General features: G+C 31.4%; 1 protein-coding gene across 2 annotated transcripts; it reads left to right on the top strand.

Moving 5' to 3' along the window:
• Positions 1-641: 641 nt before the first annotated feature.
• On the top strand, positions 642-24,676 carry LOC111030464 (protein FAM49B). Of its 2 annotated transcripts, XM_022309977.1 has the most exons (9): positions 642-921; positions 17,979-18,131; positions 19,268-19,415; positions 21,539-21,763; positions 23,147-23,283; positions 23,367-23,570; positions 23,893-23,969; positions 24,063-24,257; positions 24,385-24,676. In XM_022309977.1, exons 3-9 carry the CDS (start codon positions 19,295-19,297, stop codon positions 24,452-24,454), a joined length of 1,029 nt encoding a protein of 342 aa, XP_022165669.1. In that variant the 5' UTR covers positions 642-921; positions 17,979-18,131; positions 19,268-19,294; the 3' UTR covers positions 24,455-24,676. The 2 variants fall into 2 exon arrangements, with proteins under 2 accessions (XP_022165669.1, XP_022165668.1); XM_022309976.1 differs by lacking the exon at positions 17,979-18,131 and having other exon boundaries at positions 643-921.
• The last annotated feature ends 26,627 nt before the right edge of the window (positions 24,677-51,303 follow it).

Consider the following 51,303-nt stretch of genomic DNA (forward strand, 5'->3'; position numbering starts at 1 on the left):
ACATAACAATATATACATCATATTATGTTTACAATATATAATGCGTTTCGTCGTTTCGATTATTTAAATAATAACAAAGCGTCTTCGAGTAATACCCATGCGTAGAGTGTATAGTGCATACAACGCTACATTATAATACGGTAGGTACTTTACGCGTTTCGAAAATATCTCATCGGCTTCGACGAAAAATGAAGAGCGTAACGTATAATATATTATTATTGTGCAGGAGATGGAGAACATTTCGAGCCTCGGGCCCGACGATATTATTATTGAAGTGAAATAAATTCGTAGCCTCCAGCCGACGTGACGCCGTGGCGGTGGCGGTGGCGGTCGAAAAAAATGATTACAGCGTACGGACTCGGGAAGTCGGCACTATAAATCGGTGACGGGCATACGGCGGGCGGCGGCGGTCTATCTGTTGCGCGTCTTGGCAACGGTCATATTATAAATAATAATAATAATAATAACAATCCGGTTCTGGTAGTCGTGGCCGGGAGAGGTTGTTACCGAGGAACTGGTAACCCCGGTATATCATCAACCCCCACCACGTGCACCGTCGACGCGCCGCCGTAACCCCACTACTCCATCGACGGGGGACGGCGAACCCGTGCACGACCATCGTGTCCGTGCGGTAAAAACAAAACGGTTCGAAACGGAAATCGAAACAAAAAAACGTACGCGCTAACCGCAGTCCGTGTCGCGTTTCGGTGTTGTGATAACGTGTTTGTGTCTGTCGACGGGCGCAAGACGAATGAAATATCATTATTGAGAATAAAAACGGAAACTGACCCGACAATCCCTAATTGTTAAAAACACGATAGAAGAAAAGAGACGCAGACCGGCTGAAACCATTTTGTTCGAGTGACGGCGTTTCGCGTCGCGACGAAGTAGCAGTGTTGATGCTGCCGACGCCGGAACGAGGTAAATAATAAATCAATTGTTACTACTTTTATCGTTATCAACATTTCGTGCCGCGCGCGCTCACCCGGTCGAATGGTAACCTTTTGCTTTTCGGAGACTCAGACGCTTCTGTAATGTAAGTAGTAGGTACATACTGTCCTACTAGGTATGCTAAACGTAAGTTGACCACAATAGATGCGTACAGACTACAGGTGGATATTTTTTTTTAAATTTCATTAGCCCACGGGGAACTTACCATCTGTGTATTAAGTAGGTATCTGTTGAATGTTATATTTTGTTAATTTAGAGAGGTGTCTTCACATTTCGTCGTGTCTTTTTGTGACTAACCTACTCTTAAGAAGACTACAAAATCTTGGTAACATGTTGAATACATTTCAATATATTCTACACTATGCAGTGAAAATCTAAAAGTGGCTTTAGTTTTTGAATTAGATCCTTATTCTAGTGTTTGAGAGTTGACGGGCAGCTTACATTTTGAAACTGAAAGCTATTTAATTATTGCTCATTAGTAAAAAAATTCAACTGAGTTCGTGTAATGGCCTCGAAGACTTGATTTGCAATGAGTTATGACTCCGACTTCAATAGATCGATTATCGTTAGAAAACGACATGAAAAAATATACTGAAAATATTGACTCATAAAAACGAAAAGGGTAAATAAAAAACTACAAAATTATAATTTCGAAGGTACACAAAACTACAGTTATTTAGTAATTTATTTTGGTATAGTAATTATATCATAATATTGTATTGCCAAATATTATTTTAATTTTTTTTAAATTGATTTATTGCCAGCAACAGATGCATATCATAATTGTGAAGACAAACCGTTGTTTGTGATTCTTATATAAACGAATATTTAAGTGGTGATGGAGACTACCGATTTTTTTTAACATTTATAGCATCTACTATACGAATAATATGGTAGGGACGTAGTGTACTCTGGCAAACTATAAAAGATCTATCGTTACGCTTTTCACGCAAGAAGACCTTTTATCTTTCTTTTTGGCCGGAAACTCTTCAACGACGACGACAATAATATAATAATATAATATAATGTTATTATTGCCTCAATAGTACTATTAACCATTTAACGAGTTCGCAATAGCTGCAGATACGGTTACTGCAAGTTCTATACCGTAACACTCTGTAATGCGATGATTATGTACGTCTGCAGCGATAATAATAACATAGTCATTTATTATCATTACCCGATAATCAGTAAAAATAAAATGTTTGAATTTTGCGTGGTTGTTGCGATTGACTCATCTGATTTTACAACAGGTGGTGACGACAACAAGACACCGGAAGTATCTATACAAGGTTTCTTCTTGGTTAGGTTAGTGAAACGAAAAAATACGTTTGTTGTGTCTCATATTTATATTATGATATTATTATTATAATACCGAGGGGGTGAGGGCCGAGGGGTATTGTCGGTGGTGGAGAAGAAGTTAGAAGGTAGCCCGTAAGCAAAGCCGATATGCCGGCATCCATTACGTACGAATCGATGCTGCAATTCTGTAAATACAGTCTTAGATAATATAATACTATGGTTTTTTGGTCTGCGGTTGTATTTTGTTTTTATTCATAGGTAGGTAACGTTCCTTCGTGTTATAATCGTGTGTGATAAATGTGATTTATAATCAATAGTTATATTGATTTTATGGTAAAAAAAAAACAAAATGATTAGTACGTTGAACTAACTAAGTTCTTTAATTCGGAATTAAGGCGTCTATCTGTTGCTGTTGAATAAATCATAATATCTAAAATTCCAATTTAATATCATTTTCAGGTTCGAAGCTGTGTGTGTTTTCCGTATCTATGTATCCATATGTTTTGTCAATTATGTTGAACTTTGGTATAATATATGCAATATGCACATTCCATTAATTACTTATTTATAAATCGTATATAGTAGATATGAATATATGATTAATAATATTTTAGGGTATCCGGTATAAGCACACAATTGTTGAGTTGGAACGTTCTCGTTAAAAAATATAATGTATGTATGCTTTGGATAACTTGACTTTACGATAGCTATGACGTACCTACTTCCTACTGTGCATAGACTTTATCCACAATGGCACAATATATAATTTTGATTATTTTCACAAATGGGACATTTCGAATGCATCGTCGCGTCGTTGGGTGTACGATACTAGGATAGCAGGATGTCGGTATGACTTATAAGTAAAAAATAATAATAATCTAAATTTATTTATTATGTTTAGTAATGATAGTAATACTCATTGATATGTATTTATTTATTTACCTACTAAGGTAATATACCATATAATATGTAGTATATTATGGTCGGAATGAGAAACGCATGTGCTACACGATTGCGTTTTAACACCGGCCGCGTTAATGTGTATGATTTGATATAGGTACCTACATAGTACATATTATTATATATTATATGTTGCAGTTTGCGCGCTGCCTAACCGCGAAATCCGTCAGCGTGTTTTTGACATTAATTTAAGTTCTGTATTCATGACGAAACCCGCTCGCAAAGCTTTAGTGTCGATTAAATAAATAACAAGCTTAAAACTTGTTTCGAAATTAAATCTCATTTCATTAACCACTTCGGGCTTAGGGAATTCCAGAAACTGTTTTTTAATTTAACATATGAAAACTTACCCTTTTCTATAAAATGCTAAAAACATAATAATATTATATTCTAGTAGTTGTTTATATCCGATTTAACATGTTCTTAAAAGTTGTGTTATGTGTCTTTATATTCTCATGGTAAAAAATGTAAGTTCGACTTTCGTGTATGCTAGGTGTGCTTAGATTCACATCACATTTACTCAATAATGCCAATATACCTACTAACAAATGCGATTTTTAACCAACGTAGTATTTTATGAGTTACCTTCTGATATATTAAACTTATTAGTCAATTATTTAAGATATTGTCCAATACTTATTGTCAAAACAAAGATTAAAAGTTATACAAATAATTATTACATTCATTCAATGTCTATAAACTTAATTGTTTTTTTTTATTTAGACTTGAGGCTTTTTTTAATTGAATTAACGTAAACCTTTTTTATTTGTGCAATTTGCGTTATTATTCTTTTGTATAAAAGTGACTGGAGGAAGATAACATTTTCAGAACAACGAGCAAAGATCTTAAGTTTTGCATCGCTTTTTTTGCTAAGCGCTTTCTTAGAACTCGAGGAAAAGTTATAAAAATATGTCGGTCATTTAAAAGTTTTTTTTTTTTCTATTAATATTTCAGTAGATATTATTAATATGATGCATACAAATAATTAAGCAATATTTTATATTAAATTAATTTTGTTTGAATAAGTATGTGGAATTCTTACAATATAGGTAGATTTAATATATTATATATAATATACTATATAGGTAATCATATTTGAAACATTTATTATGAAACTTGTGTTTATTTATCAGATATCATATTACTTTAATTACTTTAATTTATTCTGATGGCAATAAAAAAAAAAAATGAATAAGATATTGTCAACCCGATGTTTTGATCATTCCACATAAACAAATAAACTAGTTTAGAAATTAAGTATCATTTGTTCATTATAATGACGATTGGAATAATGATTATTATACATTTATACCTAATAATAACAATTTATTGATAACAATAAATAATAAATATTATGCTGCACAATAAGTGATAACAATTAGCAATTAATTCGAAATGATAATTATTATTTGTTGTGTTATAAATTTATATCGTGTATATGAATATAAAGTATTTCGATTCAATATTGTATTAAAAATATTATTTAAAAACAAAAAAAAAAAAATTTTTATGTTAAATTATCTGGGCTCATTAAAAATCTGGGGTAAAACATAACGTATATATAATATGAATTTGTATTTTATTATAATTACGTGTACCTAACAGAAACTCAAATTATTAAAAAATCCTTCGAAAATTCCTTTGATTTCTTTTTTATGAAAATAATTTGGTTATGAAGTTGTTCATTTGTTATTACTTGTTAATATTCATAAAGCGTTGAAATAAAATAGTTGATATGCGAATTATATTTGTATAATGGTTTTTTATGGTGAAAATAACTAACTTTTTGATGTCGTTGAAATTGTGATCCATGTAAAATAAGATTATGACCCAGTATCTTTTGCATATTACTACTGCGTCGATTAGTAGATATTATAGTACCTAGTAATTTTAGTATGAAAGTAATTTTATTTTTTAGAATTATTAATATTGTCAAATGTTATGAACGTCTCAACCTAGATGATAAGAAATTATTATATTTATCTTGAAAATATTGTTGTTTTTAAATAACACTTCTTAGATTTTCTATTTAATTGATGTGTGGTGAGAAGTATAATGTACTTATAAAAATATAAATGCATTTACTATATATTATATATTCCGGTTGCGGGATGATCTATATAATGCGTGACATCTATTATTGCTGAAACTATCAACGTTTTTAATAATATTTTTTTTCTTCATCATTTTTAAATTTCTTAATGGAAACACATGTATTTTTAGCAGCATTTTTTTAGGTACTTTGTTGTATAAATATCATATTATTGACGAGTAGCTTATAAAGTACCTATTTACGTTTAGGCGAGTGGAATAGTGGTACCAGGCAGTTACCCCGAAAAAATATTGGTCCAACTCCTTTCATATAATAAATTAAAACATGAAATACCTTATAAGTTATAAGTTATAACGGATAAATTACTAGTACTGAATTTTATTTTTATAGATTGAAATATTCAAAATAATGTTCTGCTTTGGAATATGAAATTAGATATGTATGTTATCATTAAAAAGATCAAGAAGCTTAAAAATTAAAAATTATTAGTTTTTAATGACTTGAAATTATGTAAAAGAAATATTTCCAAATACGGTAGTATTTTCTGAAATAATGAGTGTATTACGTTAAATAGATCACCTTCTATAAATATATAATATATATTATAGATATATATGAATATAGCCCTATAGTAATTTTTTGAAGTCTTAAAATGTATGACTTATGTACTGACAGTGTATTTTATTTATTGTTAAGTACAATTTATACATAAAACCTAAAATAAGTAGGTATAATCAATGGCAAAAAGAAATTTATTCAATTTGTACCATGTTTAGTAAGTATCGAGGTGAGTATTGAAGCGTTTCTTTCTTGATCGATGAACACTTTTTTCGTGTATGTGACAGTGATTTTTCACCATGACTAAAATGATGAGAGACTGTACACTCTAATACTAAACAATAATAGTTTATACAGTCACTTGGATGTTCTTTTGAAATTGCATTACTGCCTTAGTTTTTTAATATAGCTAGTTAAAAAAATTGTATTTTCTGTCCTTATGACATACATTGAACTGAATTTAATTATTGTTAATTTAACCATAATATATTATAAAATTATAAAATGTTTCACTTTTTTCCAGTAGAAATTAAACATAATTATTATGATAAAAATTTAATTTTTTCAATATTTAATTATTATTCATGTTAAATCAAATCTAAAAAAGATTTTATTTTGCACTTTATGCAGCACTACCTAACTACTTATATATTTTATATACCTATACATAGGTAGTGAAATTATGTTTGTTAAAAAGTGACTTCAATGTATTTCAAATTTAAATATTTAATAAAAAATATATATTAAATTCAGAAGTTTAATTATAATTGGCTCTTCATCAAATGAAAATTATTTTACTTAGGTATATTTATCGTTCCAATATAAATTTTAATATTTGTTTACATGAGAGTTTAGTTTTGATTCATGTGTCGATCATTATTTCTGTTAACATTTTGTGATGAAGTTGAAAAGCTTAAATAGCATTGTTTTAACAAATAGCATTTTTCAGATTGGAAATTATGTTCTTTTTTAATTTCCACTAATTTCTAAAAAATTGTTAAAAACTGTTTAGAAAGTACTTTTGCATAAATTTTATTTCATATATTAATTTCTGGGTATTCTGCTCACAATTATTTTCTAATGCAATATGATTGTCACATCCTCATTAAAAATGATAGTAAAAAATAGACCTAACATCGACATAGGTGGCCAAAGTGCATTTTTTACATTTCTGATTTTGTTGTATTGTAATATTTTATAATTTAGTAAGCATAACATTTTTTAATGTCACATTAACAAAGAAAGGTATCACTTTCTCCAACTACTTATTTTTATTTATTTTATAGTTAGTGCGTACATTTTTGAGTAGGTATATTGAATTCTGGCATGGCATGTTTTATTTTGTTGACTTACAAAATGCAGTATATAGATTATAGAAGGATCTTATTTGTTAATTTTTATTTCACAAGTATACATTTTCGTTATGAGTACAATATTTGTTATCATATTTTTAATGAAGAAGCTTGTAAATAATTGTTACTGCTGATATTTTAGACACAATATTTTTTTTCTAAAAATAAAAATGTTTTAATAAATTATTTTTTATTTAACCTAACCTAAGTTAGTACCTATAAGGATAATAATTGAAAAATAATTTGCTTTAGTATAAATTATTTATTGATATTAAAAAAAAAACAACTAATTATTTGTACAGGCTTCCACTAGATTCAGTTCTCAGTTGACTTACTCAGTAAACAATAAAATAATTTATGTGCTTTTTTATAATCATGTCACATCAAAGTTTATAATATAATATATTCATGTAACAGGTGATGTATAATCTACTGATGCGTAATATTATATTTTAATTAATTTAAAAAACATTGAAACAAATCAACTCTGTTGTCTTTGAAAGTCTGCAACAATCTGAGCACTTCGAGCATGCCCCCCCTTATATTAGTGCGTCTCGAGTATGTCCATCAAAAACTGTGTGTCCTGCATTCCTAAGAAGAAGATTTAAATGCTACCGCGAGCAAACTTAAAGGACATGTATCATTGACATTGAAATGGTTGTTTCTAAATTGTGCCAAAAGGTTGTTAAACATAAATACCGTGAAATAAAAGTGAATAAAATTAATGTTTACGTATAATATTGTAATACATGTATTATTATAATCGGAAATCGTGGACGTGATATTGAATTTTTAAATATATTAAACCGTTAATTACCGTTTTGTTTTTAGACCGGATTTCCGGAGGCATACGAATATTTGGTGTCTACATATTGATATAAATATATAATATTATTATATAAATAGTATTATGAAAATATGGATAACGGGACTGTATAAATTGAAATTGACAGATGTTCCTGGCGTTGCGCAATCTCTTTAGAATTTGAAACGTTAAAATTCCTCGTCACATAATTTTGTTAGTTTGTTACTTTAGAAGTATGTAGTTACGACGCGTGACGTGTGAAAAGATTTTATTGGTTAAACTCGTCGATGACCAGTTATGTTTGGCTTAAATCGGATTATTTTTTATAGGGCACGGGCGTATAACGTACAAGCCTTAGATTGGTTCAATCGCTGAATTATATTATTTTTTATTAGAAATCTTTTTAACACTCTTATTATACATAATATTAAAATTATAATATATATTATAAAATAAATGGTACAAAATATATTTGATGACGTGTGTCGTATATTGTCTTATGTATAGAAACTATAGCCGTTTGCATTGGCATTGCCAAGGGGAGGGGGGTCGTGCCACACCACACTGGTCCTATTTATATTATATATAAAGAACGTATTAATAATTTTTGGCTATATTTGTTTTTTTATTTTCGAAAAATAAAATTATATCAGTATTCCTTGGTATCATTATCAATTTTTGGTAAACACTAGAGGACATAGCAGCTGATGTGTGGTTGAAAAGTAGCAAATGGTTAAGTTTAAAGCCATAAAAAGAGATATAATTAAACTGATACATTGGACTTGTTCATGTTGGTATACATATTTTTAGATATGTTATAAACAAATATATACATATAGGTAACAGTAAAAAATGTGTTTTTGAATGTTTTTTGCCCCCACCTTTTCAGAAATCCGGCTGTGCTACTCTCCGTTTGCGTCATAATTCATACAGAATGACAGGACTTTAAATCAAATATAAATAAAACGGAAAATGGTATCTGGGGAGGCGTTTTTTTCATTTTCTTCGTTTTAAAATACAAATATATTGGATATATTTTTATCATAGAAGTATGTACTTCGTAAAACGTTAGTAAATCATCCAAAATAATAACTTCATAATTCTTTAGATGAATTATATGTATAATACATTATTATGAATTTAAACAATTTAATAGTTTTCGTGTTGAATGATGAAGCATTGGGGGAATTGCGTTAGTTGTTAGATGCGCTATAATATGTTTTCCGCATTTCAACTATAGTTTTAGGAGAATCGCAGTATTGGTCAGAATAAACATATTATGGGAAAATATCAATATATATATACAGGTATGATATTGTATAATGTAGTTATGTTTTTAATTTATTGAAGACATTAGAGATATTAGATTTGGTATTGGAAAAAAAATAAAAACATATTTTGTTTTTGATATCTTTAATCTCCTGCCTTTGTACAGGTGCCGAAATTTCAACTTTAATAATTTTTATAATTTTTAATTTCTGAAACAAATGAACGCATTAAATATTCAAATGTGATGTATTACCTACTCAAACTCCGGAAGGTAAAAATATTTTTTCGCAACCCATAGGTTGGGAAATACTATAAAACGTATATATTTACTTTTATCAGTTATCACAATATAAAGTATTATTTAAATAGGTATACCTATAGTAGCCAGGCCATTTCAATATTGTCGTACTCGTCCCAAGTTGATTAACATGGTTCACACTATTTTCTACTAAAATTGAGGAACTCAATAAATAAGACCCTCCAATATAATATATTCATCAAATTGTATTTATATTTTAGGTTCTGAGCGGAGCGATAAATGTATTGATTTTACAATGATGTGTTTTTTATTATTTTATTTTGTGTGTCTGTCATCACGGTTTGGAGCAGTAAAAGAGCATCGATTTTCTTCAACAGCAACTTTTTGATAGTAAAGTGAATCTATAGTTAGTGCATTTGGAAAGTCAAAATCTAAAATTCCCAATAGTTTTCAAAAACAAACAAAAAATTAAGGAGAAACAAGAATTTTTACGCGAAACCAGTTTTTGAAAAAATCGATTTTGGTTTTTTGTGTAACTCTAAAAAAAATAACCGCTGATACATGAAATTTTCACTGAATGTTTGTGTTAACCTTTTAGATTCACCATAATATTTTCAAAATATTTTAACTCGTGTTGAACTATTTATATGCCTATGAAATTTATATTTGTTTTTCTTAAGCTACTGTCGGTAATAGGTATTGGTATATATATAAGGACATAGGTTTGTCACCTTACAAAAAAAAAATTTCTACCGAAAAGTCAAATTAAATTAGTACTTATGAGCGTTTGAAGTTAAAATTTGTATTACATCATTGAATATTCACTCGATTTTACATGTAGAGATTTTCTTATTTTGCTGTAATTTAAAAACGAATGACTATAGATACTTGGATATAATTCAAAAATACAATTTTCAAAATATTTTGAATCGTTGTAAGCTTTTTTTTTAAAATTATTTTTCACTGTTTAAAAATTAAATTTCCAAGTATTTTTAAACATGGCTGGTTCAATCGTGGATAATGTGGCTATATACAAGAAATCGTTTACATATTATATTCTACCAACACCACCTTCAGATCTCACCGATTCTAATGACTATACGTTAAACTTCGTGAAACTTAAGTTTATACACATTGGAATCGAACCGACTGATAATTTCAGAGTGGTAATGCATAAAATAACATCATCGCGTTATGTTGACATATCAACTGAGTTTCTACAGCGGATATTTTCACTGGTGGGTAATATCCTATCATTTATTTTGGAGCAACCTAGAAAACATAAAAGAACCATATTTCATAAGACTGACAATTTCAAATTATCTAGCATGATGTACAGTGGTGAAAACGTTTTAGTAATATAAAATAGGACACATGATAGATGCCGAGGTTTTTTTAATCGTATGGAACTCATACGACTTCAATATTTAGAATGTTGCATTTTCGAGACAATTTTTTTTTCCAACAATCATACAATCAATTATGTTAAAACAATTTGATATATTTACCGAGTATATCGATAAAGAACTTGCTAAAGTGGAATCAACACCAAGAACAAGTGAAGAAATGACTACGCTTATTAAAATTTACTTGACGATCATATTATTGCAATCAGTCCTAAAAATGATATTAATTTCATTAGTCAACTCAAAATGTATGCATTAACACAATTAGTAGACCATTCGATATCAATGATGATTTGATATTATTTCAATCGGGTATTTCCTTATGATTAATCGATAGTTATAAATTATAATTATATGTAAATAATGACTGGTGTGATTACTGGTGTGAAGACTTTGACGACTGCATTAATTCATAATGTCTATCACACTTGTTATTACTTAAATATTATTATAATTTATAACAATAGTTAAATCATAAGGAAATACGTATGTGTGGACGTAGTAGTGGAATACGTATGTGATAGACTTAGATAGAGGTTGGTGGTGGTATAGACTGAAATGTGTGTAATATGAAGAGATGGAAGGGAAGGGAGTACGGTCTGACATGTATGGAATAGATATGGATGGGGTGAGAATGGTCGGGTACGTACATGATAGGTTGGGAGGGGAGGGGGTGGCTATGTATGTACAAGAATGGCATGGAAGGGAGGGCCGAGCATGTACGTGATAGGGTGGGTGAGGTAGCCGGGTTTACCGGATTTTCCGGGGATACAGAACATACCGAAATATACTACTAATGTATAATATTTTTCCAGCATCACTGATAATTTAAGAATGATATTACAAATAATAATAATTCAACTTACCGGCTATCGTATTAATAATGACTAATAAGTAATAACAATATACAATATCCTAGTCTGACTTACCGTCTCCGCTCAGAATCGTTTTTCGTATACAATGATATTATATCATTGAATTCAAATTTAAAACCATCTATTAGAGCGACCTTCTAGACACCTAATGTACAACAGGATGACATCCACTTCCTCACTTTTTTTCCCCCTATAAACAGTTAACATGGGTCTGTGTTTCCATTACTTCCTCCTCACCATTAAATATATATATATTTCTAAGTACCCGGTATACACCTAATGTCAAGAATTATTCTAAGAACAACATTTTCTGTTGTTTTATTGCAATTCAAAATTATTTTTGCGGGTACTTAATAGTTCATTATTGTATTTTATACATATATAGAATTACATTTTCAAATACAATGTTTTAGAAAAATAATTCAATCTGCTGTAAATTACTAATAGTAAAAAGACTACTTTAATATTAATAAATTCATTAAATATACTTAGCTTATGTTGGCAGACTGTTTTTTTGCAGAATCGATTTTCATATTAGAATAATGATTTTTAATTTTATTTTATTGAATTATAATTTTACAAAAATCCATGACAGTGACCAACACGATACCCATTGTACAATATAGCACTACCTAAAATTAAAATAAATATATTATGATAAGCTCCAATTTCTAAAAAATAAAAAATAAAATATGTTGTGAATCATTATTTTTGTATTGGATAAGTTTTATTAATTAATTAAATAAGGATTTTTTATTTAGCTGATATAAAGTTTGTTCTTAGATTTTATTAGATTATTTTGAAATAAATATTGAATATTTAGCTTACATTTTAATCATTTACTGATCAATTTTTGAGACAGCTGTCTGAACTAATTTGTTATGATTATCCAAGACTGCACGGCAAAGATTTGAACTAGTTTAATCAAATATTTCACTAGAAAAATCTTCATAGTTATTCGTATTAAAATGGATGCATATCAAAAGATATTTCAAAATTGTATTCAACTGCGGGTTAAGCTAATCTAAGTTCTCTATAGATGTGTAGGCCAGTGCCCCCTTTACGGATTGTGATCAATTATATTATAGACAATATGAAACAATAGATATTCGTTCTTGGGCTCTTAACCACAAACTGTCATTATTTTGTTGTTAATAGTTTACTGCTTTTTTTTTAGTTTTAGAGAGAAAAATTATTCATCTGTTCCGTTCAAGTAAAACTCGTTTGACCTCCGCGTATTGTTGTATACTTTAAATTATTATCAATGTGATATGCTTATTTATTTATGCTTTGTCTGATAATACAATTATGTATCTACTTATAAGTGTAGTTTTGGTACACACTTTATGTAATATCGAACAAGGAAATATTTTTTGAATTTTTTGTTTGTTAGAAAAACATATGTCAGTAATAGAGAAATGTAATAACTAATAATATTATATTAGGTATAATATAAATTATATTTCAACCTACCATATACAAAATATTGAGTATCTACACAGCTACACTTTATATGATTGGTTGATTTGATTATTTGAGTGTATAAAAATGTTAATTGTATATGATGTATAAAATATTATGTACTATGTAGGTATATCTTATTTGTGTATTAATATTTAATAAATGTATATAAAATTTAAAAAAATATGTTTTGGAATGAAATCAATGAGAATGCTGATGGTTTTTAAATTGCATTTTATTGATTGATAGAGGAAAAAGTTGAAAAAGAAAATCCAATGAATAGGCTTTGAAAATTTTGGCATTAAGAAATATATTGGCTTATGAACAGTTAAGTGGGTGGTAAGGAGAACGTCTGGAATTTCATACAAAGAAAATAGAGGGTGAGCGATCAAACGATTTCATTTAATCAGGGTTTCTATGTATTATGTTTAAAACATCCAGTAATATACTGTGCCGTGATTCACACATATCACTCATAAAGGTTTTACACAAATCATTTTAATTATTTGCTAAAGCTTAATGTCTTAAATTTTTAAATTTTTAAGAAAATATAATTAATTTTATAAATTATTGAAAATGGCAAGTTTTATTGAATGTACTGTATGATTATTATTAGCATGTCAGATTAGTAATTAAAATAGGGAGTTGTTAGCATGCTTGATCAACCTGTATATTTGTGCTATACTATTATAATATACTATGTATATTTTTAGATTCTAAGCTGAGCATTGATTACATATTTTGGTCGAATTTACTATTGTGCTTATTTAAAAGCAGTATTAATTTAAATTATTCACTTTTTTATTCTTAATATTCAAGGTACAAATTTTTATAATAATTTTTTTTTTGAGTATTTATTATTTACAAATTCAAAAATTTCGTGTTATATAAATGTATAATCATTTTGTAGGTTTTGTAACGAATAGCTAATTAGCTGTAAATACAAATCGCGTCGCTTGAAGACAATTAGAGTACCTCAGCATTCTCCCCCTTTGTTGCTTCTACACGCGTGTGGGAAAATGTACAAATAATAACAAGAGTGGCTTATTTTATAGTATCAGTGTTGTAATTCGTAACAATTTATTAACATTTTATTGTGCCGTACATAAAACGACCGGAAATTGCTTTCAATCATCACTTAGATAAAAAGGGGGAGTTTATACGCAGAACAAGTATTGAAAATGATCAAACTAAATATTATTTTATGTGATGTATTTTGTTCGACACCGTTGTCGTCTCACATGTAGGCACTATTATAGGCATGCAGCTAACGAAATCGATTGATAAGTATTATTTGATTTCGTTCGATTGACGAATACTTTCCATTTGAATAATAATAATGATGATCTTTGAAACTTTAGTGGTATGCTTATTATATACATAATATAATATTATTCTCAATAACAGATGAAATATATTTCGCAAAAGCCGGACAGGTGTAGTCATGAAGCATCCTGGTTGTATTCGTTGCACCATAATGTAAACACAATGCACGATGGTATGATGTATCTAGCAATTCGAAAAAAAAATATAACAACATCAGAAGAGACGTAAACAACCGTCTTAACTATAGTTGTTTGACGTATAGTCATAAGCGATGAGTGAATATTAAAATGTGAGATGAACATCGGAAACATTGGGTTATGAGTAATGTTTGAATATAAATAAATAAATAATTAATAATTAAGAATAATTTAAAAATTGATGTTTGATAATAATGATAATAACAATGCGTTGATATTTATATTTTTATGTTTTTTACTATAAAAATATTATATTTAGGTAGGTATGGGTACTTAGTTTTATTCTCAAGGGTATATGTGTCATGTGTGATTAATGTCGTATACATTATAGATATTTATGTTATATAAATACTAGTATGAACATAATATAATACTGGCATATATGTACATAGAATACTAGCATTGTGCCACAGCCCACAGATTAAATATAATTAACCTATGATATTACAGAATAAAATAGAATGTGCTTTTATGGTAGATATTATGTTACACTTAATCCCCACGAAGAATTGAAGGAACAATGGTGTTCGTATGATGAATTCAGTAAAAATTAGATCGTCTTTTGAAATTTATCAGCACTATTATCAATTTCTAATTTTAATATACGAATGAAGGAGAGAAGTTTTGATTAAAAGTAGACATCAATTAAATTGCATGGTTTACAAAAATAATTATAGTTTATTTGTTTGTTATTGAATGTAAACATGTAGTATAATATTTTTAGCGTGTGTGATAAACTGATTACATTTTGATTGATTACTCATTTTGATACATTTTTTTTTTAATTGTCATGTTTTTTAACCTACATTTATGTTTATAATCAAAATATAATATTTATTTTTAGAAGTTTTGTGTGTATTTACTATTTTCATTAAGACATAATGCCTATGGTGTCTCCCTTGTCTATTTCGGTATCATATTAAACAAATATACATTCTTTCTGGATATTTTGTATTACATTTTGATAGTAGTTAAATGAAATAATATATAAACTTAATAATAATTTTTATGTTGTAATTGTATAAACCGCTTAATATTCTATTTTACGTACCTAAATACATATAAATCATACTTGCATTACATTTTTGAATAACGGGCACTGTATAAAGTACATAGTATAGGTACCTGTTATTAATTATTATTAGCGGCGAACCGAAGCTATATTTGAGGCCTGTAAATTGTTTAAGTAGGCTATAGGAAGAATTAACCAAAAAAAAAATGTTTTATTTCTAGACGCAGTCAGGCTATGGACACGAAAATCAGGTCAGGCCACCGGGAAATCTGTATAATAATCCCTGATTATTATTAGATTTTGAATTGTGAGTTTAATAAGCATTGTTTGTTAAGAAATGGTTTTGTATCTAGGTTAGTGACAAATCAAGTTGATTTTCGCACTGTATTTATGGGTATTATTATAGATTTATGTGTGCTGAAATTATCACATTTTTAAAGTATTATATTATTAATTTTTCTTCAGAATAAAAGTTAATGTTTTACAATCTTAATAATTTTACTCTTATAGACGATTAAATGATCATAATACTATTCACAATGATTGTTTTAACTTTATTCAATAAAGAATGATATATAATGATTTAATTTGTCATTAATACTAATATTTTCAATCGATTTTCTATTTGTATATAAACGTTACTTTCTACTTGTCGAGTGAGTTCATAAATATATTTAAGTAAAAAAAAACATTGACTTCATTATGTTAATATTGAATGTAGATCCTCCAGCATTAATGATAATGTATGTTAGTACTCGATTAGTGCTTGATTAATAGTGTCTAGTTGGCAATGTGGCTTATATTAATTCAATAATTTATACATTTATAATATTTCATTGAGAATAACTAAAATAATAATTGTAAACAAAAACAATGCAAATAAATTTATAATAGCTAAGTGTTAGTTTTCTTTACTTACATGCATTACAGTGAAAAGTTTTTGTGTTCATCTTAACACTGTAATAGAAATTTTTGTATTCTATTTTCATAATAATTTTCTCAATAAAATATGTATGTTAAATATTTTTTTAAAAATGTATTTTATTCAACTGATTTTTAAATATTAATCAATCATTTTGTCGTCCAAAGAAAAAATATTGGATTGTGACCTTCTCGTCGTTATTATATAGTGTATACTAAATAGTACATTGAATTTTGTTAACCGATTAAAATATTTTATAATCTATATTCATTAATTTAAGAGGATGTCAGCGCACTATTTGTTTTCTCTGTCTGACTCACGTGCAGTACTTACAACAAATGTGTATTCGGCAGATACAATATTTTGTTTTTAGCCTTAATTTTAAAGTGAAATGACCTATAATAAAACTTAAAGCTAAGGATATTTTCCACGATATTTCAATTTTAAAGCAAATTATGCAGCTTGAATTTTAAAACTGTAGCATTTTACATAATTATAACTGTACTAACTATAACTCACGTTTAAATCAAATATTATATCAATAAGAAACTATAATGCGTCTTAGGTGATGATTTTACTTTTGAGTTTTACAATAGGTTAATTCAGTATTCACTCTAATATTAAAGCTAACAACACAATTGGATCTTCTGAACGGAAATTTTCTATGTTGCATGTGGGCAGGATAGAGAAAACAAATAGTGTACTGACATCCTCTGAACAGTTATTTTATCATGCGTAATTCTACAGTTCAATTTTATCGGTGTAAAACACGACGCACGTTTATTATGAAATATAGGCAGTACAATTTATTGAATATTTGCTTTGTATTGAATTCGTCGATTGTAAATAGGTAGTAATGTGTAGCGCTGTATGTTGACACTATTAGCCTCTAATAGGTACATAATAAAGTACATTGATTTTGCGGTCGATACGTGATACGAAAATATTACGTCTGTGAAAATCTACTATTTAAAAAATAACACATTACGATGTATAGAATACAATATACATGTTATATACGCCGTGTCTATTTACATTTATATTACCGTGCGAGCCACCCGGCCGAGATACAACTTGGTTTGAGCTTACGCGAATTATACGCACGCACTTACGTCACACACACTCACACGGTACACGGAACACATACACATATGAGCACATACACGATTATGCCGTATTAAGTTGTGCAACATGGACCTATAGTTTAGTTTATGGATTTTTTTTTTTTCATTCGGAGTCGTCGCGAATAATTTTTCTGTATGTATTATAGATGACGTGTTTACACCTACCTCCTGCTCTGTATCTGGGTATACGCCATATGCGTCTTGCCGTGCTTTTGCCTACACCGTGTTCGGTTTGTATAGAAATTTACTTGACGAAAAGTTGTCTCTCCGTAATTGGGCTTTTGGGCGATAAAACTCGGGTAAGTACTTTGTTTAAAGCTCGGGGGTTTATTATTTCCGATATTGTTCCTACACTAAGAATGTCTAAATGGTGTGTGTGCGCGAGCGCTTAACGTGTTGGTATATCATATAATATACGTATAATGTATATAAATGCCTATTTGTATATGTTGTCAAGACACGTATGTACGAAATATATAATAATATACGATAGGAGGTACCTACCTCCATATCTGCTGCGAGATTTGTCTTTGTCAGTGAGATAAAAACTTTAATTCTCACCCGGCGGCTGTAAATTATAATTAAACGGAACTTAATGTGCTTGTATAATAATATATTGGTAATGAGATCGATTTCGAAGAAATCAAATTGAATCGTAATTAATGGCTGCTATTTGATGTGCTTGTATGCAAATCGATTTACAAATTTCAATCAATCTAAGTCGAGCAACTTTATGTTCGTTGAAAATTCAACAGAAACTAATTAAACCTTTTTCCTATCGAATCGTAAAATGGTTAAGTAAATTACTATCGATATAGGTATGCCTAATGCACGTTGTACACGCAATCACGCTCTCATATATTTACTGTACGTTTGTACTGCTGTACACTGTATGTCTGTATATAATATGCATAATGTATATTATATTATAGGCATCTACTACACTTTTAAAATCATTTATTCATATTCTATAAATGCTATTAACGTGTTTACTCCATAATATCGTCTGAGTTTTGAATTGTAGTTAAAAATGTAACTTTTAAATTTAGGTATAATATAAGTAGTATAAAATCATAATTTAAATTAAGAAAAAAACAGGATATGTGCATTTTTCATTGCGTCTAACCACCGTGTCGTGGGTATGGTCTTTGTCAATGAGAAACACTTGTAAAAAATACTTATGACTTATGTACTGTACATAAAAGAATAATACCGTGGAACGTCGTCTCGTTTAAATAATCTATTCCAGCCATGATTTACGATAACTTTTGTTCGCAAACAGTTTCTTCTACTCTGTTTCCCAAAAACCTCGGCTTCCTTTTAACAAGATGTTTATCGGTTCGCCGATTTCCGAATAAGAGTTTGTTTTTTTCTTCTTCAAGAATAGTTTAGGGCTGCAAACTTTACTAACAGTATAATAAAAATGTTTTCGCAGAGTATTTGACTAGTGCTGGAACCGTTGATGAACTTAGCCTGCTGCTGTCGGCCTTCAATAATGGGAAAACTATTGAGCCTGTTAGCTCGAGACGAGAATAGTTGCTGCTCTGCTCAACAGAAATACGACATTTTTTTGGATTTCGAAAGTAAGTACATAATATATTATCTACCTGTTACTTATTATTTTTAAAATGTTGTTATAATTTGAACGTTTTCTATGTAGAAAACCGCCCTGCTGTAATTGATGATAATTATGATTTTTAATCTTATATAAAAACAAATTGCTATGAATCGATTCTCGATTCTAAACCGTTGTGTCTCCCTTCGGATGCTTGGAAAAATAAAACCATAAATAAATTCAAACTTACTGGAATGACTCTAGAAAAATGTTTGAAAAAATAGAATCTACTAACAAATCTAATTTGAAATTTTTTTGAAGGTATGTCATGACGTTATGAATTATTTTCCTTTTATATGTACCTTTATATTATACGATGGCAAAGAAACAATGTCATGTATTATCGTTCATATATTCGAATAGAAACGTCGTTGATAATCTGATGGAAAAATGCCCTTAATAAATTTATGTTACATGATTTTATTTTCTAAATATGTCTTGTGCACTCGTCGCCAGCCAATTCAAAACTAATAGTTCGAAAACTATTATTACTTTTCTACTGATGTTTTAACTCCTCAGAACTATATCTACTTAAAAATGCATAATTAATTAGTCCTCTAATGTTACATTATTATTAAAAATCAACTTAAAAAGTAGTTTGAACTGTTGAAGTGCTTAAATAATTTAAACTTTTAAATACTGTAAAACGTAAAGTTTTGACATCAAATAAAATGTTCAAAATGGACTTTCATTAGGTACCTCTTAAAAGAGTTGTTACAAACTTTATTTAAATTCTCTGCATATATTAGTAAACGTTTTTTTCCCCTTTAGTTAGTTTTTAAATCGAGACTTAGAAGTATTGTCACGGTTTATTTTGATTTTTATGCTGAAACATAATGAATACAAAAGAACATAATTATTTAGAAACAATTTTCCGTAGATTATTATAATATATAATTGTTATTATAATATTGTTGTAATGAATTTTTTAAATTATGTCAGAAGCGCTCTATAGCGTTTCAGTTTTGTATATACGAATTAAAAATACTATAAATAATCGTAGATACTCGTTAAACTAATATGGTATTATTGGTATTTCATATAACATATGATCTGTGTATTTATTTAGTATATATTGAAATTTTTGTTCATTTTCTTCTTATAATTATTGAGGTGATTATTCAATATTCCATTATTTATATAGTGGCTTATTTGAGAAATATTATCATATGACCTAAGACCTATAGAAAGTAGCTATGCTGAACAAATATTTTCACGAAATATGTAAATTTGTTCATAAAAATTAATTATCTAAATTACTCCATTAAGGTAATATATTTACCTATTATCAAATATCAACATCCATATAATAATAATTTTATTAAAATTTTACAAGTTTTTGTTCACATAATATGAGGCATAATATTTTTTTAAAACCACTTCCGTTAAGAAACTGACATGTAACTTTCTATAGATATTTAAATTAAGTTAAGTTAAATGTATCCTTAGGTACTTACAGCATTATCGTAATTTCGAAACTAGCATTTTTATCTAATGTACTATCATAATTATATAATAAGGCGTCCTCTTAATTACGATATTATGTAACATAATAATACAATAATTTAACAACTTAAAATTCAATTTTTCGCGTAGATGTCGAGTATTTTTATTCATTTTATAAGAATAAAGAATTGCATTTGATAATATTTGTATAGCACATTGGCTTCAAAATATTTTATTTAATAAGATCAGCCAGCAAAAATGATTTCACCAAAACTATTGGATGACGTTATAATATGTGTTACAGACTTTCTTTATTACGTTATATGACTCATTTAAGTGATTCAGGTTGTTGGTGGTTTTTTTAAACATAATATGTTAATAGTCATTATTATACTATTGTAATGTATGAATATTGAACAATCGTTGCTAATAATAATTATAACTTAGGTATAAATTATTTTAACAAACTTCGCATCATTTACGTCATGTCTGCATTATATTTGATAAACGTGTATCGCACTAATGTTTTTTTTATTAGTAGTACCTAGTAGTAGTATTATTATCAAACCAATTATGTGATCAACTTTGACCGATGACATTTATAAATTAGAACAAATGAATGTTTCATTTAATTTAAAATTTTAGATGCCCAACCTACCGAAAGTGAAATGCAACTATTTGACGAGGTCCAAATCGTGCTTACCGAGGCATCTGACGTGCTTTCCGACCTCAAACATTACTCGGGTGCTGACCAATACATACGAGCAGCGATTAATAATCCAAGTGCCGAACAAAATGCATTGACATGGGAAGCGTTGATGCCTCGAATCCGCACTTTGAGACGATTCTATTTTTTCTCACAAAAAATAGGTAAGTTTTATATTAACTAAACGAAAAATCAAATTATAATATTTGTTCATAGTTTATTATGATAATTGCTTATAATAATCGATAGTCGACACTAATATAGGTACCTATAACAAATATAAATTTTATAAATGATTCATGAATGGTAGTGGTTCTGCAATTGTTTTGAATTCTGATGCAATTATAGGCTCATAATCCTGAGTGAAGCTATTCAAGTTAATAAAAATACATGTTATTCAAATATATAATATTATTTATGACAATTATATAATAAAAAAAACTTTATTTTTTTACAATATTAATTCAAACTATCGTATTATACTAATAGCTAGTACAATAAATTACTAATGTCTTTATAAATATATTTTGCAATAAATTAGGGCTGACCGTCTTCGCTAGTCTTCTCGTATGCAGTTATTTACATTAAATTTAACATATCCATTACAGTTACTCACCTATTCAATAACGAGATGCACTCGACGCCTACTATACAGCAGACCGGCTTTCCAAATTTTTTACAAAATTAATACAATTTTTGTTTTCAAAAAATTTAAAAAAAATGTTGTTGTTTCAAAATATTGATTTAAAAATGTTTTAAATTTTATAATCAATTAAAATTAAAATTATTTAATGCACCTACATTTCATAAAAATACTTACCTAAATACTTATTACTATATTTATCTATAGTTAAGTTTAAAAAAGATAAATAATAATATTTACAATGCAATCACCATTAACGTAAATGTCATTAGAATTATTTTTATGTTTTAACGATACTGTATTATTTGTTGGGCTACCTCCCAGAATGCGGTATACCGTCGTTTTGTGTACCACCAAACTATAATTAATATGAGTATAGCTTCCGATCTAACAATGTATTGTGTTCTAATAAATTTAGGTTATCCACATCATTATGATAATCGTATTATTTGAAACCACTTAATACATTATATCTTTATATCTACTATTTGTTAATGTTATAGAATAATATTATTATAGGTAACTACAGTTTAGTTAGTTTAGTGTCGTTACTCGTTTGTTGTTTATTATAGTGAGTTACTCCACCTAGTTAATTTACTTCTAAAAATGTTTGTAAAATAATTGTTTATATATATTATTAACTGACGAATTACTTATTAAATTGCACAGTTATTATTAATTAATATATAACAATTATAAAAATGATTTTAATTCATATTATTTCAGTTTTATTTTAATAATTATTTAATTCATGCAAAATCATTAAATTTAATGACATTTTCATTGTAGACCACTGTTCATTGGTAAACCACATATTTTTTTTAGTGAAACCGCATATTGAGAGATCACTCTTTTATAAATTCCGTAAGAAGTTAATTAAAACACTCTTTGTTTTTGTTTCCAGCTTTCGTTGTACCTCAAATTCTAACTGAAATATGTTCAGATGATATAACCCCATCTTTACACCTAGAAAATCAACAAGCTCTAGTTAAACAATTTTCCGAGATCATTGAGTTTGTGTTGAAGTTCGATGAATACAAGGTAGGTGTACTGTCGTTGGCAGCGTTTCGTCGGAAAACTTTATTAAAAGTTGCTTGAGCAATTTCATTGTTTTCAAATTTCAGATGCGAACTCCAGCAATTCAAAACGACTTTAGCTATTACAGACGAGTGTTGATGCGTGAAGGCGCATCAGTGCATTCGTTCACGGACCAAGATGAAGATTCTAACAGCAACTTGAACGTCGCCAACAAAGTGTCCTTGTTCTACGCAGAAGCAACGCCAATGTTGAGAACACTGTCAAACGTTACTTCACAATTTTTGAACAAAGTAACTACTTACTGTTACCTACTATATTATATTATACAGGAGTTAAGATGTTTTGCATTATGCAATCTGACATTTTACCGACACACAATGCAAAGTATCATCGGGATAACCTAGAATAAAACGAACTATGAATTATTATTTTATTATCTAGCACTATGTATAATATATGTATTATTTTCACCAAACATTTTTTTTGCTGTTCTAAATTTTCTTCGTAATTCGTTGTGACGGTTTGTCATTTCAGCTATACCTATTCCAATCCATTCCAATCAAGTATTTGCTTTTCACATCAACAGTTGACATTTTTTTTCTTTATTTCCAGGATAAACGGCTCGTTGACTATGCCATTGATATGTTGAGTACCATGGTAAAAGTGTGTATACGCATGTTGGAAACACCGTAAGTCATATTTACTTCCTTGATACCATTGTTATATAATCGCAATGTGCATGCACATAACATGTTATTAATAAAACTGTGTGTGTTCTACAGTACGGTTCAGTTCAGAAAACAGGAAACCCACCTTTTCATGCTTCGCGTATTAGTCGGCCTCATCATACTATATGACCACGTGCACCCAAACGGAGCGTTCGTCAAGACTTCCAATATAGACATTAAAGGTTGCGTAAGGCTGCTCAAAGACCAGCCGGAGGAATTTCAGACTGAAAACCTGTTGAACGCACTGAGGTAATGAGTCATGTTGTTGTTGGGGGGGGGGGGGGGGTGTCAGAAGCTTGGGACCGAGGCGCTATACCTCTATGACAAAAATAATGATGAGTCTGTTGATAACCGTCTGCTTATTTTCTTTGCATAGGTACACTACAGCTCATCTGAACGACCCTTCTACATCGAAAACAGTCAAAACCCTGCTCATGGAGGCGTAATTTTTTTTTTTACAATACTGCTCAACCGAAGATCTGATTTTTATAAAATCTTATAATTGTATTAAGTATTATATAATTTATTTTTTTAACATCTAATATTATTTTATAAGTTAACGGATACATCATATTGTATAATATTGTGTTTTAAGATATATTTTTTACTATCCTGTTTTCACAATTAAGTGTATTAGTAAATCAGTACTTTTATATTAAGACCCCGCAGCTACAGTTTTAATTATTTACGAACATAAATTCATCTCTCATCGTGTATATATAGTATAGGTACGTACATCGCATATCTACTACATGCATTATATTTTACATAATATGTATAAGAAATACGTATAAAATGCATTTAGGTATTATAAATTAATCGTTTCGAGATCAAAGTAAAAAGTTACGTATACGAAACAATTAACTAATAGGTTATTTCATATAACTAAACCTATTATATTATAACTTATATTGCATGTTAAAAGTACATTAATCGAGGATCCTCCTTTAGCAATCACCACCTTTAACTATCACCCACTATCTATACCGTAGAAATTTAGATTATACCAGAAATATGCACTACCTATTGTACAGGTATTTTTTTTTATCTTTATAGGTGAGTACCTATTATAATAGTGCCTTATGCGTACGATATAACAAATGTTATAGGTCATTTCGTGTTATTCGAGACGAGTCTAATGTGGGTAGATGGAGTATACCGGGTGATTCACAAAACATGCTTACCCTCATTATTTCCTATAATAATGAATTTAAATTTAATATTTAAATTCTTGAATTTTTTTGTACTACTTAAGGAGTGTCATGTGGTGATATAAACTTCTGTTTTTGAAATGTGAGTCCCCTCCTCCCTATTTTACTGTAAGTTAATTAATGGATATTTTTTTGAAATTTTGATGTCCTACATTCAAAATTTTAATGAGCAGTTTCTTAGTTATTAAAATGTTTGTATTAAGGATAATAGTCCCTTAAACAGGTTTTTACATAAATATAAAATGGGATCTAATACTTATTATACTTGGTCCATTTTTACAAATTTTTAATATCGATGGATTAATATTAATGACTACAATTTTCAAATCACCATAACCCTCATATCTTATAAACTCATTACCATGGACCTTTTATCCTTAGAACTCAAAGTTAAACAACTTAAAAACTACTCGGTACGTATTTTGATTTTGAAACTTTAAAATTTTCAGAAAAATTATCTACTGTATAATTTATAGTTGAATAGAGGGGTTTTCATTTAAAAAACAGAAGTTATTGTATCTCCACAAAACACTCCTTAAGTAGTACAAAAATTCTGAAGATAAATCAAAATTTGAATAACTGCATTATTTAAGAAAACAGTGGGTGAGGATGCTTGGTGAATCACCCTGTATACATTTGATGCTTCAACCCATTAGGATGTCGATGGCATCCTTTTGAAATTGGAACTTTTTTTCATGTATTTACTAACTATATCGATAATAATATCACAACTGTGAAATGAAAATTAAATAAAATGAAAAATTAATTTTACTTAAAATTCAAGGAGTTAATTCGTGCGTGGATGGGGAGCCATACATAAGCATCAAAAACATTGCGTTAAACACCATAGAATATCCTCCTTTCTGACTGAGCTTAGATACGTCACCAGAGTATATAATGTATATTATATACCTAGGTACCGTATAAGCATATGCTGTTGGGACTTGAAAATCTAAGGTCATTTCACTCCGTGTAAAATATGCCTGTTATATCGACACCGGTATAGTAAATCGCGTAGTCATTTATTTCGAAACGAGAAAATCGCGATTTGTCGTGTTTTTTTTTTTGTACACGTATCATCGGAACGCAAAACGGACGGGCAATTCAATTCCCGTAAAAGCGTGGCGCCTCAGAGGATTTCCACGAAGCCGACTTATAAGTCATTTAAATATTTTACAAGTGCACATATATATATTATGTACATATTATGCATGCGTGCGGCAAGGGAGCGCGAAAGTGTAGCCGATTACGTATTAAAATCGTCGAATGTGAACCTACATATTTCACCGATCTGTTTAAATATGCTGATTTTTTGGCGTAACTTGAGCTCATTTTTCGATATTACACGCGTGTGATACGATACATGTGCGCGAGTCTGATCGATAAATTTGTCAGCTTTTTCTTTATTTCTTTTCGTTCGCTATAACTTCCGCACAACTTATTTTCTCTGCGTCCCCGTGTTTCTCATTCATGCGTAGGCGCACTTTTAACCACTAATAAATCACTGAATACTGTCTTAGACTGGTAACTCAAATTAATAAATAATAAGTACCCGTTATCAAACGTGACCTGCGCCTTCTACACCTTTTTTGATCACGCTTCTCGAACCATCAGTTATTTACTTTGTTGTTTCTTATATTAGGCTTGCGGTGTTTTGGTTTGGCGCATTTCAAAACGACCCTGTTGTAAACTGTATTATTATATTTTTTGCATGTACCTATTATATACAACGCATGATTACAGTATACTTATATATATGTACCTACCTACTATCTTTTTGGAATTTTTGTTTTACTAAGTATTAAGTTCCAAGCAAACAAATTTAACAATAATTAATATACTATTTTGGTGTGCTCCCGTTTCGAATAAAATCCGAGCGACAAAGAATGTTATTACAACCCTATTGCACATGTTATATGCCTATAGGTGCGTGCGTATTGTGTATGAATGCATGCAAAGTGACCGTTTATACTTATAATTGTCGCTAGCCGATGTCGCACTGGGGAGACGTTGGGAGGAGGGGACGTGAAGTTTCGTCGTAATTACCACCTGGTCGACGATGCGCGACTGGGGGGCAGGACGATGACGGTAAAATTATACGTTATTTAAAAGAGATTATATGCCGTTTAATTAGGATAAGTGCTTTTATATTATACGCCACGGGATCGTCGTCTGTACAAACGTTACCGATTGTTTTTAATTTGCGCCGCCGTTCTTATTGTCTGGACATCATAACTATACATTTGGAATGATTGCAAAAATACGGTATAATATAGGTGTACTAACTGTAAACAGTGATGTATGGACCATTATTTTAGACGGTGTAATTTCACGTGGTTATTGTGTTATTAGTAGTAACTAATAACCTAGGCAACCATAATAATAATTATTATTCAATTACTAATCAAATGGTTAGGAGAGTGCTCCATTATCTCTATTATCTTGCTGCTTGCTATGTAGACGTTACATCGAGGCGCTGTCGTTTTAGACGTCGTGCGAGCGAGGCAGCCGTGGATATTTGTAAAACGAATGAAGAAATAAACCGCGTCGTTCGCCCCTCCCGGTTCGTCTCCGATGTAACATTTATTATATACCTATACCCAGGTATCTAATCTATGGATATAGCCTCTGGTTTTTGCTCGGTTTACCGCCCCGATGGCGTCCGAAAGGTATACGACATTTTTATGAACACACGCGTAAACTTGGTACGAAAAAAAAAAAAAAATGGAAAATTTAATTTAGCGTCGGAACGCATGTATATGTACCATAACATATAATATATATTATGTACACTGCGCTGGATACAAACAAAATATATAGGTAGTATTTCTATCACGCGTCCGTAAACATTTTGCGGGCGAAAAAAAAAACCAAACATTTTATGCACGGCTTATAAATATTTGATGGCGATATTAAACTCGGGTACAACAATATCATAATATATATTATATACATGCACGCGTTTTCGCGACGACTTACTCTTACGTACCTACGCACCGCAGTAGGGTAAAAAAATCGAAAACCGAACTGTGCACTGCAGGAAGTTGTGTAGATTTAAATCTAAAAATATACTATATGTGTATGCCATATGTTGTACATGTAATGCCAAACGACAACAATGATGAATTTTGACGGATTTATTGCACTGTAAGTTAATATTAGTTGTTATCACGTTTAATTATTCCTTCGATTCTGTTGTTCTTTTTGTACTGTAAAGTCTTGAGTTTTTTTTTCAACGAAAAGTTTCATGTACCATGCCTACTAAAGATCGGAAACCTAGCGTGGGTGGTATTTTGAATGGGTCTTTTTTTACATTTTCCAACATATAGTCTTAAAAAACGCGTATACTTTACCAAGAGCCAATAGAAAATCAGTAAACGAGCTCTTTGGTTCGACCTTCGGGATTCGTTTAAAATCATTTTTAGGATCGTGGTTATTTTTATTTCTATAAAATTAGTTTTTAAACACAACTACATACACGACACACCCGCAAAACTATAATATTATGATATACAAGTGACAAACATGAAACAACATGGGCGGAGATTTAGTTGGATTATAGGAGGATGTGAATTTCACATTTTTTTTTAAAAATAAAGCTTAAATATTTAAATGAATAAAATAATGCACTTAACTTACTACATCCCCTATCAACGTATTAAATTATTCTTCAAATATATTGTTCGATGTATCATACATAATATTATCCATATTGTGCAGTAAACAATTATTATTAATGACTGCAGTTGATCACGGCTTTTTAATTACGTTTTTCCGCAATATGGTTTATATATCGAGGAGTAAATAAGGACTATTTGTGATAGGTAGGCGTGTAAGTTTAGGGGAAGTAATGCTAACGCGGTCCCCCTCTGGTTCTCGATAACACGAAAAAAAAAAGAAAAAAAAAGGTAGGCGTGTAAGTACACTCTCAGGCTACAGCTGATCAGTACAAATAATTGAGTAAACGACGATCGCTCGTATGTCTGCTTTTTACTTTTAAAATAATTCTGCAAACATTGACGGGTGTCGAACGACGTTTGAGTCATTGTCATAAATCCTGTAAACAAATATGGAATTATAAATAGGACAAATAGGCAATAAGATAATACATAATGAGTTAACTAAATTTTAGTCCCTAGTAAGCCAATTGCTTTGTATTCTAAATATTTTAATAAAATTGAAAATTGTAATTAATTAAAATAGTAATTTTCGATATTAATTTAGGCAAATAGTTGTTATTGTGCTCAATCATTCGATAAATGTCATTAAATATGTAAATAGCATTATGACAACATTGAAAAAAAAATAAATTGAGCGCTTTAAATCGTTTTATAATTCCGTTGAAAACTATGCCATGAGCTCATAACAAATCACAATGTACACGACACACCTGCACTGCTGCACTTCTCCCTTTAATAATAAGTAATAACATATACCCACGAAAAACGGCCGATTTTAAAAATTGGTTTTCTCGACCATGACTTCAGATAGGTAGGTATACCTACTATTATAAGAATGCTCACTAAATATTATTTGTTTAAAGACAATACGCCATTTAGTAAAATATGAAACAATGGAGATGAAAACAATGCACTTTTGAGACGAAAAAAAACCTCAAGACGTCGAATGTCTAAAAAAAAAGTTGGAGAAGAAATTTTCAATACACTCTTAGAAGTGACGCACAGCGGAAAACATAAGAGAAATATCGGAATGGTGCTTAAAATGAGAGGTCAGTGATAACGCAATTTTTTTTTTATGGCATATATCCGTAATATTCATTCTAATATATTATTATTGATAACTAATTTTTATTCGGTTTTTTTTTTTCTATTTTATACTCGAATACTTCGAAAACCGGCCATTTTAATGGGCCACCCTGTATGCACGTATAATAATACAGATGCTAATGCGACGTCACGGGAATTTTGTCGTTCACGTGGCGGTAATAAAAAGAGCTACCACACGACGACGATGCGTTATGAAATAACTATATAGGCATGTATATGTGCAGGTATATATGAGCACTGTAATATAATATTATGTACCTAGTGTAATAAAATCTGTATACAGGGTGGGTCCACCATATTTTTCAGTCTTCTCGTGTAATGATCAAGAAAAAAAAACCGTGGCCCACCCTGTTCATGCCTATGATTAAAGTAGCAGTTATTGATTTGTGTGTTCAGCCATCTCGGTTTGAAAACGCCCGTGCTTGACTATAATATATACCTACCTGTCCAATTGAAATTATACGTTTTTAATAATTTACAGTTGTTCACACTTTAAACGTTGTTCGTACTCACATCGCGTAACGGCATAATAATGCATCATTATGATTCTCTCGGCGCGTTGACCAAGTGCGGATTTGTTTTATTCGTAAATTTTTTAAACGAAAATAAAAAACCGTGTGAAATCCGTCGCTGGTTGGTCCTGACGAGGAACGTATAGAAAAAAATGTTCAATTATTGTATACATAATGAACGAATAATTTAAGTCTTAACCAACGTTTCTCGGCGGAAGTCACATCCGCATTGTCGGAGTACCAAACTGGTGGAAGACACAGCGAGAGGAACGTCTCCGGGGACATATTGTCAACCGTCGCCCGTCGTCCGTTGGGTCTGCGTTCGGTCGCAGACACCAAAACTATTCGTCGACCTTCTTCCCGCCGAGCGGAGATTGGTGGAGGCCAAAGCGAGGCAATCAAACGGTTAAAAATATGTTAGATCATTATATCGTTTTACGATCGTGGACGAGATAATTGGCAGATCGTAAAAGTCTTATTTATACGATATTATTTGAACAGAAAACGGGGAACGAAAAAAATGTGTAGCTTATAAAGCCAAAACTATGTATTATAGTCTCTTATTCTCTCCCCCTGCTGACGGATCGTGTGACGTTATTCCTCTATAATTTACTCATACTTTTTTCAAGAGCGCCGAGGAACACCTATACTTATACCTATTATTTTTGAAAATTTGTTTTTTATTTACGACATTCGTGTCTTTGACGAAGTAGCTTTTAACTATTTTTTTTTGTGTAATGCAACAGAGTGCAGAAAAGAATAATCTTAAAGACATTTTTACCGATTATTTATTTTTAATAAAAGTAGATTTATATAATACGTGTCATATAACTAAACAAATTAATTGGCCCCCTTGTGATAACTTAAAAGCTGAGCCCTTTTCGAGTAATGTAATAACGAACACCAATTATATCCAAAATGAGTTAAAATTCATGAGATAATATTTTTTTCTTTTAAGTTAGTTGTCTTTAAAACACTATTTCATTATCAATACAGATTCTTAATTGTGAGTATATGTAGTTTTTCAATATTTTATAAGCTCACTAGCCAATGTTGGTTAGCTTACACTGTGGAGTTGAGTTACGTACGTAAAGGTGTGTGATATTTTTAATTTTCAATAAACTATGCCGTGTTCGTGTTTGGATGAAGGAATAGTAATGTTCTCCCTATCTATGTTAGTGGTTCATTTGGAAATAAAGGTATGCGATAGTTTAACTAACAAGCTTAAGCTTTGAGACGATGTCACGCATTAATACTGAACATTTATAAGACATACCGACTTGTAAAAATATCGGTGGAAAACATTGTTAGATCGTTCCTTAAGATGCGCCAAATCCACTAAATCTTGAATAGTCATTTGTTTTAGAAATTCGCATTTCAAATTTGACAGTAAGAATTATGTTTTAAGGAAAAGGTTTGTCTAGTGAATCAGAACTTAAATCGTGTTAACACTTAATAATGGAATCGTAAGGCGATTATTGTATTAATACGTCTGAGATTGTAGCCATCGTAGGTCTATAATGGCTGTATAATATGGTAGCAGGTATTAATAAATATATTGTATGTCTATACAGATTCCTGTTTGAGCTTTAGTAATGACTAATGGGTAATGACTAATGAATAATGATTATAATATTGTATGTTAGTGTAAAATGTTGTTAGATACTTTAAGATTATCGATATGTAGAGTATAAGATATTATTACGAAGTACAAAGCTCGCCTGCATGTCGTAGGGGCTTTGAAGAAATTAGAATGGTACTTGCCACTTTACCCATAATAAAATATATTATTTAGTATTATTTATGAATATTAAATAGGTGCCTATACAACTCTACACTCTCCCGACAGTGTTTTAAATAAACGAATTATCATCGTTCAATAGTTGTTTACACGACTAACTGTGACAACTATACTAAAATATCAATAATCAAAGTTTAGTCTGTGACGAGGCGAGCGAACCGATATGAGTGCAGCACATATATACAGTTGCCAGCTGCTTGGTATTTATTATAAAAGAATGTTACTGTGACGTTTTTTTCTCATGGTTTTTATTTTATATTTTTCTGTGTACACTTTTTCAAGCAGAATGCGTGCTCGGAAAATGTCAAGTACAGTCCTATACTATAGCTATATGCCTATTATATTGTGACTATCGATTGTAAATCGAGTCTACAGTTGGTACTTTTTTAGATCATTTCACTCCCGCAAAGTTTTTCTATGAGCACGCTGTGGAAAAACTATTAAGAACTAAGAAGTGTTGGGAGAAAGCGTGAAAAAATTCGGTTTCCACCGAATAGTTTTTCCAATGTTATGTACAACACGCAGTCTAAATTATCCACAAACATTCGCATTCATCATATCTAGTCTATAAGCGTTGAGAGACTATATCTTACCCTGCACTCCAACAACCCATCATCAATACCTGATGGTTTTTTTTTTTTAGAAGACCTCCGACAAAACAACAATATTTTAGAAAATGAAATACAGTTATAATTTTCTAGTTACCTTACCTGTTAAGGCAAGTTAGCCGTATTTATTGTCCTCACTAATAATTGTGCGGTGATGAAAAAAACAAACGAATTCCATGCATACTCGTACATATTATTATTTATTTTTTAGGGTTTCAATATTTTGCCGTCCACTCATTAAAATCATTTACCCCGATGAAATTAAGTCCGCATGTGGCGCACCGGGCACAGCCAACATGTCGTGTGAGATTGCCACGTGTCGTGCACACGTAATCCCGTCGAGATTATTTTTTTTATCATTACAAGGAATACCTCCACTTCTTCTCACGTATGATGTATATTATAGTGTCTCCCCTTGCCACTTGTTCATATTATATTATATGACTGGAAAAATCTGTTGCTCCTTAGGCATTTATTATACATATGCGTATACAGTGAGACTTCCATATCATCATTATCAGGAAACAAACTATATCGCGTTATATAATATAGAGGAATTCATAAACTCGGTTACATATGGTCGCGTTATATTTCGTTCAACGGAAGCTCTACTGACACGTAGGTATTTCTAATAGATGCTCACGTTAACGTTTTAATCCTCATCAGTCCTATACCGTATGGCGTATACCATGTACCTACGTCGTATACCGTATACATTATTATTGTACATTATATATCATATTATTATAGTCTACTCGCGACGAACGGAGGACAGGTTGACGGCTCGCCGAAAGTCGAATTACGAGAGGTGAAATTTATATACGATATATTATATTGTTATTATTATAATCCCGAGACGGGCGCGGGGGCTCGACACGTTGCGTTGATAGGGGTGGCGGCGGCGGCGGTTTCGACGACGACAGATGAGGTCATAAATCACTCGTCGAGCGCGCCGACGACCGCAACGATAGCACGTCTTTCGCACTTCCTCCCCCCCGCCCACCCCCAAAGGGGGGGGAGGCGACGACGGGAAAGCGTCCGTATATATTATTATGTATATTTTTGATACGGAATGCGATATATATTCAAATGACGGTACGACTACGTCGCGCCACGCGACGACTGCCAGATTTTCGACGAAAAAGGGCCCCCGCCGAGAGCCGTCGTCGTGAAATCAAAATCTTACCGTACATTCCAGGACCCCAAAAGTCCGATCGATTACGGCGGGCGTCGTCGATATACTTGCACATCCAGGACACTTATATAGAGGTGGAGGGCACGGTTTCGGCTGTATACTCGTATTAAAATCAGTGCTCGACTTGAAAAAATTAAAGTAGTTGGAACCGGTTTACTTTTAAAAAAAGAGCGCCCCATCACTTTTTAAAAGTTACCGAGCAGTAGGGGGTATGCTCCCACACCCTTAATACCCCTATTTAAATTGGATCAAAAATATTTATAAATAGTTCATTAAAAAAAAAAAAAAAATACAAATACAAATTAATATAGACAAATATAGTAACTATTGTACATAATATTTTATCATAGTCATAAATAAAATATCAAACTCAAAACGATGGTAAAAGCGAATAAATGAATAGTTTAGCAATAATTAGTTAATATTAACTAATCTATGCATCCGCGACTATGAAATAATGCACGACACAAATTATGACGGTATCTAGCGCATTTTGATACATATGATTTGACAAATATTTTCCCTTAAAAATAATAGCAGGGGTACTCTTAAGTTGCCGAACAATTAGCTGTGGTACTCCGTTCCCCAAGTCGAGCACTAGCTGTCATCACTGATTATATAATATAACGCCATAATAATAATACAATGCGAAACATGTGTTATGATACACCTACAGGCTACACAGTCGTATTATATTTGGATTCAAATAATCTGATATTATAATGTTTCGACGAAATTCGGTCGGATTATTATCGTTATACGTTTTACAATATTATCGTCGCGCGCGTAACATGTTTAGTATTCCACACAGTCAGAAATCTGCAGCTGATTGTGTACACGCGTTGCTGCCATGCAAATAATATGTCATGCACCCGGTTGTTTGTTGATTTTGAGTTTGGGTGTGATGATTTCACATCGAACGGTTGTCAAAATAATTATTCGTCGCCACAGTAAAACTCGTATTATAGTGGTTAAAACACTATAGGTACTGCCTGTAGCCGATGTCCTGCAATAGTAAAATATAAAACTATGGCGGAATAACCACTAATATCAGTATTGGTCGTTGAGTCTGTAAAGAACCATTGTGAACTATTACAGCCGAGTCGCGAATCGCGGTACCTCGAAGTGGGAGGGGGATAAAAAAAAAAAATCGCTTCAAGATAATAATATTATGTATTATTCGAGGTACCTAACTCGAAATACCTCACGAGCATATTTTCAAGGGGAATAAGTGAAAAAATCCAAGTTGTCGAGTTATTGCGGCAACCGTATTTTTTGTATAATATTTATTATTTTCTACCCGTTTCGTTTTGTTTTTTTTATACAAGGTTTTTTGGCCGCTTTTGAAAAAATTCCGTGCCGCTCTAATATCGCCAGTCCATCCCTGGCCTCACTTATACAGTCATAAAGTCTCTCTAATGTATTAAATTATAAATACAGCAAAACAAATTGTAATAGAACGTTCCGAGTATAATATTTTTTTTCAAATTTTAAGTTACATTTTAAAATTAATTCATTTGTAATGACCGCAGACAATATTCATAATGAGATATTATTTTAGATTCTGCATTTATTGTTCTTTTTTTATAATTTTAATTAAAATATTGTAAGTATATTAAATTCAACAAACATACAAATAATATTCTAAAAAACAACATAATAGTATTAAAACATTATTGTGAGATTTTAAATTCTGCAGTATTACAAAAAAAAACTTAAAGAAACATTTTGAGTCAAACATTAGTTTTTTCAGCCTAGAACAATGCTGTAATGAGGTTACAATTATAATATGAATTATTTAGTTGAGTTCTAAAATTGTTATAATATTGATGTAATCGAACCGATGTCTGGGAATGGTGATCTTAAAATTACTTCTAAATAATATGTCGTTGTTGAAAAAACCCTTATTATACAAAATATATGGTGCTACTATAGTTGTCTGGAATTGAGTTTACAGATTACATCTCCTTACGCCTTAAATTATTGTTTATCAAATAATTATATAAAGTGATATATTAGCACGGTAAATGGGTATTCAACTTACTGATGCATATCAGATGATTTTTTTAACGAAAAACACTCATTATTTTAATATTATATTTATGAAAAAAAGATTTACATAATTTTGAAGTCGTTATACAACACAACATTTTTTTAAAAGTTTTTTACTCTATAGCGATATGTATATTCAGTTCCCTATTCCAAAGACGAATATTTTTCAGTCAACATTGGCCTACTTAATTATTAGTATTTTGGAAATACTGATATGTTATATATATATATATAGCTATTATACAAGTAGAAACCAATCAATTAATTTAGGGAACTTTTCTTTTTATACATAATACACGTTTTTATTAATGGTTAATCGATCATATTGACCGTTAGTAATATATCGAAATACGATACTTTATGAACTTTTCCTGTCAATAAATTTATTTATTACATGATTTTTTAAATGTGTATTGTGCAGCGATTATGATCTAGGTGTTTTTGTACTATACTTTGATGTCAAATTTAACAACAAGCATGATGTAACTATGTAAGTAATGTAACATTTAATCATTTAACTCCTGCATATATATATAGTCAATATAACATTTATGAATGTGTGTATTTTTAAGCATATAAATAATACGGGACTGAGAACTTAATATATTGAATTAGAAAATATCCTGTTGTTATTTTAACCATAAAATAAGAGGATAATTTTAACATTTAACTATTCAACAACTATTCAGAGTCAACATATAAATATATAACTCCTATATACCCGATGATGTTTTGGGTAAACTTCTAATGTAAGACCTTATGTATTTCATTACACAAACAATGTTGTGATTTTAACACTCAAAGTAAAACATTTATAATTTAGCTTTTTAACAAATTTATTATAATGTAAAATCAACTCTGTACATTGCTCGCTCCTTCCGCTGTCTAGTTTTTTTATGTAAATGTTTAATATACAAAATAAATAAATAATGAGATGATGATGAAGATATTTTATATATTTTATGTGTACACATATATACGATGATGATGATTATTCTAATATAGTTACCTATACATAAAATTAAAGTATATATATAACAATAAATTAACGTTTTAAAGTCAATAACGGTAGGTATATTATGATATTATATCTGTAGCTATTATCATGTCTATATTAATAATTTTCATCTGAAAACCGTATATACGATGAAAATATATTAATATCCAATGACAATAAATAAATGGTTTAACGTCGTATCACGAGGGGAACTGGAGCTTTGATCGGATGTAAAAGCGAATGAAATTAACATTTTATTAAAATTATAAATTAAAAACAATAAAGCTTTACGAAAGTGTTGAAAGAGCATTGCAAACAATGTAACTGCAAATCTCTTCTCCATGAAAAATTAATTTAGATTCCTTAAACAAGAATACCCCAAATACAAAGATAAGTTCTTAGATTATTAATTGTGAACATATTTTACAATATTTCGCTATTTAAATGAATATTGTTGGTACCATTTTTAATAATTAGTGAAAAATAACACTGACACTTCGGTAGTTCCTTAATAATAATTGCACTAAATGACTAAACAAACAAAAAATAATAATGACCCAGTAATACGATGATGATGTATGTATAATTATGAAACAATGCAACTCAAATACTAAATAGGTAGTATAATTAATTTCCATGAATAAATCTATTTATCATTTCATTGTGTTCTTCTTGACAATATTTGACAAAACTTTATACAATTTTATATTTTAGAATAAAAAAAAATATTAAAAATATTAAATTTGCAAATAAGTACATTTCAACTTCATGATATTATTACCGAGATTATTATTAAATAACCAGCACGCTATTGTGTATATTAAGTGCAATTACAAATTATCTTGAAAGTTTAAATCGTAAAGTTATATAAGAATAATATATCAATAGGCAATTAGTATACATATATTTTTTAGATTGTTTAGATTAATTAAAAATATGGGTACTTGAGAACATACGAAATTTAGAAATCTTATATTTTTATTTTTTTTCATTCTAAAATATATTATGTAGGTGTACACATTGGCATATTAAAAGTTATCAATGAAAAAATAAATATAGCTATTTTCGGCCATTTGAACAATCTACCAGTTGCCCTTAACCAGTTAACCTCAACCGAGTGTACTAATTGCCATCTACATATTCAATTCAGGATGCAATACTGATTACAGAATAAATACAATATTTATTATAATAAGTGGAAATTTGCGGCGTACATGGTAATTAACCAAAAAATAATAATATGAAATAACACATTTGGTACAAAAAGCGAAATTTCACTAGATTGGAAATTTTAGACTCGCATATGTAGGATAAATGATGACGAGCAATAATTTTCATTTCACGATAGCTGGCAACTAGACTTTATCACAATACTTGTGTAATTATTATTTATTTTATCTTTATTATTATTATTCGTATTATTAGATATTATTTTGTGGTGCAATGTACTCTGTTAGGTTTGTTTCAGCAGACTAAAATCTCTGACTACATTATATGATGGTCAGTGGAAAATATTACTCGAATGTAAATTGAAAATGGAAAAATGTTTTTCGTTTTAAACAACTAATTACATTCAAATATCTTACTCATATTTGGTTGAAACGCATACAAAATGTATGATTGAAATACAGAACTTGGAAAGTGTCTTTGCTTAATTTTCGGCCATTCATTGCTATTTAGTATTTACTACCCTTTATTCAAGTAGACGATTGTTTTATTGAACATCTGATGTAAATTCAGTTTTAATCAGAAAAAATAGCTCTAGTATAGTACTGTCTAATGCAGAACAATTGCAGATGAGATCAAACCGAGAAATCGTACGTGGAGTATCCGAGCCCAGGATGACGTTACAGACGAAATTACGATCGTCGAGGATAACCAAGCAGATGCAGACAAAGACAACGTGCAGGGAGTTGTTCATGAACAGTCCAACTGGATACAATCACCATGCCTCCTATGTGCCTTGAATCCCCCCCCCCCCCCCCGATATTACAGTCCAGTCAACATCTATGATCCATCAGCGGACAGCTATCTACAGATTCGGTCTGATATGGATCTGAGAAATAGGTATTTATATACCATGGTATATTATACTCTATACATGCAACACGGCAGTAAGGAGGGAAATTATATAGTGACGTAATTATTGAGCTTAGATTTGAAACGAATAGTGATAAAACAGTAACGACGATCTCTAAGAGTAAATTTTTGTTTGTCAAAGTTTCTGCCAAGACGTTTTTATTTTGCCATAACTTTGGTTGGTGAGACGTCTCGGATACCTTTTTTTTTGGTAGGTAGAAAAGATTATTTCTTAACGTGGGTGATAGTTGTATATTTTTATAAGACGGCGGCTTATATGATCTTATGTTTTATTAGAGTAAAAAAAAAAAATATATTATCAAACGATGATTTTAAAAAGTATTAAGTTTTTAGCAAAACCAGAAATTATTTTTGAAATCGTTCGTATGAATGTACGTATGGTAAGTATTAAAATACATTAATAATCGAAAAACATAGATCTACGATCTGCGTGAACTTGGCTTTTACATCGCATCACATCACTATTTTCCAGTATACCTATATATAATGTAGGTATATTAAAATAAGATATGAAAACAAATTATATAATATTCATGACTTTTTGACATAACATTATATCTTTCAGGTGCATCCTCGTAAAAGCGTAAAATATTCGTTTTGAAATTCGATATATTTTATACTATCTCTGTGTAATATATATTTTATTTTTAGGCAGGGAATTATACCCGAGTAGATAGTTCAAATATATGTTTGTATTTTGTATTATTTGTATTTAAAATATTTTTAATAATGAAAACAATAAGGGATATCCTACTAACAATGGTTTGACTTCTTTGAAAGATTGTTAACGTATAGACAAATTGTTTCAAACAAACGTTATGAAATCGAGTAAAATAAAAATGAATCATTACCCACCCCCTCCCAAAAACACAACTTATAATCAAGACTAAACATATCCCATACACACCCCGTCATATATTATTATCATTATTATGCAAAATCTATGACATCGAGAGTGTCACATATTGTTGTCGTACTATTGTGTTTTATATTAATTTAATTAATGCATTAATTGCTAGCTTATCGCCAGCAACCTAATCGGTCCTCAGTTCATAGTTACATACACCATTCAGCTCAATGACGGTGCGGTCCATCCACTACTGGGCGAACCCGTTGGTGACCATCGTGGTGTTTACCGTGGTCAAGAACGTCGGTAATCTGATGCACTTGGTTTAGGTGGACTGGATGGACTGGAAGCTGCTGATGGTGACGTCGGCTGTGGTGCCGGAATGTGCGTTGTGACCAACGGGCTCGGAGACTCGGCGTTGGTGGTGTTACTGTGGGTGTAGGCAGTGGCTTACTTGATGGTGGCCAGGACGCTCAAGTACAGCACTCTAATCGGTAAGATGTTCGCGACCAACGTCTAGACCAAGGAGTCATGTTCACGACTGTGAGTCATTTTTCTGCCCGGAGCTTCGCCTCCCTTTTCCTCGACAGCACCTACACCACGATCGACCAGGCGTTTTGGGGTCGACTTCGGATTATTGCATGTACTCCGTGTTCGGCCTCGTCTGGGCCGTCGTCGCTTCCTTCAATGGTGGTCGATACCAAGGGAAAAACCTTTTTGGAGATAGAGCAGATACTTGAGACTTCTTGATCAGTCTTTTAGTTCACCATCGTTCGTCGTCATCGAGTTACGCACAAGCGTGTTTTATCATTTTTTATTTACGACCTCAGAATCCTCACATAATATAATATTGTTCGGTTACCTACTATACTACTATAGTATCTGTACTACCAGACTTCTGCTGGAAAAAATACGGCAAGTGCTTTTAGTTTTAGCTGTGATAACGATATCTTAAGCTAATCGTCTCAGTCAATTATCCGGCGAACAAGAACAACAGAAATTTGTAACGCGGTCAAAAGAGTGGTTTCGTAGAATTTTGCTTTTTAGTAGTCGTTGTGAAAACTGGAAAGGTGACGCCAAAATGGTAATTGTATTACCTCTCTCAATTTTCCGGGAACAGTAGTTGAGTCTCTAAGTCTTTTCTTAAAAACTCTTCCGTAGCGAGATGTATAATTTTAAAAATCCACTTGACAACTGGATAAGTGGATGCAAAATTATCTCATTACAAATTTACCAAACTAAAACTTAACGACAATCATTAGTAGGATGCGGATTTGTATGCATTCAAAATTCAAAAATATGTACATGTATATGTACTCGTATTTAATTTTATCCAAATATGTAAGTAAAAATACAAGAAAAAAAATTTATAAAATTAGTAGGTAAATATAAATTATACAACACTATATTTTATTGTTATTTTATTAACATTAATTAGGAATACATTCAAATTAGGCATTTATTCATTGGAGTTAGGATGCTGAAACAACATATATTTCAATTTTGGAAATCACATTTTCAACGACACTAAAATTGTCGCAATATGCAGCAGCATGTAACCAAGTACCCCAGCGAGTTATCACTGGCTCCGGGGGAAGAGGCGTTTGGGGGTAATTTTCTTTAAACAAATTTATATGACAGGGTGTCTTGAGGAAATTTTTTTTTTAGTTGATATCAAAAAATCAACTTCGGAAAATTCTGATCTAATTTAACCTGGAGAAGATAACACATAATATAAAACGGTGATACATTATTAATTTTGTAAATAGCTCAATATTTAATACAAATATGTAACATGGGTAAAATATGTAAAAATATATAATTATAAGATTAAATATGTGAAAATATGTAATATCAACCATAGCTTAAAATAACCAGAAAGTCCTGTAACGTATTTCTATAAAGGAATCATTCGAATATTATCATGCGCGACAAATATGTAAATACATACAAATCCGTACCCTAATCATTAGTAATGAAATCATTATGCTGAAAATATTTTTTTGCCACTAATTTCAATAGTTTTTCAACTTTTACGAAGGAGACATTTATATTTCGGTGATAAAAATTAGCCTAGATCACTTCTTGCAAAGTCTTCAATCTGCCTGTGAAAACCACGTCAAAATAGGTAAAGCCGTTTTGAATATTATAAAAATGTTATTTATTTTTATTTTATTAAACATTACTAACGGATTGTACCTAGACACCTAGCTATCAAATATATTATTCCTTTATAAAATTGGCTGGTCATAATATAATAATTATATGATATTATATTATATGACTGGAACCACCTGATTCATTGTTGTCTGACGAGTTTGAAAATGTTTTGGTTGTACGATAAATAATTATAATCAGCAAATTCTTTTTGGTACTTATATTATGATGATATGTAGAATTCATATTTTGGTTTTCGTGAAAGAAATATAATATTATTGCTTGTTCTTTATAATTTTGTGTTTGCTATATGTTTGCAATTCCTGCGATTTTTTTTTCGTTTTAAATAAATATTACTGTTTTACATATTTTATAAAACGATAACAGTGCATTGTTTAATATCACGAGAAATATATACTCTTGGGTATTACTGTATTAGTAATATGATGGAGTTTCCACAAAAAAATCCACAACGCGTTAATACATTATTATGTTCACCAAAACGATTTTTTTCTTAAAACCATCGGATCGCTGATTTATTATTATGCAGCACTACTGGACCAAAAATCAAATATAGTTTGTATTATTGTAAATTATTACACTGTTACTAGTTTTAAATCTACCAAATTTCGGAACGCTGAATAATGCATTAGAGACTATAGTGTTACCATATTATTGAATATCGATGTTGATAAACGAAATTCATTTGACGCGCTTGTGAATATCAAACGACAGAACACAATTGAGTTTAAATCAAATGGGCGGAAATGTGAAATTACATAGCACATAAGTGTAGTATAACATATTATATTATATACAATGCGCTCTTTACGAATTACGAACGTACATACAGGGTTATCCGAATTTCATGTTGTGTGAAACTGGTGAGAGTAAAATTCTGTTCGCATAAACAACCCTCGTAAGTTTTGTAAAGCAAAATTTGGACAATCCTTTATGCGTGGAATGTAATCATTACAAGACGTTATATTACAATAGTGGTGGCAGTGGCTGAATGATATGTATGCTGTGAGTGAAATGAAAGGTCGAACGAAGGGAAAACCGAGGAGCCGATGTAGCAGGAAAGCTGCGCAGTTGACAAATATACTGAATTGGGTATGTAGTTTAAGTTTTTCGCAATATAAAAAAAAAATAAAAAACAGAAAAACATACTGATCCCCAACACTCAAAAATGTGACATGTAACTGCCACACACGAAGATGTAAGAAAACACGCAATAATTTTTTTATTTTCAAAATATTTAGACTAATTGTAAGCTATATTTATATACATATACTCTCACGAGCCTATTTACACTAACTTATACGTAATACATAATTTGGAGAAAATAAGTTCAACACAGTACCTACTAAATCCAGAAAATATACTTATAATAACATTTTAGAATATAAAATATATGCTTATCCATCCGTCTTCTTCACTCGGTATTGATTATTTGTTGAATATTTAACGATAAATCGTTGAAGTGAAATTTAACTCTCGTAATTCAGTGCAATGACCTACTCAATGATGAGTTATGTTTCAAACCTACTATTCGGCAGAAGCCAGTTTGGTGCTTTTTTTTATAAAATTGTACTCCATATTTAATTTGTAATATAATATTATACTTCTTGACGTCTGACTACTGACTCTTGTGGTCATGGATTCATAGTTTTATTAATATTTCAATTTCCATGTAATTTTATTTTGAGTGGTTATTGGGCGAGTCCACGTACTCAAACCTTGAAGTTTCATAGCGTGCACGCCCTTTCCCACTTAAGTCGTAGTTTACTAGACATGTTGAAGGACTTTCGCCTAGTTCATAGATTTCGAAAGAAAACAGATTGATTTGCGATGCGTTGCAGCAGTATTTTTTTAGTATCGTAGAATCGTTTTAAACAAAATAACAAAATAACTTGATTAGATTCCCAGGAAAAACGAAGTACCTAAACAAAATTCTGCACAACAACCAAACATAGGTGCATGATAGCAGTGCTCGTAAGCTGTATTTCATAGGCATGCCCTCGCAATGCAGCTACCAAAGCTCGATGCATTTCGTGCTCACGCCATCGTATATACTATATACCAATATACAAGCCTGGGATAGTCAATGATCATTTTTAACTGAGTTAAGTTAAATCGATAGAAAGCATTTTAAAAAGTTTAAAGTTAATAGTTATTCTATTTTTTTTTTGTAACTCAGTTCAAAACTTATTCGAAAACTTATAATCAACTTATTAACTTAACTTAAATTATTTATTTATTTTTTTGACACATAAGTAGCTATAGTTATATGGTTTAAAATAATAAAAAGTAAATTTTTATGCAATATATATCATCAATAATAATTTTATTATATTCATTATTGAATTATTTATAAATGAACGAAATCGGATTCGATTAAAAGTAACTCGTTATTTATTAAGTTTATATCAATAAAAAAACAGTTGAGTTAAAAATCAAGCCAATGATAATTATACATTTTAAAAAGTTAAGTAAAAAAGTTAAAATTAACTTAACTTAAACTTTTTAACCCGTTTATGCCCGGGCTTGCCAACATACATCATAATATATTTAAACCGACAAACATCATATTATATTATCTGCTTCATAGGTACAGTGTACACGCGTATGTGCAATATACTACTGAATATAATGCACCCGATATTATAATGACGTATGGCTCGCGCGTGTATCCTCAGTTTTCTGTTGTTGTTATTGTTATTTTTTCCCTAAAACACATCGACCTACCTGTATGAATATTAAACGACGACGAGAGCCGCCCTGTCGTCCTCCGCCAGTGTAAATCACGTCGATCTCGCGGGCGCATGAAATATCGTACAATAATAATGTTCCCATCGGCCATCACATCACTATACATCCGCAGCGGCGGCGTACGTATTGTTTTACGGCTGCAACGGGTCGGCAAACCCTGCTTGCGAGTGTGTCTCGCCCGTGTCCGGCATGGGGTGTGGCGAGGTGTACGACGTAACGGAATAATAATAATAATATATATTGTATATCGCGTCTCCCGTCACGTACCACGATAAATCAAATATACATATATATGTATATATGTGTGTGTGTGTGTATACAGATTCGAGTGGGTTAATCAGATCGCGCATATTAACCGGGGACTCGTGTATATACTATACATGTGTGTGTGTGTGTGTGTGTGTGTGTGTGTGTGCAGGTACCTACTGTATAGGTACTTTATATATATGTATTATATGCTTTTACGTGTACGTGAGCCGCAGTCGCGACGAGCTATATATACATATAAGGTCAGGTCCGTTCGCTCATCGTTGTGCAATATAATATAATATGTATAAGTGCAGATGTTTAACGTCATCCGCGGTATTGACTGCAGGTTGGAAAGTGTCGGGTAGGTAGGTAGATAGGCGAGCGAGTGTGAATCTTCCGTATGCGTATAACATTCACCATCGATGATCGTGTGTTCTCGAAAAAAATACAAAAATTAATAAAATACTACAACGTCGGTGGTAACCACGGCGATTTCATCGCCGACCGAGAATAAAAAGAAATATTCGCTTCCGGTGCATATTATTTGCATCGATATATTATTATAATTTTAAGCACCGATCGGAACGAATACTGCACTCGTGTCATTACTGCGACAGAGAAGTACGTAAAAACGCTGTCGCATCCACTGCACACTGCGCAGGCGCTTCACGTAAAAGCTCACAACGATAATAATAATAATAAAATCCGAGCAGTTTGGTTTTTCAGATTTCGAGTAGCTTATACGGCGCATAAAGTATTGCTTTCACGTTGATTTTTGTTTTTATTATTATTACTTATTATTTTTGCCATTTTTTTTTCTGCCAACGAATTTCCGGATTGTTATTTATTATTTTATAACATGTAATAGTGCATACCTAATGTATTATTATATAAATATTTTTCTGAAATAAAATGCATATTTTGTAAAAAAAATTACACCAGTAAAGCGTATTGGATAAGGCTCTAATGACTAATATGCTTATGAGTTGCGACGCGGAGGAAAATAATATTGTGTTACCTGACGTTGCACCTTAAAGTATAATATATAATGTACACGCTGAAAGCGGCAAAACTTATAAACATTTTTTTTTTCATTCTGAGACATCCCACGCGACCTGTCATGTGCGTCGTTGACTTCACAGAACATCGAGAAAAATAAGACCAAAAATTCAAAATATCTGAAAATAACAAGAAAAAAAGAAACCAAAAACACTTATGCCTACACACTTAAGCCCACAGCAATAGTGATTGCATTTAAAAAAAAAAAAATCGTATTCATATTTTATACTATATTTTAGAATAAATTAAACATTCATAAGGCCGCGAGTGATGTATTATTCTGCGACACGTACTTGCAATTTGCACGCCTACGTTTAAATATTTTAAACGCACTTTTTGATGATTTTTAGCACTTTTTAAATGAACGCGCACATATACGAACCATATGCGGTTTTGGCGCATTTATATTTACTCATAATATTTTTGTAGGATTCCGGGACCACGATAATAATATATACACACACGATGGCAAAGGGTTTCCATTTCAAATGTTATGAGATCGGTACGATAATATCGCTGTACACGCCGACGATATAAGTGCTATATACGCCGTCGTAGCGTCGTGCTATTCGCAGCAGATATAACCCCCAGGGGGGGGGGGGCAAACGGAACAGGCGAGGGTGCTGCGTCGCGATCGGGGATGAAGACGTTATATTAAGTAGAATTGATAGGTGCGACGATATATTATTATATCGCTGGGCCGAGATCACGTTACCGCGTGGTCCATCTATCATGCATCATATTATTATTATATTTTATTAAATATTACATTCCACATACAATATGTATATATTGTAATCGTTATATTCGCACGCCTTGAACCGTAATAAGTGTGTGGCCATATTATGTAATAATAATAGTGATAATAAATCGCACGTAATACGGGCCCGTTCACTGCACCTATAATACAGCTGTGCAGGACGAACTTTTTACATTGCTGCTTTTTCGATACGCGTATTATAAAAACTAAAAAGTAACACTTGTTGCCGAGTACAGACGTTGTGTAAGCCGATTAGTGTAATATTACTACGTGTAAACGGACTCGCCAGCGTTCGTAGTTTTATTCACGAAACGAGTATTTGAATCGATACGATTAGGTGTACAACATCGGAGTGTATCACAATTATATTTTCCACGCGAACAGTATTTTATGATGCTTACCTACACGTAGTGCGTGTACAACGTAAGTGTATAAGTAGGCGTATCATTTTTTAGATTGTCCATGTTTTTTATTCGAATAAATAGTCCTAGGCAGCTGCGGGCCTCGGGAGTTGTTATAGTGTGTAACTCAAAAACGAATAACCATAGATGATGGTTGGAATTTCCACAAAATTTGTGTAAGTGGGCAATATTTCTGAACACGATAACCATTTTCAAAACTATTAAAACTATTTTAATAAACGTTTGACCTTTTTGATTTTTTTTAGCCGTTTTGCTTTAAATGTCGATAAGAGAAGAGATACTACAAAAAAAAACCCAAAGGAAACTTGTACAAGATACACTATCTCGATCTCGACCACGGTGCCGTGTCGACCAACGGAATGTCATGACGGAACTCTGGACTGGCATAATTATTTGCCGTGAACATTTCGGTCAGGCCGCTTAACTGGGAACGGCGAATCGATCGATGACGGCTCCTGCATCGCGCGGGACGGCAGAAGGCCACCCGACGTCGGATGCATCACCCGCAGAAACCGTCTGCTGCGCACTGCGATGTTCGGCATTGAACTGTATGACATCACCCTGTTAGGTTAGGCTATCTAACCTAACCGGACCGGCGAATCACCGCCACTTGTCAACACGGTCGAGCCGATCGGGCGATGTCTTAGCCCTCCCAAAACCCGGTACATCTCGATCGATTCGGCAGACGGTGAACGTATCTCGAGTCCAGACCGTGTATAGTTGCCAGTTGGTACCTCCTGAAAGTGCAGCGATGTTCGACACGATCATATAGATATCCGATAAACACTAAATTATTGTGTTGGTATACGAAAAGTGCATCGGTGCGTGATAACTTTTAGAATATAATGAGTTATGTACAATGGCCGTTCTAACAATAATACAGAAATATAATATTATACGGCCTCACAGAAACGAATATGTTGTATTTCAAACACTATACATATAGCTGCCTTCGGCAACAATATTTTAAAAACTTTTGTCTCGGGAATAAATATTAATTATTAATTTTAAATTAAAAAATATATCGTGCCAATTAATTGAACAAGTTAGGAAAGTTCACTCTGCGAGCACAACTCATTAGGTAAGCTATAATATTATGTACCTACGATTAAAAAATAATTTTCTAGCCTTAACGTTTTGGTTAACTCCACCTATTTGTTTAATATTGGCCAGTTTGAATTTACTTTGAACAGAGCTGTAGAAATATATATCTTAATACCGCAACAATAGTAACTATTTACAGGTAACTAACAGACGGTCAGACGACACACTACGATGTTATGTTCTGTGTACGGATCCGATGTATCTACAACGGAAAACCTACGAACCGTTCTCAATCGTTGTTTGAACGCGAGAAAACAATTTCTTCGAACAACTTTTATTGAATTATGTAGATTAGATAAGAAAATATTTAGTGCTTCAATCAAAATACAATTTTTTTAAGGCTATAATATTTTAATAATATTGTAGGAGTTCAGTCCCCCTCCCGAATTGCATCCACGGTTAGTACATATCTTGTTTTAATTATATTTTTAAATTTTTTGTGTAAATTGGGTACATTTTTTTAAAATAAAAATACACGAGTAGCTATCTCTATGTACAAATATAATACTATGTTGTATTACTTCAGTATATCACACGACGATTCCGTGTTGAAGTTTTCTCGCGGTCTACAATGCACCCACTGCATAAGATGATACTATGATGAATTAAATTATGCATTTTACATGTATGCAACTATATAGTATATACTACTAATACTATATTATATTATAAATTATAATGATTACTATAATATTATACCATGCAGGATGCAAACCACCATAGTCTAATACTCTAATATGTAGACACACACACGCACGCACACACACAGTTTTAAGGTGAAGTGTGAATACTTAACTGTATGCTCATTACTCTGTAGGTAGTAGGTACTCTCATGTATATGGACCATTGTTTGATGGATAAGTCCCAGCGAAATGTTATTCCAAGTATTCTCTCTCAATGTCTTCCCACAATATTATTTTTAAGATATTTTGTTTTAATTGGTATAAACAATCACCATCACCCCCTACCCCGACCTCCACTAACAACTAGATTCAATTTTTTTAATTTTCGATTTTCTAACAAACACCTTCCACAAAGTTAAAAAGTTAAAATTCAAAGCATTTTTTATGGCTTCAGAAGGTGACGACAGATACAAGAATTTTGTATCGATAAAATAACACACACCATTGTAAAAACAATACATTCATCGTTCGGCTCAAAATCTAAAATTGAAAAATTATGATGATATCATATATATATAATATATACTATTAGATACTATATACTGTATGTACACTCGCAATAATCGCTGCAGTCAGCCAATACGATCATTTCAACTATTATTTCGATATTGGAGACGGGTACAATACGAGAAAGTTTGCGAGCCGCCGCCGGTGCGAGTGAAGAAACATTTATTTTGTTGGGCTGAGGGTAGTGGTAAACAAAAAGTTTTATGATAAAATATATAATCTTTGAATTAAAAAAATAACAAACTTTCCCATGTGGAAAGTATAACCGTTTTAGATAATAATATACATGATATGTAACCAAGTATTAGTATGACACGGTCTCCAACCGCAGCAAATACAGACTACCTATATATATGTAGGTACAGAAGATAATATAATCGATGGGGACGTTGGTCGCATTTCCATAAGGTAATACCGCTGGACGCTGCATTGAAAACGTTAATTATTTCATTGGCCTGCGTTATACTGTTATGTTTGATCCGGCCGTCGGTCTTAAACGGCAGGAGCCCTCCCACCCTCTCCCCAAAAACCTGGTTCCGCCGCAGTGCCCATCCTGCAGTGCGGTTCTTCGCTATCCGATGGCTTTCGGATTACTGGCCTCGAAAATCGTGTAGGTACACTCTGCACACACGCATGCGAGAGGGCGCGTGATGCGTGTACGTGTTAAGTGTCGACGGGATTAGGGGAAAAGAGCTGTGCGAAATCCGGTATCGATGGAAAATAAATAAATAACGCAATAAATACGGATTGTTGCGACGGGATAAAAGGAGAAAGAGAAAAAAACGTAAAACAACACGGCGGCGGGCGTACGTACATATACACTTGCTGCAAGCGGATTCCCGAAACGGTTTCGAGCGATCTCTCTACAACAGACGTTTACGATGCGATCGCGAGCAGGGGGGGAGGCTTCATATTCGCGCCCCCTCTCAACGTTTCACAATATTGTACACGGCGGTGGTGGTTAATCCCGTACAACTGATCCTTTTCGAACGCTCGGAGATTTAATGAATTTATGCACTAAGAAATGGATTTGTACGTTTTTACGTGTTCGCGGAAATAAAATATGTGTCGTACACAACTCGAAGATTTATCCGAGAATCCGGCCATTCGCTGTTTACGGTATAACAGCTGCGACAGTAGAACGACGGCCGAGGTTATCGCAGTTGCTTGACACATATTTTATGGGGAAATGCAAAAATACGCCATTGTTGTTTCATTATATTATTATGTTATAATTGTTGTTGTGCGACGGCTGCACATCAAGCCGGATGACGCGTGTACACGTATGCGTGCGCTGTCGGCGACCAACACGTACCGCGTCCTGTGCGATTTTTCACGTCGTTGTTGACCTGTCGATAACCCTGTAGGAAGGGGAGAGTGGACTGTATATGGTAGGATAGGTTCGAGAATATGAGAGTTCAGGTGTGAGGTAATGAACGATATCTAATCAACAAGAACAATATTTAGCTATG

The sequence above is a fragment of the Myzus persicae genome, unplaced genomic scaffold (genome assembly GCF_001856785.1).
Source record: "Myzus persicae strain clone G006 unplaced genomic scaffold, MPER_G0061.0, whole genome shotgun sequence".
NCBI lineage: Eukaryota > Metazoa > Arthropoda > Insecta > Hemiptera > Aphididae > Myzus > Myzus persicae.

Coding starts and splice junctions, on each gene's coding strand:
- LOC111030464 (XM_022309977.1), top strand. CDS start 19,295: ATGAACTTAGCCTGCTGCTGTCGGCCTTCAATAATGGGAAAACTATTG. Junction 23,571..23,892: donor CTTCACAATTTTTGAACAAA/GTAACTACTTAC, acceptor CTTTATTTCCAG/GATAAACGGCTCGTTGACTA. Junction 23,970..24,062: donor ATACGCATGTTGGAAACACC/GTAAGTCATATT, acceptor TGTGTTCTACAG/TACGGTTCAGTTCAGAAAAC.